The following is a 72089-nucleotide window of genomic DNA, read 5'->3' as shown; positions in this document are numbered from 1 at the left end:
GGAGACACAGAATCCAAAGCAGGCTTCAGGCTCTGAGCTGTCAGCACAGAGCCCGACGCGGGGCTTGAACTCATGAGCTGTGAGATCATGACCTGAGCTGAAGTCAGATGCTTCACTGACTGAGCCACCCAGGAGCCCCAACATTTTTTTAAAAAATCAAACTAAAAACCTTCCTAATATTGCACATGAATGACAGAATAGTCTTAGATGTACATAAAATTCTACTTTGGATGAGAATATGAGTTTATTTTTTTAAGAAATGGTTAATCATTGAAGTCAGTGTTGTTTTGCTTTGTGTTGGCCAGGAACTTCTTAACCAGTATTCTTCACCAGGAACAGCCTAATAGACAAGAAAGAGTTTGTGTGACAGACTGCAGCTAATGAGGCACGTGGTAACTTGATGTCAGACTTTTTAAGCCCTTAAAGAAGGGAATTACTGTCTTCACACCCAAATGATTCTTTGAGTTGGTGTTGCCCCAGCTCTGATGGCGGTTTCAAACTGGAAACCTACAATCTCCTAGAAAGTACAAAGTAGTGTTTGAAGGGTAAAAGGGAATAAAAAGTAGAGGTGGGTAAGGGGAGAGGAAGTCTATGCCCTCCACTCCTACCTCAATTACAGCTGCTTCACTAATAGGAGTATGAACATTGCAGTTGAGTTCCTAAACCATTTTATACTAGTCCCTCATTCTGAACTATGAGAAGTCACTAGTTTCTGATTAAAGTCCTCAAGCCAATCACATGGTCTCAAAGTCCCTTGTACTGATTGACTCAGGGACTCAGGCACAAACCAATCACGGATGCTATTGCCCTGTAGGCATGTGAATCTGGTGGCTCACTGAGACCAAAGAGAAGGAAATTAATTCCATGTTAGGCGAGAAATTCTTTCTCCCACCAGGTGTGAACAAGGAAGAATTGTAGCCTGTAGATTGTAATCATCTCATGACTACCGAGGAATTGCCATTGGGATAAAATAACACTGGAATTGTTAGGGTAGAGAGAATGAAAGAACTTGAGTCCTTGATGAAATTATTAAACAACTGAATCAACCAACCCTAAAACTCATTCTTAACATCGTCAGTCTTCACACATAAGGTTATGATTTCCCTATCCTTCAAATCTGTCCATTGAGTTGGATTTTCAGTCACCTGCAGCAGAAACCATAACTGATAGTGCTCTGCCTTTAAAAAGATTGAAAAATACTGCTCTGGAGAAACTTTAAAAAAAAAACCCATACTTTATTTATTTAATTTTTTTCAGTTTATTTTATTTATTTTTAAGAGAGAGAGCATAAGCAGAGAAGGGGCAGAGGGAGAGGGAGACACAGAATCTGAAGCAGGCTGTGTCCAAGCCGTTAGCATAGAGTGCAACGCGGACCTCGAACTCATGAACCATGAGATCATGACCTGAGCCAAAGTCACACACTTAACCAACTGAGTCACTCAGGTACCCCTATTTAATTTTTTTTTTTTGATAGAGAGAAAGAGCATGTGCAATAGCAGGGGAGGGGCATAGGGAAAGAAAGAAAGAATCTTAAGCAGGCTCTGCACTCAGTGTGGAGCCCAATGTGGGGCTCCATCCTATGAGCCTGGGATCATGATATGAGCTGAAATCAAGAGTCAGATGCTTAGCTGACTAAGCCACCCACATGTCCCCCAAATCCCATACTTTAGAATGTTTTGTTTTCCATATTCCATCCCCTATGGTCCTTTCCTGCCTTGTGACACCTCACCCCTTCCCTTCAGCCTCACATTGCCCTCATTCTGTCCCAGGCTCCCCAGGATCTTGCTGGAGGGCCTTCCCTCTACCTCTGTCTTCAACTGACATTTACTTACCCTGCACTGCACTTGCCAAGTCAGTTGACTGGAATCATTGATGAATTTGTTCGTGGCCAGTGATGGCAATGGAAACTTTACCTTGGGACCAACGAGACTTGACGTATAACAGAAGATTTATAAGTATTTTCCGGCTCAATAAAAGAATTAGTGACATAAATATGTGATAACATCTATAGAGTACTTATGATTGATGAGAGAACTTTTAAAATACTACATCATAACCCCAACAAATGAATCTATAGTAGAGTCTCAGACCCAGCGGCCAGCCACTGGCCATTTATGAGAAAAAGGCACCTTCTCGGAGCTATTTCAATCACAGCATTTATTTAACCATGGACTGCACTTAGCACTAAACCAACCTAGGTGGCAAAAGTATTGGTTAAAAAAAAAGGCTTGACTGCCGGGGACAGGTGTTGGGGAACCCACCCTTAATATTAGCATGAACACCATCCAACATTCGAAGAGCTGCTCACGCGTCTCTGCTGGGGCCTGGCAGCCGGCCCTTCCAACCCCCTTCCCATTCTGTGCTGCCTCATGTTTACACAGCGAAAATGAAACTGTTGCCAGTGTTAATACAGCATAATTTATAAGCTGAGAAGAGAACTCAGCATGCATTCCCTTTTCAAGTGAAACAGACTGTTATTTTCGGAACCAACTGAAGGGTGGAGACATTTCTTGGAAACCAAAGGAACTGCTGATTCCCCAGATCCTTTCTGCTTCGCAGGACCCACCTCTCATGAGGCGGGCAGGACCAACTCACAGAAAAGACCAAGGCTGGAAAACCTGGCCCCTGGATTATGGAAGGGAGATTCATCTGCTGAGACCATGACTTCTAGGCTCCCAAAAGTCACTTATATCCCTAGTCCAGGAAGAGGAGCCGGGGACTCGAGATCAGAAACGCTGCTTATTAGAGAAGGCCCATTGCACAGAATCTGTTTCTCACCCATTAGTAGCTATGATTTCAGGGGTACTGCAAAGCCAGTTCTTAGTGAAAGTGGGACATAGGGCATGAAATCCTAATCTCCAAATATATGCATTTGGATCCATAATAGAAGCATGTGGCCATATCATACCTGTCTTCCTTTGCTTCTAACACAGCAACTGAGATCTAACAGTGCCCGTGTGTGCGCATGCNAGTGGTTTTATCCTTTCATCCAGTCTCCTAATTACTGAGCTTATTATACTTCTCAAAGGCATCTGCCCTCCCAGGCCTTCCCTTTCGGCCCTCTGTGACTCTTCTTTTGCCTGATTAATGGCTTCTCTAGACTGTGGACTTCAAGTGGACTTTGTATAGTGATATCTATCTCTCTGCCGTACCTTGAAATTTTAGACTTCCTGCTAAGCTCACATTTCTATTTGCCTATCCTTGCAGTTATGTGCTGCCATGTTTAAGATGCTCAGCTTTGACCTAGCCCCATGTCATCTATCTGGATGACAACTAAAAACTGGTTATAATAGAGAACTGAGCCCTAGATCCCCTTTGGGACCTGATGCCCAGGATCAGAATGGGTCACATATGCTGATTATCCTGCTAATCCCTACCATTAGGATAAAGAGTCAGGGTATTCAATGTAGTACAGAGAGAATGCTCAGAAATTAAAATGGAGGGTCCCTAATGTCTGGGAACAGCATGGTAATGACCCACATCACATTCCACTGTGATGGCTTCAAACTTCACAGCTGGACACATATCACCTATATGATAAACTTGGCCATGGACACTAAGAATCAAATCGGAGCTAGAAAAGCATGATCTCAGGACCCCATGGCAGGTTCTCAGTGCTATTTTGAGATCCTTAGTGTCTGGGCAACCGCCTTAACTACTGTTTTTTTGTTTTTGTGTGTGTGTGTTTTTCCTCCATGCTTCCATTGCTAAACTACACACATCTTTAGAGTAAAATATCTTGTCTCCTATAGTCCTATTAAAGTTTAAAAATCCTGGAGATCCAAGCTGCCAATCCATTGCCAGTCCATCAATACCTTATTGGAAACCACTCATTCAATAATTATTTACTGCTAATGCCTAGATGAGAAAGAATGGACCCTAGAACAGATAAATTTTTATTGAAGAAGGGAAATAGTCATGAAGAAATAAATTTCTCTGACTTTTCTGTTGATGAAGAGGATAAGGCAGAAGCATACATAGAATGAAGATCTGGGGGTGCACCTCTGGGATTCACCCAGTGGTAGCATTGGCAGGGACTAAAATAATCCCAAATAGATAAAGGGAGATTTGGAGGCTGACCTCCCAACATTTGGGGAGCATTTGACCCCCATATTCTCTCTATTTCCCAAATAACCAGCTCTTCCCAACCTTCTTCCTACTACGAGATCTGTCAACCAAACCACCATAAGCATGAACACATCTACTATATTCATCTTAAAATGAACCCGAGAAGCCTACACATGTGGCAGTTAGTTAGAGAAACCTGTGTAAAACTGGTTTGATTTCCCAGGACACCAGGTGGAATTTTGGCACCTTTTCGCCACTATGGGCTTTCCAGGAAGAGACACAGAGACAGAAAGATTGCCAATGTCAGTTTGAAGCACATGGGAATAAAATCACTTTAGGTACCTCATGCCTTGGTGAAGCCAACCTTATTGAACTAAGTAAATTTAAAAAAAAAAAAACAAAACAGAAAGATACCTAGGTTCCTGATGTTTGCAAATACTCTCTCCATCCCTCCCTGTTTCTCGATCTCCTTCACTGTTTTCCAGAATCTGCCCCTCTGTAAGCAGGGGCTACCTGAGAGCTCATGGGAAGGTAAGGTTCCTTCGTTTGTCTGCCAGCCGCATGGCTTTCATGGTAGCACTGCTTATGTGTCACTGCATGACCTCAGTGTCCCACAGACTCACTCTTTTGTCTGTTTGAAAGCCATGTAGTGGCAATAGTCCACAGGCCCTTGTCTGAAATCCTGGCTACCTAGCCAGGGGTCCTCAGGTAATGCTTCTAGTACATGGCAGGGGATATAAAAATAAAAGGAGCATTTTTAAATTTTAATTTAATATTTATTAAAAATTTTTTAATGTTTACTTAATTTTGAGAGAGAGAGAGAGAGCGTGAGCAGGGGAGAGGCAGAGAGAGAGAGGGAGACACAGAGCCCAACATGGGACTCGAACCCACGAACTGTGAGTTCATGACCTGAGCCAAAGTAAGACGCTCAACTGACCGAGCCACCCAGGCACCCCTTTAATTTTATTTTTTAATGTTCCAGCTGACAGGCTTCAGCAAGACTTTCTCATCAGCTAAGCGAAGCAGATTTGAACAGAACTTTTTTTTTTTTTATTCCCCCCAGAACAACTCAAACATACCTGACAGATAAAACTTTAAAATGCCAGGCTTCATCTTAAAAATATTACAGGTCAAGTCTCTTCTATTATTATTAATTAAACTGTGGGGGCAAAGATCAGATAACATTAGGGCGCCTAGGTGGCTCAGTAAGTTGAGCGTCCCACTTTGGCTCTGTCTCCCTTTCTCTCTGCCCCTCTCCTGCTCATGCTCTGTCTCCCTCTTGCAAAATAAATAAACATTTTAAAAAAAAAGAAAAGAGAAAAGAGAAAAGATATCAGAGTAACATTGTCCATTACCTTATAATGGGCAAGTCGTGCTTTAGCTGAATGTATATTTTTCCTTCCAAAAAACCAAACTTAATTTTTTATCCTCTTCTTAGATGTTTTTTAAAGATGTTTATTTAGCCTTTATAAACTTAAGTGAGCATTTTAATAGAATGATATTTCTAAATCTTAAAAATCATAAAATATTTAAAAAAACCTTATGTACAAAAACAAAGCATCCTTACATGATAACAGGATTCTGCCATGTCCAGAATCATTACCAATCACAACACTTCAAAACAAGTAACTAGGAACCACCCTGCATTCCTCCTGGGTTGACTTTGGACACATTAACTAAGTGCCCTCAAATAGATTATGAGGTCCTGGGAAGTAATCAACAAATCAGAGACGATCTCTGTTTGGGTGTCTTATACTCTAGACACCCAAGTGTTCAGTTCCTTCGCATATAAACAAGAGATGTCCTATCTCTCAAGAGATTTACGAGATTTAATTAGTGGACGTTCAAAAATACATTTAGAATAAGCTAACTGTGTATGTCCGGGCAGGAACAAAGGAATCCATGTCTTTCATTCAGAAACAGTCGGAACGGCAGAAAGAAAAGCTTTTCAATGTGTGACTCATTTATTGGAATTAGTAATGTCTTATCATTCTTGCTCTTTGCGAACATCTCAGGAGGTATTTGGTTGTCAAACAGTTCTAGATATTGTCAACTCACCAGTTTTCCAGTTCCACTAACAGCAGTGTAAACATTTAGGAGTCCATAACAGCACCAGACTCACAAACAGTCATAATCCTCTCTCTCTCACCATCTCAGAGACGCTGAGCCACATATTTGCAAGACCTTCACTCCAACGTCTTTTTGGCACCCAAAACAAAAAGGGATGGGAGTCTAAGGGAGACTAAAGAGAAATAAGAAAATGTCATGCCTGTTCCCCTAATGGATCTTCTAAAGGGACAATAAAGCTCTAATGGCATCTATTGAGACATTTGGGAACAATTGAATATGGGCTTTTATTAGATAGTCATATTGCGTCGACTTTAAGTTCCCTGATACTGTACTGCGGTTATGTAGGGGAAGGCAGATACTGAGTTCTCAGGTAGATACTGAGTATTAACAGATAAAGTGTCATGATGAGTGAAAATAATTTCAAATGGTTCAAGAAAAAAAAGTCAAGATTGATGATACATAGATCGATGTAAAGCAAAGGTGGCAAAATGTTAGCAACTAGTGATTCCAGGTGAAGGTCATGACATGGGGCTGCTCTTCTCACTTTCCTTGAAAATTTCTCCATAGGTCTGAACTTTCTAAAATAAAAAGTTAGGGGAAGAAAATGCATCTGGGATGGGGGCGAAAGCGTGAGGGATGTAGATAACATTGGTCATGTGTCGATGATAGATTCTGCTAGCTGAGCAGTTAGTTCATGGGAAGTTCATCAAATTAGCCTTTCCACTTCTGTGTGTCTTAGAAGTTTCTATAGTAAGTGTCTTTTATTTTTATTTTTTATAGAGCAGGAATATTCCTTCTTGACCCATCTTTTCCGCCATGCTCTGTTTGGCTCAAAGCCCCCTCTCACTTTAAATAGCTTGAAAACCAGCTCCAAGTGCAGCCTATGTTTGTGACAGGACAGTACACTTTTAGAGTGAGGCAAGGCTCAAGTTAACAGCAGCTAATTGATTCACCTGATGAGCCTCTCTCCGTTCCCCTTATTAATGTCTACCAAACAAATAGTATTTGAGGAGCACTGGCCTCGTATGATGCTAGGCACTGGAAGTCGGGGACAGACGTGTGAGAACAGCACAATTTAAGAGAAAAGTCTTTGTGGAAATAACCCAAGTGTCTTGGGCGAATGGATGGATAAAATGGGGTCTATCTGTACAATGGAATATTGTCCAGCCTTCAAAAGGAAACACATTCTGATGCACGTTACAACGTGGATGAGCCCTGAAAACATGCTGAGTGAAATAAACCAGTCACAAAAGGACAAAATACTGTATGGATCTACTTATGCGAGGTCCTCAAAGCCATTGAATTCACTGAAACAGAAGAATGGCGGTTGCTAAGGTCTGGGGAGAAGGGTAACAGAGAGTTAGTGTTTAATGGACATAGCGTTTCAGTTTGGGAAGATGAAAAGAGGTCTAGAGACAAGTGGTGGTATATGTTGGTGGTGGAGAATGTACTTAATGCCACCTAACTGTATACTTAAAGTTGGTTAAAATGGCAAAAAAAAAAAAAAAAGTTGTGTATGTTTTATCAGAGAGGGAAGGAAGGAAAGAAGGAAAAGGAAGGCAAGCCTCTGTCCTTAAAGATCTTTGAAGCATTTAAGCGTCTTTGCTTCAATACTTGCAACAGCCAGAGGTAAAAACCTTGTTTCCTATGGCTGTGTAAATTGCACTGGTAGGAATTTCCACGTTAACCCAGCCCCAAACCTGGGTGCCAGAGGGGCAGGAACTTCCAGATCACAGTAGGCTTTCTGAGTGGCTGCCTTGTGGGGAGACCCTGCTCTGTGGCCCCAGGAAATCCTAGTGGGCCAGAAGTGAGGTGGGGTGAGGGGTGGGGGTGAAGATTTCCTGGTAGTGCTCTTGTAATACCTTGTTAGTGCTTGTAATCAACAAGGATGAAAGAAGTCGGGCTTCAGAACAGAAACATTGTGCTTTAAATTAAATCAGCTCCCTGCTGGGAGCCACTTACTCCCTTCCTCCCCACAGCCAGGGACACAATTCAGAGGTTTCTCTGCATGGTTAGCAGCATGAGTGACCTTCAGTCTTTCCACTTAAAATCTATTCAAGATGATCACACTGGCTTCAATAAGAGTCTCCATCCCAGTCTCCCTGCCTCTTTTCTTCCCAGTGGCCCAGCTGTCACACCTCTGTGTGTCTCTGCCTCTGTCTCTCCGCCTGCCCCTCTGTCTCTGTCTCTCTCACACATACACACACAACTTCATTTATTTCTCTTCTGCATCTGTGTGTAAGAATCGCTAAACCCACCTCCAAGTGCATTGCCCTTCTACCTGGCTCAGAACTGACAGTGAGATTTTTCACCTCCTCGCTCTCCTTTCTCCTCTCTGAAGAACAGGGAACCAGATGGCCAGCCCCCAGTCTCCCAGCATGAGTTTGACTGACAGGAGCCTTTGATAAACCTCAGAAGAATGAAGTCATCTCCAGGTCACTGCTGCTGCCTGGCCTTTAACACCCCACACAGACCACCATTATCTGCTGAATAGGAGACAAAGGAAATTAGCCCTGCTTCCCTATCATCCCCATTCTTTCCTGGCTGATTTAAACAAGGAAGCAATGAGATGCCCTTCACTTTCCTCCAAAAGGTACAAATGTCAGCTGTTAAAAAATGCAAACAAGAGGCTTTCCTATGTTAATGGCTGGGCTGCTTTGTTAAGGCTGAGGAGTGGAGAGTGCAGTTTATTCTCTGCCTTTGAGCAAAGACTTAACAAGCTTCTCAACAACTTCCTTAACTACCCATACCTTAGACCAGCTGGTAGGTAATCTGAAGCCTTCAGGTCTCAGCTGAAAAGGAAAGATGGAAGGGAAGCTTCATTTTACAGTTTTTCACAGCAGATAATCACGGAACCTGGAGACATAGGGGAAAACTTTCCTAGCATTTTAACCCTCAAATTGAAAAAGGAGGAAAGAAACCCCTCCACTTTGCCCAAAATATATTTTCCCTAAAAAACTAAATGTTTCAGTGTCAGCAGAGCTAAACTTGAGGCATGGGTATCATGTGCCCTTCTAGATAGGACATCAGAGGAAATTGTTGCTGATTGTCTTCTGTCACGTTATAAAAGGCAGGTGTGTGTGTGTGTGTGTGTGTGTGTGTGTGTGTGTGTGTGTGTGTGTGTATTCCTGTTATTTGTTGCTATGGGCCACGACCCTGGCATTAGCTGGAAAATGGAAAATTATGGCAGAAAGGCCCATTGTTAGGAAGGAATTTGTTTCACGATTCCATAGGTTCTGAACATTGGGGGTTGGGGTAAGCTTTCTTTGGATGACAGCCTACACTTCTAAGAAGGCAGTACTTGCTATTGTCATCATCAGACTATACTGCTATAAAACAGTGGGCTCTAGGGGCGCCTGGGTGGCTCAGTCAGCTAAGCAATCAACTCTTGATTTCAGCTCAGGTCATGATTTCAAGGTCATAGGATTGAGCCCGTGGAGCCTGCTTATGATTCTGTCTGTCTCTCTCTTCCTCTGGCTCTCTCCCCTGCTCACATGCTCTTGCTCTCTCTCTCGAAAAAAAAATCAGCAAAATAAAATAGTGAGTTCTACAAAACAGCCAGAGGATTGCAATGACAGAGCCCATCTCAGAAAGACGATGATAATCCAGATAAAGTCATGACTCAATCAATAGACACTTGTTAGGCCTCAGAGCCAAATGCTGCAGGAGGTCCCTCAGGAGACACTACTTTGGAGGCATAGTCCCCATAAGGAGTTCACAGTCTAGACAAGGACACAGGAGTGACACTAGACTTCCTCCTAAAAGATAGATAGGACCTAAATAAGTAGAACCATGAGAGGAAGAAACAAAAGCCTGGAGAAGAAAGAACTCATTGTTGAGAGACTTCCTGGAAACGAGAGGCACTTTGATGAGTGAGGTGACAAGAAAGTACGACTCAAATCATTGGTGTCTGGACGAGGAGCTGACACTTTCTTCCTGCGTTGGTTGGCTGGGGAGGCCATAACAAAACACCACAGACTGGGTGGCGTACACAATACAAATGTATTTCTCACTGTTCTACGGGCTGGAAGTCCAAGATCAAGGTGTTGGCACCTTGTTGGCAGGTTTGGCTCCTCCTGAAGAGTCTTTCTTCGGCCTGCACACTGCCACCTCCACGATGTGTCCTCGCATGGCCTTTCCTCGGTGAGCGAGCACCTCTGTCTCTCCCTTTTCTTGTAAGACCACCACGGATATTAAGTTAGGATGCTAATCTTAGGTCCTCATTTAGCTTTAATTGCCTCCTCAAAGGCCCCATCTCCAAACACAGCCACATGGGGGGAGGGGGCTAGGGCTTCAACAGTGGCTTCTGAGGGGAAACAACTGTGCCTAACACTTCCTTAGATAATGAGAGGGACCCACAGGATGAAAAGTTGCCTGCGAAGCACAAATGACTAGTGAAGAGAGAGGCCAACTAGGAGACAAATTAGGAGGTTCTAAAATAGGCAACAGGTAAACTGGACAGGGCCTGAACTTGATGTTGGCGGTAAGAAGAATGAGCTGCAAAGGGAGAGCATGAAGGGAAAGTGAATAGGACTTGACGACTGGTTGATACGGCGCACAAGAGAAGAGGAAGTTGTCCACAGATCACTAGTTCTGAGACACTGGGGAAATAGATGAACTATAAAATGGGTGTATCAGAGATTCTGCCACCACAGGATAGAGTCAGACATACTAACACACTATGTTAAAAATTTAAATGGTGTCCCTGTTAGATGTGCAAGTGTAGCAACTTAACCATCCTGGGCTTCAATTTCCTCTCATATCAAGTTGGGATGAAGAAACTGTAAGGACACAAGTCTAAATGCCTAAACCAAACTGACTCCATGACAGGCTTTAAGTTTCCCCTCTAAACTAGAAGGCCTGGGTTTCGGCTTCCCCGAAACTATCAGGCAGCTACACATTGCCCAAGGCAGGAGAAACCACTTTTGCAACACTCAATCAGGAAAGGCCAGCGACCACCCTCCACATTACTAAGGGAGAGGCCTGGAGATAGAAACTATAGACAAGACACTGTTACCTAATGTTAAAGTTAACCCGTTAGTCGCCCAACAAGACCCTAGGCTCGCTCTGTAATTGGTTGAATTTAAAGGTACTCTAAATGTTGTAATTGGATCCCACCAAAAGTAACTAATACTCTAGACAATGTGTATGGTTAAACCCGCTGTCAATGATGTTGAATAATTATGATTGGATCACTGTTCCCATGTCACAACTTCTGTAACTCCCCCGTCACAAACCCCATAAAAACCCTACTCTGCCCTTGCTCGGGGCTCTCAGCACAGATCCATGCGCTGGTGAGGTCTGGGAGCCCGAGCTCGAGCCCGTAATAAAGCCCTTTGCTTTTGCATACGTGACTTGGACTCCTTGGTGGTCTTGGGATTTTGGGGAGATCGCGATCTGGGCATAACAAAACCAATCACATTGAGTGGCTTATGTTTTATGGGTGAAAGGCTATTGCCTAATTCAACTATGAGAGAGAATTCAAAATGACCCTGACAGGTTGCAGAAGAGGCTTCAGAACAACATATCTTTCACATTTCACAGAGATTCTTTTGGGTAAAGGAGTATAGAGTGCATAAGGCCTAGAACAGCCATGTAGATGTAGGAATCCCATCAACCATGAGGTCAACATGGGAGGGCTCACACAGAAGCTGTACTTGACAAGAAAACAAGCCTGAGCTTGGGCACACCCAACATGAGTGCAGCCCTTGAGGACCCTGAAGCAGTTCTTTGCACTGGAAGGTAGGACATATAAAAGGAAATGAAAGGAATAAAACAGTGGGCTGAGGAGGAGACAGGATCACACAGACTGATAGAAAGTTACTGTTGGGGACTTGTATTCTATCGTGTATTCCCACAGACGATGGGACAAGAGAAAAAAAATGAACTCAAAGCAAATCAGAAGAAAGGTAGATCATCTCTGAGAAGGAAGTGCTGACAGTGATGGAAAGCATATGTTATAGGCTGAATTGTTCCTCTCCCCCTCCCTCAAAAAAAAATCACACGTCTCAGAATAGGACTGCATCCAGAGATAGGGTCTTTAGAGAGAGGATTAAGTAAAATGAAGTCATTAGGCTGGGTCCTAATCCAAAATGACCAGTGAACTTATAAAAAGAGGTATTTAGAACACACAAGGAGACACCAGTGAAGAGCGTAAAATTAAGTCCTCTATTAAGAGCAACCTCGGGCTGCATGCCGTCCCAGTCCCAGGAAAAGCCTCAGATTGTTCAAGGCTAAAGCCGTCCTCGGACCGCCCTCAGATCAGCTAATCAAAAAGTAAAAAGAAACATTCCTATGGTCTGAGTCAAGGCTGGGAACTGCAGATACAAACTAGCCAATTTCTCACCACTTGTCTGAACCCCACGTGGGCCCTTTGAACTCACCTCATAATTGTTCATTTTCAAAGGATTCTCAGAAGTCATGATTGGGTCCCACCAAAAGTAATGAACACCTCACAGATACTGAATGGTCAAAGCTGTTACCATGGGTGCTGTGCAATTGAAATTGGTGCTTGTGTGATGATGCTATACGTACTGTAACATCCCCATCCCTTACTCCTTAAAAACCCTATTCGCTATTGTTCTTGACTTCCTCTTGCTGCCACTACACCGGTAGGTGGATGAGCCCCTGCTCGAGCTTGTAATAAAGACCCTTTTGTATTTGCATTGGTGCCGGCTCCTTGGAGGTCTCTGTGACTGGCGATTTGGGCACAACATTAGGAATGCACATACAGAGAAAAAGAAGGCCATGTGGACACAGGAAGACGGCCATCTACAAGCCACAGAGAGAAGCTTCAGAAGAAACCAAACCTGTCTACACCTTGGTCTCAGACATCTAGCCTCTAGAACTGTGAGGAAGTAAATTTCTGTTGTTTAAACCACCAAGTCTGTGATGTTTTGTTATGGCAGCTGATGGGGTTCTGGACATGCTACTTCCCAAAATATGGCACCTTGGCACATTAAATATTTTAAGCTGAAGGAGTTTGGAGAAAAGAGCAAAAGGAGGAAGATTGTTCTGACCTTCCCTTGATCTTGAAATTTGTCATAAAACCCTCACATGTGAGGTGCCCTCCCTGTATCTGGAGGAAAGGAACATCCTTACCTCTGAAGACAAAGGGACACTGAGAATAATCTTTCTAAGTTTCCCCATTTTACTACACTTACCTCATACTCCTTAACCTGACATACTTGTGTCCACTGTTGATCAAACCAGAACAGTTCTGTTTATTCAAGTCTTCATTTCCTTATGACGGCTCCCATGCCATGCAAAATTTATGTTACATTTGTTTCATTTCTCCTGTTAATTTGTCTTCATCAGTTTAGTTTTCAGACCCAGTCAGAGACCCTAAGAAAGTCAAGTAATTTTTTTCCTCCCCTACAGTTTCTGTCACCCAAATGTAAAACACCACCAGTTGAAGACACCCTGCTTCATCCAGAAGCTGAAGTTAAGAGATCCTGGACTTCAGACCACAGCTGGTTGAAGGTAAGAGCTCTTACCATGCCAGTCTCTTCGATCTATATGTACAGGGATTGGTTGAGGAAAGGTGTCTGAGAGTCTTTTCCTTTCTGAATTCAAATTAGAAGAAAAACATTTGTCTAAAAATCAGTTATTTGAATTATGATTCTGGTTAAAATTTTGTTTGGGGGTACCCATTGATTATCAATTCCTTCCCTCCCAGGGACTGTTCTTGTTTTCCGTTTGTCGCTCTTTTCATGTCCTTGGCTGACCTTTCTACCCCTCAGGGCACACAGGAGTTGGCTCGTGTGTGTAGTCGGCCAGTTGTCAGATTGGAAACCCCAAATATATGCCCAGACAGAAGTGTGGGTTGCACCCCATTTGTAGTTAATATCATACCAGCTGTTGCCAGTTCTCAAGAAAGGTGTCTGAGTCTTTCTTTCTCTTGGCTATCTTTGAGAGTGGTTCTAGATCTAGAGAGCATGGCATCTTTTGCTCCTTCTTTGGGGATGCCTCTTGCATTCCTTGTTAAATGCTGCTTTTGGTTTCTTGTTACTTGATAGATACAGCTTTGGTTTAAATACTTTATTTTTCTTATGACTTCTATAGTCAAAAGCTGGTCAAACTAGAGGCTGACACTCAGAGACTGGCTAAAAACCATTTTTAAATGTCTTTTCTCCTAAGCTAAATGGAACTATGTATTTAGAGGGAAAGAACATTCTGAAATCTATGTGGAATAATTTATTAAAACATTCCAAAGACGCACAGCCTAAATCTAGAACATCTTAGTTGGAAAGGTTCTCTCTGATGTAAAGAAGCAAGTTGAGGGGTGCCTGGGTAGCTGAGTCGGTAAGCGTCTGACTTCAGCTCAGGTCATGATCTCATGGTTCATGGACTGGAGTCCCGCATCTGGCTCTGTGCTGACAGTGTGGAGCCTGCTTGGAATTCCCTCTCTCTCCCTCTCTCTCTGTCCTTCCCCCACTTGTGCTTTTTCTCTCTCTCAAAATAAATCAATAAACTTAAAAAAAAAAAAAAAAAAGAAGCTAGTTGAAGGTAATTAGGATAATTGATGGGTGGGCCCAGGCCCTTGATATCATTCAGGCAATGACCCAATTCTTGAAGAATTATAAACAACTGGCCTTGTCTTATAACTCAAGTCTTTCCAAAAGCAGAAATGCAGCCCTTGAAGCAATTCAGAGCCCACCTATCTTTACCAATCTCCAAACCTCCCTTACGTATCTCAAGATGCTTGCAGATATTGTAAAAGATTAGGGCACTGGAAACAGAAATGTCCTGCGCTTAAGAAAACAGAACAAATAAACAGTAATAACACTAGATTTCTGATATTAATGTACGTGACACATGGCTAAAATTTTAAAGTAAAAGCTATAAGGTCTCCATTTGTATCTGTCTCTCTCTCTACGTATATTAACTTGATGATATTTAAATTTTCTTAAAGAAGTTCTATTCAAGTTGCCTTAGATATAAATGAGCACTCATACAAATTAAGTATTTCTAAAACTCTCAGTAATACAGCAACTAACCCAAATGTTTTTTTAAGTTCACAGGATCTAGGATAATCTTTGGCAAATAAAGCTAGTTTTTAAATTGTTCATAAAAGAAAAACAGGAATGTCCTCGGAGTTGTCAGCATTAAATATAATACATACAATTTTTTTTCTCCTTGGGTTTACTATTCAAACAAGCTTGTGTTATCTCTGCTAGATGTTTCAGATTATAAAACTATAAATCCAACCTAAGAACAAAATGTACAATAAAAATGAATTGCTTGATGCATGTCAAGCATAGCAGTTAAAAAAAAAGAGGAAAGAAAATATGTTTAACCTTTAAGGTTCTTTGCTTCAATGATATTTTGATACTTTTGCTGCTTTGTCAATGAAAAAAAGGAACTGAAGAAAATAGATAATTTTGTTTTGTCTCATGAAGTTTTCACAAGCAATTCAAATATTGCTGTTGAAAACAAATCAAATAGATGTATGTGGGATAAAAGTTTATAAATGAACTTTTTGATAAAACTATGTTTTATGATATCTACTTAAAAAGTTTCAAAAATCTTTTTGATACCTTTAAACTTTAAAGCTATACAAAGTTAGGTTAAATGATAAACATTCCTTGATATAGGAATTATTTCCAAATAAAATAAAACATTGAAACATTAATGCCTGAACACAAGTTTAAGTTTATATACCTGTGTCACCTTGTTTTCATATAAAATAGAGAAGCTAAATATATTTGGGTCAGTTAATAAACGTGATAAATTGTACAAAGAAAAAGACATATGCTTCTGGAAATTGTAATGTATTAACAAATTTGCTACAGAATGATGATATATGTCAGTTCACAATTGCACAATTACTTCCTAATTTACACTGAAAATAAAGATTACTAATTAAAAATTATAATATATATAAATGAAACTAATAAGAATAATGTGGGTTAAAAAAACTGTTTGTATGCAAGGAAATAAGATGTGTTTTCATGACGTCAAGTAGAATGACTAGCTGTTTTAGAACTGGAAAGTGAAAAGTATAGGACAAAACCTGAATGGATTAAAAAAATTGTACACAGTTGTGAAAAAGGAATTTTATGTGTGGTTAAGTTGCTAAGATTGAATAGATTTGCTTATATTTTTTTTAATGGACGTAAAGATCTATGTACATTGGTGTAAAACTAGAATTTGGTTTCTCTCTCTATTAAGATGACAAGCTTTTCTTAGATTATTGATCTGCTCTTAATAAGAACTTGCAAAAACCAAAAAGGCCTATTTTTACTTTTTAAGTAATTTTTCTGAGAAACCAAGATGTTGTCTTAAAACCACTTCCCATGCTTCATGTCTTTATCAGGTCTTTGATTACTTAAAAAAAAAACAACATAAATTTTCTCAACATTAAAGAGCTAATGTGTTTTTTCCTTTTTAATGTTCATTCAACCATCTATATTTGTCTTTAAAATATTTTCTTGCTCCTTTGGTTAAATAGATAATTGAGGTGTGATCCTATTTCATCAAGTCTGACCCTCAGACATCGTGTACAGCTTCCCCAAATGAACATCCAAATGGAATCTTTTTTTTTTTTTTTTTTTACCTCAAACTAACTTTGAGATTTCTCAGAGGGTCCCTGGAAAACGTCAAAAGGTTCTTCTCTTCCCAATAAAAGAGAGATGGATCACTAATTGAGTTTATTTCGCATGTTAAATTACATGTGAAGCATTGCCAAATAAGTTATATTTGTAGGGATATTCCAGAAATTATATGAAGTTCATAGAAATTTCTCCATACCGTCATTGCCCAATTACTATGTTAAAAAGTTGTATGTCACAGAAATAACCAAATTTCCTTATCAAATGAACTCTTATCAGATCTTTAACCATGGCCATTTTTAAGTCATTTGTCATTCATGGACAGTTATTGATTTACTCTGACTCTCCTGTAAAAGCTTTTGCAATGAGCTACAGGTGAGAATGCTCCATGAGTGAATCACTCGAATAACTTTGAGTCCATCCCGCAGGACTGAACAAGAATTTCTAGAATTAATGAAGAAGTTGATGAATTCATAGAATTGCTAATTTAAGATCAAGCAGAATAAGAATTAATTACAGGGAGCAATGGACTCATGAGGATAATTATAATTTTTATAACTTTTTATTTGAAACATTACTGGTTCTAGAGTGTTTTGTTTGCCAGATTTAAGGAAACGTTTCTCTCTTTTCTCTAACGCTATCTGTAACTTACAGCATTTTGGTAAAATATACCTTTGTGAACAAAAATAAAACAATGATTTTTTTCCTTCCTACCTGGTCCTTCCAGAATTCAGAAACTCTTAGAGACTATTCTCATTTTCTTGGCAATGTAGTTATTTGCATAAATTCCATAAGAATGTATTTTTGTAGATTTTTGTATCCTTATAACAGGGCATAATTGGAAACATCGCTTCTATTATCAAGGTTTTTACAGGAATGTTATATTTGACAATGACATACATAGAATCAAATATCACCGGACACTAGGATTGACTAACTGGAAGCAACACTAGGAACACTAAGCAACACTAAGGAACTAAAGTTGACTCTATGGAAGCAACAAAAGTTCTTGAAAAAAAAATCACCTGGTGCCTTTTTTTCTCAGGGTTTCTATCCTTACCAGTTGAGTAAGGACGTTCACTTCCTGGCAGACCCGGGAATGAAAAGATATTTGGGGGACCTCATAAAAGGAAGAATTCTTCTAAATTCATAGGTATTACAGACCAAGTCTGATGGAGAATGCTTGGCTTGGCTTCCTTGCCTCAATAGTCCAATCTAATATTGTTTATGAAGAGTTTCAGCAAAGCAGACTCAAAAAAGAGCCTATGTGACCAATTATTATTTTTCCTGCACTTTTGCAAGCAATCAGACCAAGTTAAAGGATACTAGCTTTATTTTGCAAGCAACTTATTCTTACTTTGATCATCTTTGATAGAAATAGAGCTGACTGTAGAGAAAAAATTATATTTCAATATAACACAGTCTTTTGGGTATTAAGTTGTAGTCCTGTCCATTGTCTTGCTGGTTTTCTTACCTATTTGTACACTAGACTGGATCCTGAATTCTTCTAGTTGCTTCTCATACCTGGCTACAACTCTCCAAATTAACATTTACAGTTTTTCCGCTTTTGACTTGGAATCATTAAAAGTTAAACATGCCCATTTTCCTTCAGCCTTGCAAGTGAAACTGTACAGTATGAGGACATTACCAGAGACATTTGATACCAAATGTCTGTTGATCGCCACTGCCTGCCTTGACTCCAGAAGTTGCTTTGAATCCAACATCTAGAAATCTTCTTACTTATTGCCCTCTGGATTTAAAAATGAAGTATAATGGAGTATAGAGTTTGTTCTAACCATTAAGCTTTGTTTCCCTTTGGTTTTCATGGAAATACTCAGGGCTAAGAGAGGAATTTGATGGGTTATGGGGAAATCTGAACTCTGAAATTTGGGGAGATGTTTCAGATGGGAAAATTATGGGGTTCAAGACTTGATACCCAAAATATGGCACCTCGACACACTAAATATTTTAAGTTGAAGGAGTTTTGAGAAACCAGCAGAAGTAGCAAGGTTACTTTCCACCTTCCTGCTCTTCTCCCCTGAAATAGGTCATAAACCTCTGATGTGAAAGACTGCCCTCCCTATAGTCAGAGGAAAAGAGTATCCTTATGTCTGGAGACAAAGGGATTCCAGGAAGAATCTGAACAAACACTGTTTGCTAAACTTCGCCCAGTTTACTATGCTTCCTTTTCCAGGACATACCACATCCCTCCATGGATTCACCCATCTTCAAATCCAGCATAACAATACACAAATCTGTTTCTTTGCATCTTCATTTTCTCCAGAAGGTACCCCGTCTCATAAAATTTATACTAACTAAATATGTATGCTTTTCTCCTGTTAATCTGTCTTTGTCAATTTAGTTTCCAGTCCCATCCAGGGACACCAAAAGGGTAGAGGAAAACTTTTCCTCCCCTACACAGCCCTAGTAATAGAGCACACATTACTGCACACATACACACGTTACTCATCACAATGCAGCTCTCATATACAATGACATACACTATATATATAAATACATACATATGCATAGACATATATACATACAATTATATACACAATATAAATATACATACCCATATATATATACATACAGTTACATATACCATATACACATATACATATTCAGATATGTACATATTCAGATATATCTATATGTATACATACACACACACGTATTCACATATATATATCTGAATCCAAGACTAAAGATATGGTTGAACAGGGAAGCAGATTACTTGGTTTGGAGACTATATTCCCACTGGAATATAAAAAATAGCATATATTTCTGTAGAATACAGCATATATTACCATAGCGTCTCTCAGCTTCATAATCGCTGAGAGCAGACTGAATAAAGTTTTTGGAGAGATACTGTGAAGTATTCAATTAATATTTTTATTTCCTGACTGTACATCTCACCATGGCCAGCTCAGAAAGCTTTCCTTGCCTCTAGTACTCAAAGTGAGTTTTGAATAATTTGAGTTATGCTCAGTGCTGCAGAAACAAATGGTCTCCATTTGCCATGACTGGTTTTATGGAATCACAGAATTGCAGAGCACAAAAGGTCCCTAGAGAATACTGTTTAAATTTATTATGTCCCTTTATTGGGTCAATTCCAATAGTTTTGCAGTAATCCTCAGGTCCCTTAGAATTCCATGCAATTTCTAAGGGTGGTGATTATTTCATTTCTTATACTAGGAACTTCGATTCTTTGTCATTAAGTATGCAAAAACTAAAGTAAACTAAAAAGATATTTAGTGTATCAAGGTGCCATATTTTGGGTAGCAAGTCCTGAACCCCATCATTTTCCCAGCTGAAACATCTCCCAAAATTTCACAGTTCAGAAACTGAGCAGATTCCCCATAACCCATCAATCTCATCTCTTAGTCCTAGGTATTTCCATGAAAACCAAAGGAAAGCAAAGCTTAAGGGTTAGAACAAACCCTATATTCATAAGGAAAATTTATGGAAGTAAAAAATCTTGGGATCACATGGAAATTTAAATATTTCCTAGCCAAATTCTTAACTCAAAACATGAACGTGTTGACACATGTCACCCACCTGATAATTAAACACCTCCAGTGATTAGAAACTCATCTTCAGAAGGTTGCCCCTATAATCACATTGAGCTGGAGTCTGTCTCTTTGTGACTTTCACTGGTTGACAGCGGTTTGTAGTGGTTATTATTTCAGTCTGCCCTGCCTGCTTCCCCACACCACCCCTCACCTTGTCCCTGACCCAGACACACTGAGGCAAAGTCCTTTCCAATTTCCAAGTGTTTAGCTGACAGTAAAGAGCCTCCTTTTCTCTCCGGTTGCTAAGCTTGATAAATGGCAGTTTGGAGCCCCTGTAGCAGTAGGAGAATAGGAAGTCAGTTCCAAAGGCAGGGAGCAGAGTAGGGGAGAGAAGGAAAGAGAGAAACACAGAAAGAGCACACCCTGATTCTAGCTCCTCCTAGGGGCAACTCTGCTCTTGCCTTTCCCATGATTTGGTTTTGGGAGCTGATAAGCGCCCTGTTTGCTTAAGATATTTTGAGTTACATTGCCGTCACATGCAACTAGGAGACTGGTTGAGAAATAAGGCCAACTCATTCTCATTGAAACGGCTCTTAAAATGTTAGAAAGTCAGCATCAGAGAGATCATATTTTTATTGTCCAAATTGGGCAATTTGAGGAGTGAAGTAGAACATAATGTGTAGTTATGCTGAGACAGTAACCATGACCTTGGGCTGTTCCAGAGAGCTTATTGCTAGCCCTCCTACCCCACTTCGCTTGTCCCTGATTCCTTCCTAATTTGTTACAAGTCACGGATACTAATCCCCAGGCCATGCTGACTAGTAGTGTTTGAACACTTGGGAATTTGCCAAAGTCTCTCTTGGACTTGTGGTGGCTCGAAGTGAATCCAGTAGTGGTTGATGGAAGGAGAAGATCACTTGGTTTGGAAAATATATTCCCGTGATTCCACTGATGCAACCTTAATGACATCTCCCTCTAACTCTGGTTCTTTCTCATAAATAGCACTTTAGATTGTGCCTGGCATGTGGTTGGTGCTTAAGAGCCAAGCATAAATGGCTCATTTTGAGCTGGAAGTTAACGCTACTCGAGTTAGATTTTGAGGATTCAGATATGGGATCTCCTATTTGTCTGTATGAAATTTCATCTTCCACAGTTCAATCTATGACATTAGTTTATATTTCAGAATATCATTGTCCCTCCCAACTTCTGTTCTCCAATAAATGTAGTAAGCATATCATCAGTGTGTCACTATTATTGGTGTTGGTATTAGCTAACACCATTCTTGTGTGTCAGTCTTTACTATGAGCATTTAGGCATTTTTAACTAACTTGATATTCACAATAAAATGATGAAGTGGATATCATGATTATTCTCATCTTACACAAACTGAGGTACAAAGAGGTTAAGTAAGCTGCCTAAGGTCACAGGGAACCAATAAGTGGTAAAGCCAAGATTCAAAACTAGACAATCTGCCTCCAGATTCTGTACTTTTTTGCACCTTTCTGTTCTCCTCAAAGTCATCAGTTACTAGGACTGGGAACAAATCAGGGCCAAAGAGAGGGACCATGACATCCTACCACAGTGTGAGTATACAGTGAGCACTCAATGTCATATTTTGTTCCATCTATCACTACTCCTCCTACCTGCATGATAATAACCATAGAAAAATAAAATTTCCTATGTCTTGCTGAATCCCGGATACACCCTTCTAATTTAAGTGTTTTAAGTACTTACAAAGCATCACTTTCTTTTTTTTTTAAATGTTTTATTTATTTATTTCTAGGAGAGAGAGAGACAGCGTGAGCAGGGGAGGGTCAGAGAGAGAGGGAGTCACAGACTGAAACAGGCTCCAGGCTCTGAGCTGGCAGTCAGCTGGCAGTCAGCACAGCTGGCAGTCAGCACAGAGTCGACGCGGGGCTCGAACCCACGAACCGCGAGATCATGACCTAAGCGAAAGTCGGACGCTCAACCGACTAAGCCACCCAGGCGCCCCAAAGCATCACTTTCTTAACCCAATCTAGAATTCTCTCTTGGACCAATGTCAAACTCACCGGTATTGCTGTGTAGAATCACCCTTCCTCCCTTTCTCCTTTCTCTCTTTTCCTTTCTTCCATCCTCCCCATGTCTGTCCTTCTATTTTCACTCCTCTTTCTTCCTCTCTTGTTCCTTCCCCTTCCCAATTTTCTCCCTTAAGAAGAACTGCATTTGCCTGACTTTAATCTACTGTCCCCTGCTCCATAATTTCTTTTTTAAAAAATTTTTAATGTATTTTTAAATTTATATCTGACAAAGAGAGACAGTGTGAACAGGGAAGGGTCAGAGAGAGAGGGAGACACAGAATCTGAAGCAGGCTCCAGGCTCTCAGCTGTCAGCACAGAGCCTGACGTGGGGCTTGAACCCACGAACCATGTGATCATGACCTGAGTGAGACGAAGTTGGCCGCCCAACCGACTGAGCCACCCAGGCACCCCTGCTGCTCCATAATTTCTTAAAGACCATAGATTTTTACCTGGAGGTCCTCTACCTGAACCGAGGCTCTAATATCCTTGGCCAGAGGTGTGAATTTACTTACAGATGCTATATAATCTGTAGCATTCTCACCTGAGAAACTGTAGTTATTGGCAAAATCTGCAAACTTTTATAAAATTATAATTATAATCATTAAATTTTTATAATCTCCAAGTTCAACAGAGGCTTGCCAGACCAATCGATGACCTGAAACAATTTTGAAAATCTTCTTTTGATGCACATAATTTCGCTTTGACAAATTTTTATCTCAACCTGACCATGGCGAGAACAAATCAAACTCAATACAGTGATACTGTCCAACATGACTGGCCCATGGGAAATGTACAGTGAATTGCAAGTTTGATGGTTTCAAAGAGAGCAAGATAATTATTTGAGTGACTCCAAATTTAAATGTCAAAAGTGAGAAGTGAAGTGTACAAAAATCAGAGAGATACCTGATGCTATGGTCATCCTAGATCCATATCCTCTTGGAGGCAGAGAAAGGCAGAGCCAAATACGGTGGAGTTGCCATGGAAATCAGTCTACACAAACACAGGGCCTTAAATTAATTTGGATGATCCTGAAAGAAGTAAAGAAAGTTAAGATATAAATAAAAATGAAAAATATTGCTCCTGACTAGCCTGGCTATCGAATGCCCAGCAGCCTGCTGCCAGGAAGGACAGAGCCAGTGACAAATATTGCCAGCCGAGAGATGAGTTTTTTTCACGTCTCTGCAAGGCTGAATAGAAGGAATTTAATTTGCCTGCTTGGCTCTTATGCAATGCCAGGTAACCTTAGAATAAAGAGGGCTTTGAGGGAGAAAGCCAGACTTCCCAAACACACTGCTACAATCATATCCCCCTCTTGTCAGATGCCTGCAGACACAGCGACCACCATGTCCCAGACTGCGTATTGCTATCACTCAGATTCATAAGGCTCCGTCTCCCACAGAGAAGGATGGGAGATAGAAAGGCTCCAACTGCTTTCCCTGTGAAAACTCCAGGGTGAAATTCCATCAGACAGAAGCCAGCTCGCTGCCGAGTGAATTGAGCCTTTTATCAGTCAGATTTGTATACATTATAGAAAGAGCCAAAGAAGGGAGTTACTGTATACCCCGTATATTTTTAGTTCCCCGGGATTCGTTGCTATTAGACTTACTGTGAGGGGAAGAGAAGAAAAAAAAAATCAACTTCAGTCTTCTGTGAATATTGGTGGTTTTCGAGGTCTTGAAGGTTTGCTGTCCTTGTCTGCTCTATTTTCAGATATACTACAATGAATTTTGTAGTACAGAGAGCATGCTATCGGTTTCATGATCCAAATTGAACCCCTATTTCATTTATTTTTCAATTAATTTCCTTTTTTTTTTAAATTTTTTTTAATGTTTTATTTATTTCTAGGAGAGAGAGAGAGAGAGAGAGAGAGAGACAGCGTGAGCAGGGGAGGGTCAGAGAGAGAGGGAGTCACAGACTGAAACAGGCTCCAGGCTCTGAGCTGGCAGTCAGCACAGAGCCCGACGCGGGGCTCGAACCCACGAACCGTGAGATCATGACCTAAGCGAAAGTCGGACGCTTAACCGACTAAGCCACCCAGGCGCCCCTTTTCAATTAATTTCCTAATGAGAGCCTGTGTGTGTGTGTGCGTGTGTGTGTGTGTGTGTGTGTGAATACATCCATGGATACAAACTTTCACTGATCTGATTTTAGCTTCAAGGCTTACCCTGTTCACTAAAAGCAGCACATGGAACATTCCAGTTGGCAGAACAGCAAGGGAAGCTTTGCAGTCCTCTTACTTTCTTCACTGAGTTTAACTCTTGCTGAAGCCATTCCTTATGGGAAAATAAACGCAAAACCGAGCAAACAAGTAAGATGTGTGGATGTGGAGATAGTATCATGATCATTGGTTTACAATAAAGTAACTTAAAATTTTTTAGTTCCTCTCCTGCAGAGTTTTGAGAACAGAAATAATCTTACTGTTTGTTCAGTGCTGTAATAATTTTAAATGTCACTACTTCCCCTCCGGTATCTTTTCACCCATTTGATGTTTCAGTCACCCAACAAGAATTTACTGAGCACCTATTAAGTGATGGGCAAGGGCGAGGTGCTGGGGATATGACGGCGAATAAGACAGGCATGGCTCCTGCCCTTCTAGACCTAACAGAGAGGATCCAAGGATACCATCCTTCCCGCTAAGTTGCAGAAACTACAGGGGAGAAATGGCACATATCTGAGACCAGGAGAGGAAGAAAGGGGGTACCTATCATCCAAACAAAGTAATTTCTTCAGCAATTCTATATGTTTATAGAAGTACTACCGCATTGATCTCAAAGGCTGTGCATGGAAAAGTCTTTACTTTATTCTTCTGAGGGAAAATGTGCAAAGGTGAGCGCCCATCTCTTTAGATCCAAGTGGTTTCCCGGATATACAGCCTGTTCAGTCCACAGAGCCCCAAACCCAGAGTGCCTCTGGGCTTGGTTTAATCCTCTACTCTTGCTGTTTTGAAATTCTTGATACTTTTTGGACAAAAAAAGCGCCCCACATTATCATTTTGCACCAGGCCTTGCAAATTATGTCAGTTCTGTCTTGAGAATTGGTGGTTGGGGGCACCTGCGTGGCTTAGTCAGTTGAGTGTGCTACTCTTGGTTTTGGCTCAGGTCATGATCTCACGGTTCATGGGACTGAGCCCCACATCAGCACAGAGCTTACTTGAGATTCTCTCTCTGCCCCTCCCCGCCTCAAAAATAAATAAACTTTAAAATTTGTCCTTAAAAAAGAGAACTGATGGACAACTAGGGGGTTGTGCGCATGTGGGGAGTGGGGTGACTCTGCTAGGGGGCTAATCCTCAGCTCATACCCTCTCAGCTAGGTTTCATAGGGACCCGCGTTTGGGATCTTATGGCATTGGATAGATAGCCATAGATGTTCAAGAAATAATTTATTAAGCAATTACTTTTCTAATATTTATTGAACAAAAATTTACTGAGAATAAAACCTTTAAAGATGAACCAAATAAAGCTTAAAGATGTAAGTCACTAATCACATCTGAGCTTTGGCAGCAGTATTTTAAAATAGCAACGGAAAAAGCTTCATACATGATAATTACATTATTTCTAACAATTCTTACATAGAAGGACATATATTGAACGTTGACCTTCACATCAAAAGGCTGGTTTTATATGCAGGGTTTTTGTCATACTACTTACATGATCTTGTCTGCCATACTTAAGCATTTTGGGCCCCTTTTATTTTTTCTATCTACAAAACAAGGATAATAATACCATGTTGTTGAGTTGGCGAAAGGATTAAATTGAATAGTGGAGGTGAAGTGACTCTCAGAGTCTATGCCACACAGTAGGCACTCCATAAATCATTGTGTTGGTCTGAAATAATTATAGGCCTTTACTTAGAGACAGAAATAGATGTCCCCTGTGTGAGTCCATTGAGAAAAAAGGAAATTATTATTAATGTATTAGAATTTAAAAGATCATGTTTTCTCAAATTAAAAAAGATTATACAAAAGATTACAATTTACTTATTTTTATCTCTACTTTTTCATCTTCTCAGCACAAGCCAACATTCCTACCCTTGATGCTAGAATTCTTCTCTTTAAGTAAATAGCACTTATACTTTATACACATACATTTTACTCAGATTTCAGGCATCTTGTTTCTGTGAGATACGTAGGTGCACAGCCATGCACAGCGACTCAGAATTTTCAGAGTAGAATCAAGTTCACTCACCTCCATTTCCTCAAAGTTACTATTATCCCTCTCTCTAGAGCTTGACACATCTAGAATCTGGGGTTTCATCTCACCCTCCTTTCAGACCAGTGCAACTCACTTTGATGTCAGAAAACAAGTAATCATTGTTTGCTTTAACCACTGTCCTATTAGCTAAGCCAGAGTTTATACTTTTAAAATTTTATCTATCTATATCTATCTATCTATCTATCTATCTATCTATCTATCTATCTATCTATCTATCTATTGATAGCAGAAGCAGGGAGTGTGCAGGGGCAAAGAGAAAGGGAGAGAGAGAATCCCAAGCAGGCTCCACACTGTCAACGCAGAGCCCGACTTGGGACTCAATCCCATGACCTGCAAGATGATGATCTGAGCTGAAATCAAGAGTCAGATGCCGACCTGACTGAGGCACCCAGGCAACCCTGTAGTTTTTAAATTTAAAAAGCAATATTTGGGGCACCCAGGTGGCTCAGTCAGTTGGGCATCTGACTTTTGATTTCATCTCAGATCATGATCCCAGGATCATGCCAGGATCATCCCAGGATCAATCATAGGATTGAACCCTGGGTAGGGCTCTGTGTTGACAGCATGGAGCCTGATTGGGATGCGATGCTCTCTCTCTCCCTCTGCTCCTCTTCTCTACTCATGTGCAGTCCCTATATATAAAATTTAAAAATGTTTAAAAAATAATAAAGCAAAATTCGAGTGAATTAAATTGAATTTGGAAATGCTATCATTCTATTCCACTCCCTAGTTACTTTCTTTCTGATTCTGAAAGGTATACATTTGGTTAATATTATTTTGTTGAGTAACACAAAATAAGATCTCAGTCAGATACTAAAGATGAGTCCAGGTTAACAGAAAGCCCTAAGGACAGTCTCAGGGCAGAGAACAGTGAGGTGTTTCCATAGCGATAGTCGTGGCTATTGTCTACGAGCTTCTATTTGACACCACTGACAACACCTTTGATCACAACTGGAGACCATGGTGACTATTCAACAAGTAAATTCGGTAAGTCGTGAAAGTTGTTTAATATTTATTACAAAATACTCGCAAAGGATTTGTGAAAACCTGCATGGAGTGTTACCTATTTGGCTAAGCACTTTCTGTTTGTAACCCAATTTTACAGAAGATGAAACAGAGGTTGAGGGAATTTGAGAAACGTGCCCAGGACTAAACATTTGGACCTGCAAGAATCAAGACTAAAACGCAAGTATGTCTGACACTGTAAGTGGTGCTCTTATTAGTCTGGCTCCCATTTAGCTATTTATCATCTGGCTTGGTACCTCCGCTGAGTTTCCTCACCTGAAACTGAGGATCTTGGTGAGTGAGCCAGCCTGCGGGGCTTATCACAAGCAGAAGAGTACCTGGACAGAAACCATTACTTAAATACCATATTCTTAAGCTTGACGTTCAGACTCCATGTTTTCTAAATACTCTAATCCTAGAACTTCCCTCAGGCTGTAGTGTGCACCAACCACTAAAATTACATTAATGCACAACACAGGCATATGCACGTTCTACTTCCTCCTAATTTTCTCCTTCGAAATCAGAATGAGCATTAGTTTAGGAAATAAATACTTCCAGGACCCAGAAATCCTTTAAACATATAACGTGATCTAGTGATTGAAAGCAGTTAGCAATTTTAGAGTAAAAGTCAAAAATCAGCACGGCACTCTCTTTTAAAATAAATAGGCGTTTTTCACATTCTATAACTAAAGAAGCCAATGTGTAGCATAGGTTTGATAAACATGATCATACTCCATTTCATTCCATGCAGGTGAAAGTTTCTTGGTTTGTATGTTGGTGCTGGCCAAGTTAAAACCCACATTGCTCTCTGAAGTATGGGAAAGTTTTCAAATCTGCTATTGTGGACTTTGCACCTTGCAGGAGGGAAAGACATTTTAATAAATCGCATAGCGCCTGCTAATGGGAAATGCAGTTTGCAGAGAAACTTACTTTGTAAGGGTCAGTGAGAAAGCTACAGAAAGACAGAAAACAAAACCATGAACTCACTTGGATTCGGCCTTTTTTTTTTTCTAGTATCTTGTTTTTCTGACTTCTACCTCCTCTCCTTTATAATTTTCTGCCTGGACTGAAAGGTATAAAATTATTTAGCTTATGCTTCTTGCTAGCAAGTAAAAAGAGGTCAAGCCAGAAAGACAGGAAAATGCACACTGGTTACTATGCCACATGCATCAGAAAATCTCCAAGAAAGTGTTCAGAGCTCTATCCAAATGGCCACTAAAAGTGCCACATGGTGGGAGACAAGGGAGCCATGCCTTACGGCAATTTAAACTGAGCATCTTTGAACCAAAAATAACTTCCTGACCTTTTTAGTAGTTTATTCCTGCCTGCCCCCTTTCAAAATTACAGAAAAATGGTTTTCTGGATTCAACATATAGGTCACTTCATTTAAGCTTCTGCTCAAATGTCACCACCTCAGAGTGGATTTTGCAAAACATACTGTCTAAAATGTCACCCCACACCCTCTGTCCCATTTTCTCCTGCTTTACTTTTCTCCAGAGCGGTGATCGCTACCTGACATTTCACAATATATTTTCTGATCAATTTTTGGTTATTTCTTTCTCCTTGTGGAATACATGTGCCATGGGAGTAGACTTGCTTCATTGACCACTGTACCCCCAGTGCCTAGGATAGTACTCCACACATGATAGGGACTCGGTAAATATTTGCTGAATTAATTAAATACCTGTAAAAGCAAGCTGGGCCATATGGAACTGACAGAAGTGTCCCGATGTGCTGGTTTCTGATGTCATTTGTTCTCACATAATTCCACCAGATGGAAACCTTTCCAGTGAGACAATCTCTAGTCCAAGTTTCTTCCACATCTTTTCTTCTGTTCTCTGTGTATGTAGTCAACCCAAAGGATATTTGAGTTGCATTTGCAGAGAAACTCTATAGATAGAAATGATAATGTCCGCTCCACTTAAAAGGCCTGAGCATGTTTTGAAAGTGTTTTATGAACTGGAAACCTTTCTATGAGGTATTTCACTGCAGCCCCATAAAACCTTATACCCCGCTGCAATCCCATCCTGTTACATTTGGCAGTGATTCCTTCCTCGAGTAATGAGTTCAATTCACGTTCTCATTGAAGTTCAGACCCAGATACAAATCAGTGTCACCGCCACAGGCGACGACTCGCAGAGTTTCCCAGGCACTCAGGGCAGAGCGATGGAGGGCCTCGAAGATAAAGCACCGAATTCTCCTGTTCACATAGAGGCTCGGCGGCATTCAATGTCTCAGGCCTGCCCCAGTGCCAGGTCCCGTGGAGGCAGTTGGCCGAGTGGGCTTCCGGCTTCCATCTCAACGCAAACTCGTCTTCTAAAGCCTCTCTGGATTTCCTGTGGTAATCCCTCTTTGTGTCCCTCTGAGAAAGAAACAATAATCGCTCCTTTCTTTCTTTCTTTTTTTTTCCAAGAGGAAAGTTCAAGAGCACAAGTGGTTTTAGTTAGGGATTCAATAAACACTTTGGCAGGAAAGAGAAAAGCAGGGTAGAAAAAGACCCAGTCATTCTTCCAGTTCTAGTGAAAGGTGGATATTTTGGATATTTTCGTGTGGGGAGAATCCAGCATGGTCAATACTCATGGGAACTTCCCTCTGTCCTTTGCTGATGCACCAAGCAATTCCAATTCACTCCCTACTCAACGGTTATTTTAAAGAGTGCCATTATCAATAAGTGATTGTTCCTGCAGCAAAGCTGGGAACAATGACAGCCAGAGCTCCGGTGTTCTGAAACTCTTTTCTGCCTGTGGGGAATTTGCCCTGATTTGCATTGACTTTATGACTTCCTACAGACAAACACCTGGAGACTCTTTCCTGGAGGTTCTGCTGTGCATCGGGACAAAGCCATCACAGTGAATCTACATTAAGAGCACCATAGCCAGCTCTTCACTTCCCCAAGCCAAGTTCTCAGACTTCAAAGAGATGGAAAATAAAAGGGTAAAGAAAAAGTTATATATATGTCTTCTTCATGTTCAAGAGAGTAAGCTAATTTACACACACCTCCACACACACAAACACACATATACATATCCCCTATTTTACCAACACTTTTGCGAGGCTGTACTTTTGTGAGTTTCCCTGATGATGGGATTGAAGTCATAGTTCCAGGGACCCAAAATCTTGGTATTGATAGTCTGTCCCATCACCTTTCCTGATGCCAGGAGAGGCAGACAACGGAGGCCACCCTGAGCTGATGGTTGACAGACTCCTCAGGGAGATCTACCTCTGGGACTTTTCCCATATATAAATGGCTTACTATATAGCTCAGGCCATATTTTCTCTGTGAGCTACATTTAGATGCCTAGTGATGACTGAGAGGACTTGCTTTATTAAAAAGAGCTAGGGCACCTGGGTGGCTCAGTTGGTTAAGCCTCCAACTGTTGGTCTCGGCTCAAGTCATGATCTCATGGTTCGTGGGTTCGAGCCCCACATCAGGCTCTGTGCTGACAGCGTGAAGCCTGCTTGGGATTCTCTCTCTGCACCTCAGCTGCTCACTTGCTCACTCTCTCAAAATAAATAAATAAACATTTTTTTAAAGTTTAAAAACAGAGTTATTTTTCTACTCTTACGACTCTGGTTTGATCCTTCCACTTAATAAAGCTCAATATGCTATAATTTGGTATCAAATCGCATATTTTCCAAATTGTCCCATAACAGTTAGAAATATATATGCATGTATTGCTTTTAATATGATATCTTTATACTAGTGTGATTCACGTATAATCAGTGGATGTGTTAATTCCACAGTTATTTTACTGAACACCTACAAATTCCAGGCATTGTACTAGAAGTTAGACACGGTGAGAAATCATAAGTAACACAAGTTTTTTTGGCAGTGCATTGGGAAATAATCAGTTGTTAAAATAATCTGGACATAATGATGGAAAAAACGTATGAAAAATCTACTTTACCCCCTAAGGCATTTGGTTTAAGGCATATTCTCTACATTACACCTTCTATTTTGCTTATTCAAAACCTTCCTGGAATTCTGAGTGGTTATATCTTAGGTTATCATATCTCAACCCAACATGCAGGAAGTGGCCTCGTTTAAAAAATAATTGTGTTTTATCGGGTGCTTTGATCCAATGTGACACCACTGTCACAAGAAGCTCTTTCAAGCCCAAGAAAGAAAACTGTTGTTTCCATGATCAATGTCACACCTACAGGCTCACTGGGTTGCACCTGGGGGCACTGAAAGGTATAAGTTCACAACTTGAGGCTCCAGTGGGACAAACGGAATGATGGGTTCAGGTCCCTGCAGAAATGGAAAAATAATCATCCTATAAAGAACAGCTACAGAAACCACAGAATTTTCTTCTGCAGCCAAAAGGAAGTGGGGCCTGCCAGACTGTTAAGATATGCACTCAGTGATTTCCAGAAGAAGATGAGAAGCGAGGCTACCATAGGGCTCAACAAGGGATGGGAGTTGGGGGGTGGGGAGGGGGAAATGAACCGCCAAGAAAACGGGCTGATGCCAAGTTGTCAGTAGGAGAGTGACGCTCCTACGGAGCTAGGAGAGGTCAATAAATCACCACCCTTATCTTGCAAACAGAGCCTGTGACTTCAAAAATTAGCTCATTTATTCTGCACAATTAAATTTATTGAAGTGTGACAGAAAAGTTTAGCAGGCGGCGAAGCATGAAGCCAGCAACAGCCGAAGTGAACATCTGAGTGAATGACACAATTAGTTGATTTTCATTTTATTTATCAATATAATTATTGAATTGTATTTATCCTTTTTCACAGATTTCTACAATTATTATAGCTCGGGCCTCTAGGGAAAGAATTAGTTCAAATTTTCAGTCTAAGTTAATGTGATTATGGAGCTGGTAATAAAACGAAAGTTCTTTAAAGTGCTACACAATCTTGTATTCAATGTCACTCCCATCACTGCGGCTTAGCAATCCCGTCCCTTTTCAAGTGAATGTGGTCAATTGAATTCAAATTTGTGAATGTTGCAAATTCCCTGGGTGGGGACTGAGCACGCAAGGGCCAGAGTCCTCCTGCACTCCGGACTTTAAAGCAGCTCCAGGTTTGTCTTGTATTTCATGTTGGGAGATTAGCGCAGTATTCTTGGTGCGTTTGCTTTGAAAATGCTGAAAAAGAAACCCTGGAAATATTTTCTGGCCTTCGTGAAATCTGGAAAAGGAAAATGACCAGAGGTGATAGAAATGTTTGCTTTTTTTTTTTTTTTTTGCCTTATCTTAACCCTCTACAGGACCTGGCTTTCCACTGTGCCTCTGTGAGAGCCTGGCCAAAAGACAGAACAAATGAAAGCTGGTAAGATGGTATTCACGTTTCCAGAGGCGACAGGGAGGTGGCCTGCCACACAATTTCTGGGAGCCTCGTTTATCCCCCAGAAGCAGCAGCTTATGAATACGCCAGCTGTCTGGGGCGGAATAGTCTTCTAGAAAGGCTTCTGGGTGCCGAAGCACACACTTCGCACCGGGTCTGAAAAATGACCCATTTCCCAAGGAGAATTCGATTTCATTCAGTTCCTGCAGGCTGCAGTTAAATGTGTGTTATCTTCGGCATCTGAGAGATGTTTCTTTGTTAAACAGGTGGAGGAAAGGCAATTCAAGCTCAATTTTTATGAGACCCAACAAAGGACATAATTCCAGAGGAATCTATTAAGGCAGTGATTTTCAAGCTTAGAATTTCTGAGGATTGCAGAAGTTTCTTATAGTGAAGATTCCCAGGTCTTACCTCCAGGAGAGGAAGTTAGTGTGCAATTTTAAATGAATACTCTGAGAGATGGCTTTGTCCACGGCCCTGTAAGCAATGTCAAGAAGCACTGAAGGTGCTAAATAAATCATGCGCTTGTATAGTGGCAGCGTCTCCGCAGATAGGCAGTCCTGAATCCATAAAACCTGGGGAGCTGCTGCCTCACAGGGAAGATCAGAGCACTGAATTCTGACCCTAATCTTGGCACCTGATGCGCAAACTAAAGCCAGATCATCACTGTCACATGTCCCTGGGCTAAGTTTATCCAGTTATTAGTAACGTTTGTCAGTACTCACAGAGTGTCCATTATGACCTAAACTAATTCTTCATTCCTCATTTACTTCAACCCTCACACTTAATGTATCCGCAGGTCCTGTCTATTTCGCATCCAAAATAAGTCTCAGAACCATCTGCTTCTACCAATATCCATAGGTAAAGTCTTCTATTCCTCACCCTAGAGGCCAGAAGCAGAGTGGGAAGGAGGCAGCTACAGGTTCCTATCCATGAGATAGCCACAGTCCAGGCTATACATGGCCTTGTAAACCTTCCACTTTGGATTTATCCTAAATGTAATGGGTCACTAGATTGGTGAGACATATGGCCATCAAGATCTGATGTATCCTTTTAAAAGGCTCAATCTGACAGCAAAATGGAGTATAGGATGTATAGCTAAATGAAGTAAAGAATGTACAACGTATACAAAAATGAGTCCAGGGGGTGCCTGGGTGGCTCAGTTCGTTAAGGGTCTGACTCTTGATATTGGCTTAGGTCATGGAATGGAGCCTCTGTGCTGAGTGTGGAGACTTTTTGGGATTCTCTCTCTCCCTCTTTCTCTGCCCCCTTTCTGTTTATATTTTCTCTCTCTCTCTCTCAAAATAAATGAATATACATTTAAATCAATGAGTCTAGTATGAGATTAAAATTCTTAAGTCTCAGGGCAAGAATTCAGAATGATACCTTAGCCCTCTGTTAATGACAAAATAAACAGATATCCAAAGGGGGTGAAGAGGAATTCTCTTCTTTTATGCCTCATTCTTTTGCAAATCATGGACTACTTTTGATGTGATTTTACCCAATCTTCATGCCATTATAACACAATTTTCTGATACCTACTTTGAATCATATTTCTGATGGTCACAAAGATTTAGCTATCATTTTTCCTCCCTGTATAATTTGAGAATGGCTAGCAATGAGCTGCATATTCAGGTAAGATGGAGAAAACATAATTTTTTTAATGTTTATATTTGGGAGAGAGAGAGAGAGACAGAGACAGAGCACGAGCAGGGGAGGGACAGAGAGAGGGAGACACAGAATCCAAAGCAGGCTCCAGGCTCTCAGCTGTCACACACAGCCCGATCAGGGCTTGAACTCAAGAACCATGAGATCATGACCTGAGTCGAAGTTGGACACTCAACTGATTGAGCCACCCAGGTGTCCCAGAGAAAACATAATTTGTGGGAGATGTTGAATTGCCTGCACAGTGCATGTGGTCTATCATACTTGTGGTAGCATAGACATCTCATTCATAAAATTCTATCACCATGCAACACCAAGGTAGAAGATTTTATTAGTGTCAGGACACTCACATTCTGAAGCCATCCATTCTTTTTGAATGGGGGAGCAGGGAAGGGAGAAAAAAGTATAAAATATTCGTGGGTCATTGAAGAAAGGGCTGACTCACCTCTGTGATGATTGGACCTCATCATAAGAGCACAGGGGTTAAAATTATGCACAAATGAAATAAATGTGCTTACCCTAAAGTGAAAGAGAGAAGGTCAAATATTTCTCTTTAACATAAAAGAGTAGGAGATAGGAAGTTTATAAGTCCATCTTGCAGATCCAGTTGTATCCATGACCCAGGGCTAGACAATCCTTAAATAACATGGATTTAAACTGTGCAGGTCCACTTATATGTGGATTTTTTTTCAATTATACAGTACAGTAGTATAAGTGTACTGTACTAATCATTTTGTTAATAACATTTTCTTTCTGCCAGCTTACTTTATTGCAAGAATACAGTATATAATATGTAAAGCATACAAAATATGTGTTAATTGGCTGTTTAGGTTATTGGTAAGGCTTCTAGTCAACAGTAAGTAGGCTATTCATAGTTAAGTTTCGGGGAAGTCGAAAGTTATATGCTGATTTTTAATCTAACCCTTGTGTTGTACAAGTCGGCTGTCTATCAATATAAATGTGTGCACAAATTTCAAACACAGCTTTCACATTGTACATGAACAAGTTAAATGAACCTGAACAGCCCTATTTTGAGTGTAGCACTTCTCTGAATTTTTTCTTGCCTCTGTGGCAGACACCTTAGACCTTGAAATTGTTCTTGGTTAACTTCCAATTCAAACTCTCTTAATAATGCCCAACACCAAATGTATGTGTTGAAATTTCCAAGAAATTGCCATTTTCTTTTGAGTTGGGCTTCCTGGAAATCTCTCATGGATTTTAATGCATGTGCTGTAAATGAACCAGCTTTTGCATTTCATTAGGACAAATTCTTAAGCCAGGGCTGATAACTTTCCCCAAGGGATAGGCTATGAAGGTATATTGGGACACAAATCTTTGTAGCCTTCTTAGATTTTCTCAATTTCCTTCTCTCTCTCTCTCTCTTCCTCCTTCCCTCATCAGTTTAGGAATGCTCCTTCCTTCATGCTAGATCACCTTTCCAGTATTGGATTTTAATAAAACACCACACTGTGGGGCTCAGGATCAGCTTCTGAAGAAGTGGGGGAGGGATCAGCTGACACAGCCCAGAAGACACAGAGTTAGTTTCTTATGGGATGAAACTTGGCCAGTTGGAAATGAGAGATAGGAGAGAGCTGGACAAATAAGTTTCCTTATCCTTTCTGTATCCTGTCGGTTATTTTGGTATAAAGTGTCTACCTGTAAACCTTCTGTAGAACCCCCCGTGTATGGTATTAACAATCCTACTTAGTGACCTGTGGCTTATTCTAAAGTGGTGACACACTGCATTCCATCTCACCTTGCTTTCCTTATCTTTTGGTCTCATCTTCACTGCCCTGGACTTATGCCTCCCAGGAAAATATTTGCATCAAATCTTTGTCTCAGGATCTGCCTTCTAGAACACTCAGGCTAAAATACCAAGGTTTTCTTTAGATGTGAAAGAAGGAAGCTCAACCAGCTTAACCCAACCATTAAGACTTTGAGCCCTGGGTGAGCATCAGAATGATTCATATTTTATTTTATTTTATTTATTTATTTTTAAAAAAAATTTTTTTAATGTTTTATTTATTTCTAGGAGAGAGAGAGACAGCATGAGCAGGGGAGGGTCAGAGAGAGAGGGAGTGACAGACTCTGAAACAGGCTCCAGGCTCTGAGCTGGCAGTCAGCACAGAGCCCGATGTGGGGCTTGAACCCACGAACCGCGAGATCATGACCCAAGTGAAAGTCGGACGCTTAACCGACTAAGCCACCCAGGCGCCCCAGAATGATTCATATTTTAGTAACACAGGTCCCCTCACCACTCATCTGCCCAAGCCAACCTAAGACCTACTAAGCTCCTAACTCAGAGATTTAAAAATCTGCTCTGATAATTCTGATGCAATCCTGGGTTGCCTTCAGTCTAGAAAAACAATACTATTCTGACATCTGATAAATTAAGGAGAATAACCATAGGCATCTAGGAGATTACTACATCCTTTCCTCATTAGAACCAGTTAGCTAGACAGGCTTTCAAAGTTTCAGCTTAAATGCAAATGATGTAAATGTTTAACAGAGCAAGGCATCATATCATGTCAAGAATGCAATAAAACATGGAAAGAGCCTAAGTGTCCATCAACAGATGAATGGATCAAGAAGATGTGGTTTATCTATGCCATGGAATACTACATGGCAATGAGAAAGAATGAAATCTGGCCATGTGTAGCAACATGGATGGACCTTGAGGGTGTTCTGCTGAGCGAAATAAGTCAGGCAGAGAAGGACAAATATCACATGTTTGCACGTATAGGAGGATTAGGAGGAACTTGACGGAGGAACAAGGGGGAGAAGAAGGGCGGAAATGGTGGGGGAAAGGGAGAGAGGCAAACCATGAGAGACTCTTGAATGCTGACAAAAACTGAGGACTGATGGATGTGGGGGGAGGGGGGATGGGCATGGAGGAGGGCACTTGTGGGGATGAGCACTGGGTGTTATGCGGAAACTAATTTGACAATAAACTATTAAAAAAAAAAAAGAATGCAATAAAACATCAACAACACAAATGAATCTAGTTTTTCTCTCTGACTAGAGAAACCCAAACAAGGGGTTTGCTTAAGCGTAATATCACTTACATCGATACAGCACATGTGGAATCAGAATCCGCCTCACTCTTTTTCAGGCTACTTTTCCACGTCACTCCCCACTGTGATGACAAGCCTGGGACAATGAATGGGTGATGAATCACCATCAAGCTTGAGCCTAGGAAGAGGGTAAAGCCAGAATGGAAAAAAACTGGTAGCAAAATGGAAAGTGAGACCCCCTCGAAAGCTTACTTTCCTGACTTCAACCTTGGTCTTGATGGAGCGGCTTGGACTTGGTTGAGCCACCAGGAGCCACACCCTGGGGCCTAACTGGACCTCCGACCCAGATGGGGAGACAATGACTGAATAAGAGCAAACATTTATTCCAGTCCTGTCTATTACACTATGTAGGGGACCAAAAAAGAGAAATTTGGGGAACTTTTATGTGTCCGAGAGTCTTCTTTTGTGAGCTGTAGAACATAAACTAGATCTTTGGGATAATAGTTTTCACTAAGAACAAAATCTGGCATTACATAGAGTCATTTGCTTGGAGATTAAGAGGAAATATTTTCACAGAGTTCATCCTATTAGTGAGACCCCATTAGGATACATAGCTATCTGTTTGAGGGTATTAACAAAAATGAGGGTTAATGAGAATCCAATAAATAGCTTGAGTATCAGAAAACAAAATGGAATTACTATATGTAATGTAATTGTATGACTAATAGCCCATACATATGATGCCATTCCAGTAGTTTAATCACTGACACAATTCTATGAAGAAGGTATTATCTTTGTAATTTTACAGATGAAGGAAATAGGTAGTTGAGTCGTTAAACCAAAGAGCTGGATTTGGAACCCAGCTCCAACTTTCTTCCTTTTATACTGAAAGTACTATGGGGATATTTTACTTATTAGATAAATTTGGACACCTTTAGCTATGCATTAAATTGTACCATTAAATAAATCCCTTAATTCAGAGATCTGGAAAAAGAGGTTCTTTTTTTTCTTTGCAGACTACCACCTAGGTAGTAGATCTGCTCCTCATGTTAAAAAAATGTTGGGAGATACATTCAGTCTTCCTGAAGTCATTTTCAATCTCTTTCCCCTGGCCAACCCATAAATGGCTGTCATCCTTGTTCAGCTAAAATTAGCTTTGCTTTAGTCTGGTCATGAGAAAGCTGTTAGACATGAATTAGACTAAGAGAGTAGGATACAGCTCGCCTACAAATGAAAAAACATAGATAAGAATTCCTCCACCATGAATCTATACAACAGAAGTAACATATTCACCAATGCCAATGCACATAAATCAGGGAGCAGTTATGGAGGGTAGTTCTGAAGCAATATTCCAGTATCAATTTGTCCTTTCTGGGTAAACGGCTTTCTCCATCCTCAGTTCTACTCTCTTAGAGTCAATTATAATGAACTATCACCTCCTCTTAGAAGTCCTTGGTACTGATACTGCAATGTTCTGGCTTTCTTATCCGTGAACTATCCCCCAATATCTTTTACTCAAACAAAATACACTAAGAGCTATAAAGGTAAATTGAGTGCTTTGTGCGTTCTATTAAAATTTTTACCAATAATATAACAACTAAAACTTGATCACTTAGGTGTGAACAAGAGCACTGTATACATTCCCTTTTTCAAATTGTTTACTAATCCATGCATTAACACAATTTCTCTTTCTCACTTCCTCCTTGCATTCATTTTTCAATCCCTCTTTCCTCTCTTCTTTCCTTCTCTTAAAAATGTTGAAACTGAGGGGCGCCTGGGTGGCTTAGTCGGTTAAGCGTCCAACTTTCGCTTAGGTCATGATCTCGCGGTTCGTGGGTTCGAGCCCTGCGTCGGGCTCTGTGCTGACTGCCAGCTCAGAGCCTGGAGCCTGTTTCAGTCTGTGACTCCCTCTCTCTCTGACCCTCCCCTCCTCACGCTGTCTCTCTCTCTCTCTCCTAGAAATAAATAAAAACATTTAAAAAAAAATGTTGAAACTGAGCCCCATCAAGTTAACTGATTTGCATATGTACCATAAGGGAACATCTAGGGGGGCTGGCTAGAATACCTTACTGGCTGTGGTGGTAATTCTATTTTCTCTGTTCCAGAAATAGCTGATCTTACTTCCATTTTCTTGAGGATTTGAGTAAGACAACCAGATTTTCTCTTTTTTCTCACAAAATAAAAACAGAAAAAAATCCAGAAATCAGAAAATTAAAAAATGTTTTTTTCTGCAACCAAATGCATTAAGTGACCTAATTAGCTTAGCCAGATCTGTCTTTTTTTTTAATTTTTTAAAATGTTTTATTTATTTCTAGGAGAGAGAGAGAGACAGCATGAGCAGGGGAGGGTCAGAGAGAGAGGGAGTCACAGACTCAGAAACAGGCTCCAGGCTCTGAGCTGGCAGTCAGCACAGAGCCCGACACGGGGCTCAAACCCACCAACCGTGAGATCATGACCTAACCGAAAGTCGGACACTTAACCGACTAAGCCACCCAGGTGCCCCCAGATCTATGTCTTCCACATCATTTCAGACAGTATTTTTAAGGCAACTTTTTTGAAAAATATTAACTAATTATGTGTGGATACTGTTAGATATTTTGTCTTATTGTAGTAAATCCACTTGAAAGAAACCTCCAGGAGTCTGAGCGATTGCATGTGTCTTTCTATACTTTAGAGACTTTGGTGTATACCCTCTCTTGTTACACTTTTCAAGTTGGACCCATTCAGGAAAGGTTAAAAGACTTTACAGAATTTTGAAAGCCTGGGGTGTCATTACCCTCTCTCTGGCTCACACCCCCTATCTGGCACGTTGAGGTGAATACATATGATGGAAGTCAGCTCTCCACTTTCCATGAAGATAAACAGCTATGTCACTAGAAGTATCTGCTGACTGTTAGAACTCTATGTTCTCCTTTGAAGACACTTTCGGGACTTTTAATACTCACCCAGAGCCCCAGGAGGGAGTAAAACTCAAAAAAAGAGACCTTTTGGGAAGGGCCAAGAATGAGAGCTAGCAGACGCTGAAGTATCACTCCATCAAATTTCAGACCAGGCAGACAAGAAGGGAGAGTGGGAAGAAAGAAGGAAGAAAAGATGGAAAAAGGGATGGAGGGAAGATTTAAAAAAAAAGTTTTTGTTAAGTTTCCTGTAGCTGGGTCTACACAAAGCAAAATGAAATGTTGGCATTAATTAGGTGAGTTAATCAGAGGGTAAGAATTTGTAAGAGATCCAGAGAGTTCTGTGATATCCACTGACCATCACACTTATTGGATTCAGAATATAAATGTTTTGTCCTAAAAAGCAGTGGGAGGAGGACGGGTAGGATTTGGGGGAACGGCTGAAGGGAGAGCAGGTGCAAATGCTCCGTGGAAGGGGAGGTGGAGAAGGAGAAATTATGGGGAAAAGAAGCAAGGGCTGAGTCAGGGGGAACCTGCATGGAGAGTGAGAAGTATTCAAGCTGAGAGCGTCATTTTTTATAAGCTTAGCAATATTTTAGATGTCCTAAGAAGCTGTAGTGGTTACTTTTTAATAAAAAATGTTTATTCATTTTTTGAGTGAAAGAACGAGAGCAAGGGAAGAGTAGAGAGGGGGACAGAGCATCTGAAGCAGGCTCTGTACTGACAGCAGAGAGCCCAACATGGGGCTCAAACTCACGAACCATGAGATTATGACCCGAGCCAACAGACTGAGCCACTCAGGTGACCCTGTAGTGGTTATTTCTTGGTTATTGTCAATATTATTGATCTTCTTAGTTCATAAACTCTCTATGTTCTGTGGGTCTCATGTAGCGCTTGAAATTTCTATACAGAAAATATAATTAGGCTATTTACTTAATGAATATCAATATATTATTATGATCTAAGGATATAACTTGGTATCACAAACTGTTCAACTTAATGCAAATTTCTCTGTGGCATTAATGAGAAAAATACCCCATCAAGTCTATACATTTCTCAATAATAATTGCTACATTGTTTTTATGGGTGCTGGTATTAGAATTATTGACATTCTGAACTGTAACAATAGTCAGTGAAGTTGTCGGGCATTCCTGTCATCCTGGTCTTTCCCCTTATTCCCAGCTAACAAAATCTGCTTCTCTAAATAAAATCACATTAGATATGAACATCAAGAACTGTTATATTTTCTCACTTAAATTTTTTTTCTTGGGGCGCCTGGGTGGCTTAGTCGGTTGAGCGTCCGACTTTCGCTTAGGTCATGATCTTGCGGTTCGTGGGTTCGAGCCCCGCGTCGGGCTCTGTGCTGACTGCCAGCTCAGAGCCTGGAGCCTGTTTCAGTCTGTGACTCCCTCTCTCTCTGACCCTCCCCTGCTCACGCTGTCTCTCTCTCTCTCTCTCTCTCTCCTAGAAATAAATAAAACATTAAAAAAATTTAAAAAAAAATTTTTTTTCTTAATGTTTAGTCATTTTTGAAAGAGAGAGAAAGAGAGAGAGACAGACAGACAGACAGAGCATTATTGGGGCAGGGGCAGACACAGAATCCAAAGCAGGCCCCAGGCTCTGAGCTGTCAGCACAGAGCCCAATGTAGAGTTCAAACCCATGAATGGCGAGATCATGACCTGGGCCGAAGTCGGACACTTAACCGACTGATCCACCGAGGCGCCTCTATATTTTCTCCCTTCTATACACACAACTGCGGAGACTGAAATGAAGGGTCTTTTGGAAACTCCTGCATCATCACTAGCTCAAAACTCTCCACCTCTACATTTTCCCAGAGGATCCACAATTAACACTGCCCAACAGAACATTCCCTTTGTTTATTTAGAATTGGGGAGGAAACGTTTATTATCCATCATCTCAAAATAACATAGTGATGACTTTTAAACATGAAGCCCCAAATCATCCAAATGCATATTATTTAATTTCTTTTTCCTGGAATAATACATGTTTTGCTTATAAAGAAAGTTCCAGATTAAGCTATTTAACAGATGAGATACAATATGATCGTGCTAATAACATTGTGGTTCTGTGTACTCTGTGTACCTATTACAAGAAACGGGGTTACAAAAGGCACCAAATCTAAAAGTCTACTTAATGACAGGAAAGTACGTTTAGAACTTGACAAGCAGTTTCCATATTATCAGTGACAAAATGAAAATTCTTACTACGTCCTATTCATTGTGTAAGTCTGAATTTCCCTTTCTTGTAACTGGTTAAACACCTCCTTTTAACCCAAATGTACAGAGCCTTCGTTTGGTTTTCATACTTAACTAGAAATCTGCCCATTGCTTCGTAACCATTGATAAATGCTACTTACCTCGATTGTGTGATTGATATTTTGAAATGCAAATGACATCTTATACTTGTCTATGCTTTTCTCTTAGCAAAACACTTTCAGAAACATTTTCCTAGCTCTTACACCTCAGTTGCTTAAGGTTAAACCGCTTTGTTTATATTACAGAACAGAAAGCTGTTAGCGTCACAAAAGGAATCACCCAAGGTCACACAGCTAGTAAGTAGCAGATGAAGGTTCTAACCCTCCTGTCTGAGTCTCAGACCTGACAGCATCGCCCCCTCAACACAACAGCTAGCTCTTTTCGGGTATGGAAAATGTAGGTAGATACTGATTCTCACCTTCCAGAACCTCAAATTCCAGCGGGGTCACAGAACTGGTTTAAACTAGGCCAACTCACCTGCTCCCTTTCTTTTCCAATTATCTCTTCTGTACCTGCCTTTCCTCCAAGGTGAGTAATAATACCCAAACTTGGGAAATGATTCACAACCCTTCGAGCAAGTTGGCCTGTTAACAGAGCTGTTCATATGTGCTACTTTAGGAACACAGTAATTGGATTTATGCCTTAGACTTTTTGGCCAACCACGGATTAAAAATGGCTGTGCTTTTTCCAAAGCTTCCAACCTTAAACCAAGGTGTTTTCTTTCACTTTAAAGTCACCTTCAGGTGATTTGCTTTTCCTAACAGATGCATACAAAGTTGAATGTGAGCTTTCGCATGATTTTTAGTTTTTCTTGAAAGGTCATTTTTTTTTTCATTCTTCACATGTAACATAAACACATGAAGAAACATATCAAAACTTAAAATAGGCACAAGGCGAGTAGATGAAGAGAAACATTTTTACTGAAATATACTTAGCACATTTCTGAGTTAACATATTATTTCCTGGAGATTACAAAATGCTCCCTTGCCTTAGAGATACCTAAAATAAATCTTTACTTTTTGACTCTTTCCAACGATGCAAAATCCTAGGAACATTTTAATTCCGTTTACCCCACCTCCATTCTTGTATAATATTGTTATTATGTATTTTAATTTTATATATTTTTAAAAATCCCGTAAGACATTACTTTAGGGTCTTATATAGTCAATATTAATCTAGAATTATGTGCATATTTATTCTTTCTGTTGCCTTCATTCCTTATTTATTTATTTCTTATGATTTGTCTACTGTTTGTTTATTTATACTTACGGGCATGTATTTTATGTCCTTAATTTTTTAAAAATTTTATTGTGATAAGATGCTTACCGCAAGGCCATCCTCTAAACAAATTTTAAGTGTACAATAAATACATTATCTTCACTATAGATACCATGTTGTACAACAGCCTCTAGAGCTTATTTATCTTACTTAACTGAAATGTTGTCTATCAACGAATCACTCCTCATTTCCCTCTCCCCCTTCCCTGCTGGGACCCCAGTAACCACTACTGCAGTCTTTGGTTTTATGAATTGACTATTTTAGCTAGCTCACGTAAGTAGAGTCATGAAGTATTTATCTTTCTGTGTCTGGATTATTCCACTTAACATAATCACCTCAAGGTCCATCCATGTTGCTGAACTTCTTTCTTTCTTTTCCTCTTTAGGCTGAATGGCATTCCACTGAATGTTTAACTCATATTTTCTGTACGCATCCTTCTGCCAATGGTCAATGAAGTTGTTTCCACACCTTGGTTGGTATGAATAACACTGCAGGGCACATAGGATATGTACCCAGATGTGGATATATGTAGGAGATATGGTAGTTCTCTTTTTTTATTTTTTAAGGAACCTCTATACTGCTTTCCATGGTGAGCCCATTCCTTTCCACAGCCCTGAGCTTTTTCTAAGATCATTTTCTTTCTTCCTAAAAAGTGTTCTTTATCATTTCCACTAATTTACATCTCTGAGTGAAAAGTTCTTACCATTTTAAGAAGACTTAATGAAGCCAGTGTCTTCATTACTACTTCGAGTCCTGAAAGATATTTTCACTGATTATGGAATTTTAGGTTGAAAGTTTTTATCCTCCCCCTTGTTAGTTTAATGCTCTAATTCCATTGTATTCCAGCTTCTGTGAATTATTTAGAGAAGACAACTGGCAGCATAATTCCTGCTTTGGTGAAGACACATTTTTCTCCTCTGTCTGCACTTAAATCTTCCTCTATGATTTGGTTTCTGTCATTTTTGTCATGATGCCCTAGGTGTGGTTTCCTTTATATTACTGAAGTTTATACATCTTTGAAAATATTGGGCTTGATATTTTTACTGGCTTTGGAAAATTCTCAGCGATTGTCCCTTGTAATATTGCATCTACCACCCCCTCTTCTCCCCTAGTGCTGCAATTCTGTGTATATAAGCCCTTTTCCTGTTTCCCCTTTGTCTTACACCCCAACTACATTCCTTTCTCACTTCAATTTGTCTATTTTTGGTCATATTTTCCATTTTTGTCTCTTTTTTCTTCCTTCAATCTATCTACAGAAAATATATTATTGTTTTTAAAATTGAATTTTCATTCAATTCTTTAGTTTTTTCAAATATTTTCCAGTGTTGTGCTTAAAGCCTCAATCTGAACCTAGAATACGTGAAGTGTAGATATCTTAAAATCCTTGTCTAAACACTCCATTATCTGGATGCCCTCTAGGACTTTTTCTATTTTCTGTTGTTTCTCTTGATATTCAGCCTTCAATCAAGTTTTCTGGCATCCTTTTGCATCCCTGGTTGCTTTAAGTAGAACGCAGCGCACTGTATTTTTATACAATATGCAGGTAATTTGTAACCTAGAATTACATCTTCTTTTACAAGGAATTTACATTTGCTTTTTGTCAGGCAGTCAGGAATATTTGTTTTCAACGATCTGCTTTCCTTGGAGGGACCCAGGCAGTTGGGGACCATGGGTCTAGCCCCAGGTGGAAGGCACTGTGCACTTTTGGTGCCTTCTCTTGACTGCTACTGTTAAACCTCTCTTCCTACAGAGCAGAACCAGGATGCGGCCAGAACTGGCCCCACGTAGGAGCTGAACTTAAACCAGAGGACTCTGGCTCCAAAAAGCACCAATGGGCTGCCTGAGTGGCCTGCCAATATCCACCAATCAGGACGAGGCCCTTCCAACCAATCAGGATGATGACACTTTCTCTATGTAAGTAGGACCTCCCGAACGTTTGGGGGAGGCAGCTTAATTCGTCTCTGTTAGTAGTGTTTCCCTGATGAGCTCGAGCTATAGATGCCATAAAGCCTTCCCGGTCTGTACCTTTGATTTTTGGGTCGAGCCTCATTTCTTAACAGGCTTGTGACTTTGTTTTTGTTTTTCCAGACTTGTAAGTCTGTCAAAAATGTAGTTAAGCTTCTTAGACTATCTGCCACTAATTTTGAAATAGGTAGATGACTTTAGGGGAAAAGGATCTCTGAAGACAAGGCTTTCTTCCTTGGCATTCATTCTCTTTAATTTTGGCTCTGTAATTCCTCACTTTCTTGTTTGCTTTCTCATGCATCAGTAAGATGTAATTTTTACTTTGTCCAGGTTTTTAAATTGGTCTTAGCAGAAAAGTTGGTCAAAATTTCCTAACCCAGCATTACTGGAAGAACTTTGCATCATTTTAAGACAAAAACAACCCAATACAATCGTGTGTCTGTGGTATAGAAGGCTTCACATTTGCAGCTACAAAGAAATTTAGAAACCATTATTTAACTCTTACAGGTGAACAAGATAAGACCACTGGTTAGTCAAAGCCAGTTGAAGTATATGATATATAGTCTGATAATCTTTGCTCATTATATGGGAAAAAAGCGTAATCAGAAAGAAAAACGATTGGACGCTGTATTCACCCCTTTCCCCAAATAGATAGATATAATATTATATTATATTGTGTGTAATAAAATAAGATATAAGGGAACATAGTGACTTAGAAGCAATACTGCTCCAGCCATTTACTTAAAACAGCGAGCCAGCTATCTGCGTTATTCTTAAGGATCTTTAGGGAAGGAGATTCACCTAGATATTTGGATTTATTATTTGAGAAGGGTCAGGAGACCTTGTCTTAAATTCAATATATACACTACTGCTGTAGCTCTTTCTAATTTTTCCGCTGTCTTTGGAAAAGGTGAAAAATGATTTTTTTCTTCCACTGAGATACACTGGAATACCTCAAACACATGAAAACTATTTTTAGGCCAGCTCTCTGGCACTGTTGCTTTAGAACAATTGATTTTAAATCTTTTAAATAAAAAGGAATTATATCTATCTGTATCTATGTAGATAGTACATTTATGTGGAATCATTCTTATGGAATGTCCAGAAAAAGCAAGTCTATAAAGACAGCAGATTAGTGATTGCCTGGGGCTGAAATGGGAGAAGGGACTGGTGGCAAACTAGTACGAAAATCATTTTGGGCAATGAAAGCATTCTAAAATTTATTTTGGTGATTATTGTGTAACTCTGTCAATTTACTAAAAATCATGAATTATACCCTTAACGAGAATTTCAGAGTATGTGAATTATGCCTCAGTAAAGCTGCTGTTGTGGCCACTGTGAAGACAGAAATGAACCCCCTTCCAAAATCTAGGTCAGATGTCAAGACTAATGATGCCACACGTACCCAGAAAGTATGGAAAGGTTTGTTATTCATGCGGCGTGGTTTTCTGGAGATAGTAGGCAGCCTTCCCAAGTTGGTCTGAAAGTGCTTGGAGAACACAGAAAGGAGGTTGGGGTTTTTATTGTAGTTAGGTGGAGGGACTGGGGTGAAGGAACTCTTTCATGGGTAAGGCTTTGCATGGTTTGAAACTCCCACAGGTACCAAAGAAGGGAGCATCTGGGATTTCTTATCAGCTTTCCCAGATGTGAGGCAGAAGGGGATGAAAGAGAGGTTTGGCTTAAAGGCTGTCAGAAGTCACACATCAAAAACATGGACTCAGACTCTTTATTAGGGCTGTTAAAAATTATTATTTTCCCCTAGCAATTCCGTACCAGTTCTTCAAGTCATCTTCTATACTCCCTGAGCATATCACGGTGAACTCTACCTATAGCACTTGTCAGTCCTTATTGTCCATTTATTGTCCCCTTCACTTAGATGGTGAGCGGCCTGAGTGACCTTTAAAGCCCCAATACTTTCATAATATTTGGAACATGGTACACACCACCGTTTTTTATTGAAAATAGGTGACAGACAGCATGGAGTGAATAAAGTAGCGAAGAGAAAGATCAGGCTTGTAAGGAAAACCTTCCCCTTCAAAGGGTGCTCTCCTCACCATTCCCTCAAAGCCCTACATTTTGCGCCATCTTGGATGCTTTAATTTCTTATTGCAAAGAAAATAGAAAAGTAGTAGTTTAGTAAAAGTGAAGCTCATATGTTCTTTGCTGTCAGAGAGGCATTTCATAGGAATATTAATATTTTCTTGTTTGGCTATGAAGTATTTAATGTCAATACTGTGTTTTAATATTCTTAATTCTTACCCTTTTATTTAAGCCTCTCTTTGTGCTCAGAAAAAAATTAATCTGATGACTCTGAGTATACGCAGTACATTTTCACTCCAGTGTCTTCTTTCCTAATAAATTCCAAGCTCTATCACACCCCAATCACCCATTACCCGGGTGACTAGAAGTTACTTTTTCCCAAGGCGCCTGGGTGGCTCAGTTGGTTACACATCTGACTCTTGATCTCAGCTCAGGTCTTGATCTCAGGGTTGGAAAATCAAGCCTCACATTGGGCTTGGCACTGGGCATGGAGCTTACTTACAAATAAATAAATAAGCAAATAAAGATAAAAAATAAGATTATCTCAAAAAAAGAGAAAGAAGTTATTTTTTTGTCAAAGAAAGTTCCAGTTCACTCTATTATTCTTCAGAAATTATTAACTCATTCTTAAAAGTGACAAAGTTTGGATAATAACTTACACAGTTATGATACACATTATCCACAGATTACAGGAACTTTTTAGATAAGACTACTACTATTTGATTTCTAATTTTATGCAACAGCATTGTAAGTGTATTTAGCTTTACTAGGTCTGTGTGAATACATACATACATATCTATATAAATATATATCATTTGTAACATAGAATTGTTGAGGAAGCACTGGTTTAACAATCAAAATGCGTGAGTTCTAGTCTTGAATAAATCATGCTCAACTCGGTAAATCACATAATCTCTTTGAATCTCAAATTCTCCATAAAATAGAACTAAAAATCTGTGCCCTGCAGAAGACCAAATAATGGCTTGTGGCTAGAAGCTCTTGGGAAATTTTGCGATTTTATGCAATGTTAAGATATTTGAAAACCTATTGCCTGCTCCTGAAGAGATGTCCCAGATATATAATCACAAGAGAACCATATACAAATACAGCCAACAAACCGAGACCTTATCCATACGGACCGTAAGCAGTATGTGAGTTCCGATGAAGGACAGTGTACTTAAACAACTGTGGGATCAGAGAAACTCTTCGAGATGAGTGGCAGATGGTGCTCACTCACTGACTCAACACTCAGTCCAAATGCATTCTTAACCTCTCTTATTGATGTTGAAGATTTTAAGTATAAATTCATCATGCCTCTTTGCCTGAAATATGGCAGGCAATACATTTCTCAGTCCATCAGCTGTATGAGACTATCTCTAGGGACTCCTGGGAACAATTTGCTGACTTAATAAGAGTACAGATATGACAACAGATAGGCACTGCTTCCTGGATACGTGTCCATCACATGAAGACGTCATGAAGATCCAGCACACTGAACATGGTATAGTGGAGTGCCTACCTCCAGACTGCTTATTCTGTGTGAAAATTAATGTCTGTATTGAGCCACTTCTAGTTGGATTTCATTTGTTGTGGGCAACTTTTAGGGATACTAGGTAAGGCATGAGAAGTGGATGATTTCTGCAATTGAGCACTGGCTCACAGGAAAATACTGATGGCACTGGCCACACCTGAAGCAAACTGAACTTAAAGATGAGGGAGACAAATATGGTATAAGAATTGTGTTTCCCTGAATTTGCTACCACTGACCAAGGCTAACCTGACCAGTGTTGCAGATAGGATTACTCACCTGTGTTAAGCATTTCTATTGATCTTGGCCTCTGTTGTTGAGCGAGTTTTTTCAGAGAGACGCTAAGTAGATGGATAACATTTATATGGAGATAAATATTTTGTTCAACACAGGGAAGTACTTCATAATAACTAGCGCTACCTAACCTGATTTGTATGACCCCAAGTACCCATTTGGGGCTCTGCCCCTGACAACATGGGCTTGTAGGTGTTTACTGTTGTCTGGCTAAGAAAATATTATTCAGGATGAAAGTTGCTGAAATGAAGATTATTGCAGGCCAAGCAACTGGTCTTTCCTCTTAAATGTTAAAGAGACTAAAACCACTGGGAGCAATTCTGCCTCCACCACTTCTCCAAGCTGAATAGTCCTGGCATTCAGATGATTCTAGTGCTGAGCATCCTTGGTTAGCCTCTGAACGTTTACTAACAGCTACTTTATGTTTGGCACCTACCATGCGTTATCTGATTTAATCCTTACATTTATCATTATCCCCATTTTACGGCTGAGTCAACTGGGGCAGATGATGAAGTGATTTGACTAAGTATCAATAATTAATAAGGAACAGAGTAGATTCAAACCTAGGGTTTTCTTCCCCCCTGATTCTGAAACTTACACTCTAAAGACATCATATTGTCTTTATTTGCTTTATGGTACATGGTGAATCTACTCACCACTTTCATTTTCTGGACTGTAATTGCAGGAGAGCTGGTCAGTAGAGCCTTTAGAGTGTCCCTATATATGGTTAAGATACAGCATGAGGGAGGGGCTCCTGGGTGGCTCAGTCGGTTAAGCATCTGACTTTGGCTCAGGTCATGATCTCACGGTTCATGGGTTAGAGCCCCGTGTCGGGCTCTGTGCTGACAGCTCAGAGTCTGGAGCCTGCTTCAGATTCTGTGTCTCCCTCTCTCTCTGACCCTCCCCTGCTCACACTGTGTCTCCCTCTCTCTCAGAAATAAATAAAACATTAAAAAATTAAAAAAAAAAGATGTAGCATGAAGGAATGGGCAAGTGTCATCAGGTGTCTTATATCACAATTAGATGAATTAGATGTACATCGATGATGTCCACATCATATATACTTTTAATGTTATATTTCATGGACTCCAGCCCTTTCATTTTACAGAAGAAAAATGAGGTTAGTTGACAAGGAACATTTTGTAAAAGCCAAGTTCAGAGAATAACGGTATCTCCTCTCCTCCAGTCTCTTTCTCCAGTGCCTCTCCAACTGCTATCCAATCTGCGACAGTTGCCTGTGTTAATTTCAGAAGAAAATGATGCACTCAGGCACTTTAGGTAATAAGGCTCAGAGACTACATCTGTTCTGTGAAGCGAAGAGTGCTTGATTTGAAACTTGTGCCACATACTGTATTTTAGATTATGATGACTTAAGGGTACACGGGAGCATTTCTGAATGTGGAAGCATTTGAAATTCAAAGACATCCCATGGGTTAATCTTTGTCCACAGCTGAAAATTGCGCAGACCAGCATACCAACATCGGCACACGTAGGAAGGAGAGCACGTGCTTTCCCTTCATAAATCTTTGCTATGTTTTCTGGCTTTTGCTGCCTAAAACTTTTCTCTTACGACTAACTAAGAAGCTTCTTACCACAATGTACTCATGTCTTCCATGCTATATTCTCTGAAATTAGACAGCAGGTGGAGATTTTAGAAACAGTGTTTGAGGACATAATGAGGGAGAGGCTGAGATTTGTATATGCACAAGTGTGTGCCATGCATGCATGCGTGTGTGTGTGTGTGTGTGTGTGTGTGTGTGTATACCAGAGGAAAGCCACCTGCTGTAGAGGAAAGGTCACTTGACTGAACTGCAAATCAGAAAGCGAAGTTTAGTCCCTGTACATACATGGGTCTGCTCCTTCCTCCTTTTATGAGAACAAGAGCTGGACTTGATCTCTATTCCTGACTCCAACATCCTATAACATTATAAAAATGCGTGCAGTTTGATATATGGCCAGTTGTCAGTGCCCATTTTCTTTCTCTCCAGAGCAGGATCAGAAGACTAGTGTTTTTTACATTTGATACTTCCACTACACTATTATTTGTTCCAGTTGAAATAGATCAGTAACAGGGATTATAAAGGCTTAGATGATCATGTGGTTAATAATGATTAAGTAGAAGAAAGATGATACAGTCTATAGCATTCTTTATTTCTTCTTATTTGAAGAGAGTGGTGTCGATATGCCCTCGATCTTCATCAGTAAGAAAGGGGCACCTCACGGGGCACCGCAAGGGAGCTAAGTGAACCACACAGCAGGTCAAATGTGGTGCCATGTTGCGGCATGCACGCCAACAGTCACAGCATCCTCTCCATTGGAACAGCTCACCTTCCTGCACTCAGTGCCCCCAACTCAACTCTGTTATGCCCATCTCTCTCATGTTGGAAACCAGACAGTCTTTGTATGAACAAGTACATATCTTATGCGTGTAAATCCACAAAGCCAAAGAGACAATGTCCACTCCTCTACTTCTCTATAAAAGAATACCATGTTTCTGGTCCTAGTCCATTCTACACTTCTATTTAGAATTAATGAGTAGCAGGTACAAGTTTTGAGACTAGCACACAGAGGGACTTTTGGAATATGCTAAGGCTAATAACAAAACAAAGTGGAAACTACATTAGCAATTTACCTATATATAATATATATAGTATATATTTGAAATATACGTATTTCAAGAAAAACCCTCTTTGTTACTTTAATTTCAGGACGGCAGTAAAGACGACAGAGCCCAGGATTTCAAGCACTTCCCTGCTGGGCTAGTGACTTAATTTATTTCTTTAATTTGTTATAAGCTCACAAAAAATGATATTCTTTGGAGACCTCAGTAGCCTGAGTTCTGCATGTATTATTTGCCGTAAAAGATTAATGAGGGAGCAGAGGCAATTTCTAATGGAATCCCTTGGTTTTAATCTCGGCCTTCTCCACCCCCGCCTTCAAACTTGCTTGCCAATTCAGCACTATGAATCTACTAAGTGTGCTTGGCAGGTTTGATGGAGGCTGACAGAAAAGGTAAAACCCTAGGTTAAAACCATAAAAACCCTTGCTTTCCTACCCTTGCCTGCATCTGTTAGGTACAGTGCAATAGTTTACCATCTCATCTTCCATAAGATAATGTATGTTTACAGTCAGCCTAAAATCTTCAATGTTTCATGACTTCCAGTCTATGGAAATTTCCAGGGTCTGGTCTGTGCTCCATCTCTCCAGAGAATACCTAAACCACCAGATTATGAGAAGTCATCACCAGTTTCCTTTCTCAATAATGTTAACTTCTGTATATGTTAGTATTGTTGGTATTAAGACATACGTCTTAATCATGACATCAGAGAGAAAAGTACAAGGTAATTCCAAGTGTGGATATAAGGGTTGTTTGTGTTCTGCGTGAGCATTGGAGGTAAAATTAAAGATCAGTCTCCTACTGATAATGAACTACAGCACTTCCCATGTCCACTCCAGTAAATACTCATGAAGGTAAGTGCCAGGGAATGGCATGGATTGCCCACCCGCTAACAGCTCTGCTAACCATAAAATAAGTGAAGGCCAGGTGATAAGAACCGAGAGAATCTGGACCCAAACAGTAATTCTCACAACAGCTGCTGAAGAGTTGCCACAAAAGAAAGCTTAAGAACTCAAAATTTTCTCTTGACTCTAAGCCCCAAACTAAATGACTACTGCACCATCACAGTAGAAATGTAAATTGGCCCGATAAATGACTCTTGGGTACAAAAATGTTCACTCTATGAGATGTTCAACCAAAAAAGAAAAATATGAAACTGAATAGTATGAGCTCAAATTTGGAAAATAACAGAAGCAAAGACAAAAAACAAACAAACAAACAAACCAAACAAGGGTCTACATTTGCACACGTTCGAGCATGCATATGTTTGAAAAGAGAATAGAAGTAATTAGATCAAAATATTAACAATGAGTGGTGAGGTGAACCATGGTTATAGTTTAATAGCAATATTTTTAAGAAAACTATGTAATTACTATAAAATAAGGAATATGTATTTTAAACATGTTTTAAGGAAAATAAGCTTTTAGGGAATTGAATTATGGCCTTATTGGGTTCATGTATTAACTTTTAAATTTGTGCCATCTTTTAACGAATTATTTCCCTCCCCACTCAAAGTGTTATCTAGGTGTTTGGAGGCTGGAAGAAGAAGGCTCTCATAAGCCAGAGGAGCTATCGGTTACCACAAAGGTGTACCAGATGTAAGATGAATGAAAACCTGTGAATGCTTATCATGGACAAGGTATCAGAGCTGGAAATGAACTTTACTGGAATAGTAAAGGACTGGATATACCATTGTGCAAAAACAAACTAGAAAGGAGCCCGGGCTGGTAAAAACAGAGAGACCATAATCTGGGAGAAAACAAGCAGGGTCAGTTAAATGTCCACGTTTCTCCTGCTTGGGCTGAGATCTCTGAGGAGCAGATGTCTGTTCCTCTTGGAACATTATATATATATAATTTTTAACATTTATTTATTTTTGAGAGAGAGAGTGCACGAGCAGGGGAGGGGCAAAAAGAGAGGGAGACACAAAATCCAAAGCAGGCTCCAGGCTCTAAGCTGTCAGCACAGAACCCAACATGGGGCTTGAACCCACAAACTGTGAGATCATGACCTGAGCTAAAGTCAGAGGCTTAACCAATTGAGCCACCCAGGCACCCTATCCACCATATATATTTTTTTAGCCATGGGAAAGCTTAAAACAAGCACTCCATGAGCAATAATAACTATTACTAATATTTATTGACTGTACACCATGTGCCAGATATATTCAGGAAACCTGTGATATAATATTGAACACCTATTATCATGTTTACTTCTCCCCAAATACCCCACTTTTGTGATAATGGAATTGTGGCTCAGAGATTAGTCTACTTATCCAATGTCACACAGCTAAATGTATGTAATCTGCACTTGGCCCCAAAAGTCTGCCTCCTCTCAGGGACTGTACTTTTTGCAGCATTCTCTACCATCTTACATAGTGTAATGGAAAAGCAACCTAATACCCAAAAAGCTCTTTGGGCTAAGGTAAAGATAGAACTTCTGTTAGCGAGAGAATTTACCTTCAGTTAGGGAGCCTCTTTAATGAGTATGTTTGGTTAGGAAGAGTTAACTAGGTAAGATAAGGCAAGAGTCAGTGATTTCAGAAATAAATCAAAAGGTCTGTTAAAAGTCTATTAATAAATAAAAAGTCTATTTCTCGCTTACATGATGATCCGGCGGGGCATCAGTTCACAGCATGGCCTCCACTCAATTATTCATGAATCCACGCTGAGGCCATGTCTTCATCCTCAAGAGGTGCCTTCCATTGTGGTCCTTACTGTGGCCATTCCAGCCCCTGGCAAGGAGGAAAGGGATAGGGATGACGCATATGAGAACCAACCAGTCAAGCCTGGAAAGAGGCACCTGTCAAATCCACTCACCAAACCCATTGGTGAGGCTTGGTTACTGTGCAAACCTACAGAAAGAAGACTTTGAGTTGAAGAGACCCAATGCAAAGTAGAGATTCAAAAGGCAGTAGAAACAAGAAATTGAAGTTTTGGCGGGGGGGGGGGGGGAAAGAAAAAAAAACATTGCAGTGAGAACCCCAAGGGAAAGCCCCAATCACAATCAGTTTTGGGGATATTTAGGTATGCTGAGGTGGCCAGAGTAGGAGATGTGGGGCATCCAGTCATTTTACTGGAATATTCACTGAAGGTAGTCTCAGAAAGCTTGAGAATTTGAGGATATTCTGGTTACAACAGCTATGGTAGCAGAGAAGGATCATGGGATTTAGAAGTATAAAACCAGGATCTTTATCCAGACCTTGCTCCTAACTAGTTATTTGATTTAAGGAAAATCTTTTCATCATCCCTAAGCTCAACTTTCTATGAAGTTGAATAGAGAAATAATACTGACTATGCAGGGTGGTTGGCTAGTGAAAGAAGATAATGTATGTGAAAAGCATTTGGACCTGTAACATGTTAAACAAATGTCTGGTGAAACTGTGTCATTGGCCTAGAAAATACCAAGTATGGCCACTTCACATGGTCTGGAATATGTAGTCACTTTGTCAGTGGTATAGAGGAGAAAGAACTGAAAACTACTGTGAGGATTAAAATAGGGGTAAAGAGAAGAGCTCCCCAGGGTAAAGAGAAGATTGGCTGCAAAAAATCAGGTATCAGAATTAGTTGTATGTTTCAAAGGAGTTTTGCCAAAAGTCTTATCAGTCTCTTCAATAATGTTGAGCCAATGAAAAGTCCAAGATGTTTCAAAATGCGATATGCAGGAAAAGTGAAATGTATTTCAGATTTAAAACCAGCCAACTATTCATTTTGCTTGTGTGTGTATGTGGTGTGTGCAGGCAAGCACGCAGGCATGTGTGTGTGCGTTTGAACGATGCTAATAGCTGTGATTGTTGCTTTTCCTTTAGAGATGGATTTTACTTGCCTTATGTTCTGTAGAGTTAATTAAATACCAGAGAAATATGTTTACTGTCTCAGTTTCCACATACTTGTGAGGATTTTGTCACTGACTTTGGTCCAAACCGGACACCTTTAGAAACATAGCAACACTTAGTTACTCTTGGGAAAAGCTAATGAGTCATTAACATGTCAATATTGCTATTTTCTGCTTTAGTATCTCATATCCCTGCTTCACCCAGTCTCTTGTATTCATATATACATAAGTGTGTGTGTGTGTGTGTGTGTGTGTGTGTGTGTGTGTGTTCTTTAGCAATAGGGAATTAATTCCTAGATAATTTTAAAATATATTTCCTTATGAAGGGTTCACTGGGACTCCCTGTACATTTCCTTTGCAACTCCTATGAATCTGTAATTGCTTCAGAAACAAATATCTTTCCTCAAATATTTCTAATACACAGAAAAGTACAAATAAGTTTGGAGCTTTGCTTAAAGCAGTTCTATTGCCTACTAAATGCAGTACTAAAAGTACTACCCATAGATTGGGGGCAAAGGAGGATTTTCCATTTAGATGCTCTCTGAATTATGATGTAAAAGGGATTTTTTGGTAGAAGGCATTCTTTAATTCAGAGAAAACACTATAGGAAAAAATTGCAGGCATTAGAAGTGGTTCTTATTTTTGACAAACTCCCTTAAGAGAAAAAGGGACAATCTGTGGGATCATAAAAGTCTATTGGAAGGGAATTTTCAAAGTATTATGAGCCCACCAAAGCACTGTTAATTGGCATATATTTCAACCCTTCAAAACGTATTTACTGAACATTTTTTTATGTGAACGTATTTACTGAACATTTTTTTATGTGAACGTATTTACTGAACATTTTTTATGTGGGGGTGACCGTGCCCAGCTTACAGAGCAAGTTCAAAGACGAAGAAGCTGTCAGATTCACCCAGTCATGGAAGCCACCACCCCATCCCTTCACCATTCTCTGCACCTGAACATTGGCCCCATGTGACGGATTCTATGCCTCGATGCCTGCCACCCCATTCTCTCCTCTCACTCCTCCCCAGTCTCAGTGTGACTTTTGAGAGTCATAGGACCAGCTCTTCCCTGGATAACAATAACGGTACTTCAGACTCAACTCTCTCTTTTTCTAACTTCACCATCAAGATGATTGTGGGTTTTTCAAATATATCATCATGCAGCTCTTAAATCCTTTGTCAGCTCACCATTACCAATGCTTGAGATTTTCAACTCATATTTTATGTGTGTGGGGCACTATTTGGAAACAAAGCAATATCTCAAAGTATGTTCAGTTGGTAGAGCATGCAACTATTGATCTCAGGGTCCTGAGTTCAAGCCCATATTGGGGACAGAGTTTACATAAAGAAATACATAAACGAACAAACAAATAAATAAGTACCTCAAAGTATTAAATAGTTGGATCTAGTATTTTATACTACAATAACTTATTTTATGAATCCTGACCAGTTGATATTAATGTCAGGCCAGTCAATGAAAGCATGAAGATCATTACTAAAATTTGAAATTGGATTTTTGTATAAAATATTAGCCTTATGTCAGCTTCATGTTCAGTTTTATTTCTGTATTTGGTTTAGACTTTAGAGAAATTAAAATAAACCCCAGCTTACACCAATAAATACTTGGAATTAGGAACATGTTTTTACTGGCTACGTCTGCAATCTCAGATCGTTTTTTGGTTGAATAGAAACGACAGGAGAAGTTAATTGGCCATGCCCAGTGTGTAATTTCTTGCATATTTGAAAGACCTTCCTTATTTTATTAAAGTTATTAAAACAGTTTAAAATATAGCAATATAAAATTCAAATCAACCTCATGAAGGAGAATCAAGTCCCAAGTTCTCAACATGACCTATGAGCCCTCTGTGTCTTTTGTTTTTCCTTCAGTTTTATATCTGTACATCTTTATCCCCAGGCTCTAGCCTGGCCAACTGTTTCTGGTTCTCAGAATGTACTCCAGTAATAATAAACTCTCCCCCAGAGAGTTTCACGTTCTAACCCTGTGATCTAGAACCTTCAGGATTCTGTTCCAGAGTACTCTCCTAGCGGTTGCCAGTATATGAGGGTTAGGGCCTATGATTCTTTCAAAGGATAGTTTGTTTCTTCCTTACGAGGCCCAGCACTTTCCAGCATGTTATATAAAGACTTGGCCCTAATTTATGGTACAGTGACCAAGAAAAGAGAGGAGGGTAGATGCTAACCCGGCCAAATGCCATCCTGCAGGGCATTCGGAAGTGTCCTCATTGTCTTCAGCAAAGAAGGTAGCTGTGGTGTTTAATAAGGATCGGTGGGCCACTTCTGCAGGCCCCAAGATTTCATAAGCATCTGGGATTTCAATATATTTGAGTGTGTTCATTTAGATACTTATGGTTTACTCTTCCCCCAACAAGGGTGCTGACCTTGGGAAAACAGCCTTACCAGAATTGAGAATTTAACCATTTCTGGAGCTTTGTTATCCTTCTAATTAAGTCCTGGGTCTGATCTTTGGCCTGTTCTGCCCTCTGGCTCCAGGAGATAAGAGCCTCTTTATGTGCTGCCTTGGAGAGTTCCACTGACTTTCACACTTTACCTTTAATTGGTGATTAATCATTCTCAACCTTTCATTGTCTTTCTCCCTGCAAAACTGTGTCGGCAACAGTCCTCGGATTCCTTTGTCTCTATAATACTACTGCTCCATCCTCTCAAATGCCTGAGATATGGCACCTGCCATTGCATTCCCTTCCATCGGTGTCCCAGAATCTCCATTCCACCTTTAGCCATCAGAGAACTTTTAACCATCAGAGAACTATTAACAGTGGCATAGCGACCACATGACAGAGGTCGGGAGCTCTCTACCTGCCCCAGTGATGGGGTCTTCATGAGCAGCCAGCCCACATATAACCCAGCGTCACAACCCCATTTCAGGATCCGCTTCTTCAGAACACTCCTAATACCAACTGCCTTATGTCAGTCTCCACCCCCCTACCCCCCCCAGAACTGGAGTTGTAGATTTTCACTGCAGGAAGGTAGGTAATCAAGGACATTTGGTAGCCATGGGGATGTGCCACTCAGATCTGGCCACAAAACAACCTATCACAAGAAAATGGTGTACTGAGAGACTCTAGATGCCACACCTTCAGTTTTTAGTTTTTTCCAGCATTCACCCGTGACCATGGTCTCCTTGGGCTTCTCCATGGCAAGGGTCCTAGAGACAGGATGTTTATGGCCAGCTCAGGACTCTTCTAATGGGCAGTCATTGCTTTGGGGCCCCTTATCAGCCAGGGTAAGGCTTTTTCAGAGACTTTTCTTTCTTTTTTTTCCCCTTTTTTAATAGTTTATTGTCAAGTCGGTTTCCATATAACACCCAGTGCTCATCCCCACAAGTGCCCTCCTCCATGCCCATCTCTCCCCTTCCCCTCTCCCCCCACCCCCATCAGTCCTCAGAGACTTTTCTTAACAGTCCAGTCTGCTTTCCTCACCCCCTTCTGTGGTACGGTCTGAATTCTCCACTGCTTATTCCTCCTTACCCTGGTGTTTTTCAGTAGCATTTTCCCAAAACATATATTTGGATGTCGAATCCTGGTTCCGCATCTGCTTCTTAGAGAACCCTAAGTGACACTGGAGTGTTCTCGGGAGCAACTCCTACCGGGGATTCCAAAGGATGAGAGGAGGAGGAGAAATTCGACTGTAATGCAGTTCCGGTAAGAGGGTCGTCTGATTTCCCGGGACTTCAGGACCTGGGATGGCCCTTCTGAGTCGTCACTAACTGAGGCAAGAGGGTCAACTGTTTGCATTCGCATCCGTGGCTCACTGGATAAAGGCTGTCACGAGGAAGGGACAGAAACCTGGGTGAGCCAGTGCCCATTGGCTGAAAGAAATTCCCAGGGAAAGACTCGGCTGAGAGCCACTAGTGGCAGACACTCCTGGAAACTGAGGGAATGAATAAAAGCTGTGGTCACCAAGGGGATAATCTGGGTTGCCCACAACTTCTACTTCAAAGAGGACATGGAAGACAATTCTTATAGTGAAAGGGCAATGGTAATAACTTCTGTGCTCTTTATAAAGGGAGGATATCACACTTTGTTAAAGTCTGTGGATGAGCAGAGCACATCTCTGAGATGAGTGTAGGGTCAGGGGAAGAGAATCCCCTAAACACTGCAAGAGATACACCACATATTGATGGAGTGTACTTTGTATGGGTGAGATTTCTTCCTGACATTCAGGGCTTCTGCTTCACATTGGGAAGACGTTTCTTCCTCTTCTCCTTATAAAAGGGACAGGGGGTGCCTGGGTGGTTCAGTTGGTTGAACGTCTGACTCTTGATTTTGGCTCAGGTCATGATCTCACAGTTCGTGGGATTGAGCCCTGCATTGGGCTCTGTGCTCAAAGTGTGGAGCCTGCTTGGGATTCTCTGTCTCCCTCTCTCTCTCCTCCTTCTCCCAACTCAAAATAAATAAATGAACTTTAAAAATAAAGCAAGGACAGAGGATATCACCAACTATTCAGTCATGCTAAAGTCAGCCCCAAGGTCAGGCCAAAGGGAATCTTCATTCTTTTTAATTCCTATAAAGTGCTTTATTCGCAACAAATAGAAATAGCAATAACTACGGCTACAACTAACTGTCTACTAAGGGACAGGTATGATTCTCCATGGTATTTGTCACATCAAGTTATTTAATCCCCAGAAAACTCCATGAAGGAGAGATTATTATCTCTAATTAATGGCTGAGCCAGCTGATGGTTGGAAGGGTGACAGTTTTCCCCGATGTCACGCAGCCAAGAATCAACAAACCCGGGATCAAACCCAGTTCTCCTCAGATCCAAGAGCAATTCTCTTTACACTCTCCTGTGCTTTCACACCCACTTGGAAATGGGAGTTCCAATGGCAAATGCTTTTGTTCTCCATCACACCTTTCACATTAAAGGAAAGGGAAAAGTCAAAGCCGAGGAGCCCCTGGACTGCAGTGATCAAATCCATTGATCACTATGATCAGGAGACAATCGCACAGGTGTTTGGTAGCCGCAGCGGCAGATTTCATCTAAAGACTGGGAAGTTATTCTGTGAAATGCATGCTCTTTGCCAGTGTGCATTCACTTAACTGCTTTTGTCCCACAGTATCTGTATTCTCCCACCTGATTATTTTCTGTCCGTTTGGCAGTCCTCAACGTAGGGGCTGCTGTGGCCATGTACACACACATACACACACAAAGCTTCTTCCGCTCTCCAATTACCAGGATGCGGCAGGCTGCGAGGGTCTTTCATTCTCTTTTCGTATTCAACCTTTTGATGTGTTGCCTGTACCATTCTTTCCCCATGTGCTAACAAGGCCGTCTGTGAGGAAGGTTTCGTGGGCAGCCAATTACAGAGAGGATGTGAGCTTGATCAGAGGAGTGGAGCCCTGCTGGAGGACTGTCATTTACAGCATGAAAGGCAATGCAATCATTGCTAAAAGGTTTCATTTGGACAGGAGCGGTAACCTTCCAGCCACACTTCCCGGCCTCTGAATTTGATGGGTTGTTTTTGTGTGTCTTAGGTTGTTTAATTTTTGCTGTTTTGTAAGTCATCATTGCTCATATTTTAAAATGCCTAATAGTAATGGTAATCTCTCTGCAATAAAACATGAACGAAGATGGCCCGCTCATAAAATGCAATGCAGTGAAGAGAATCCAAGGACCGCTTGAATATATACATGTAAATGGCTGGTGGTTGCGAATAGAATCTCAATATGCAAATGAGGAAAATGGAAGAAAATTGTACCGCGCTCTGTGTGTGAAAGCCAGCAGTGATGCCATCTTACAGCTGTAAATGGAGGTGCTCCCAAATCAGAATATGTAACACGTAAGCTATGTCTCCACACTCAAGTGTATGTAACCGCAGCAGCCATGTTAGCTTGTGGACCGGTGGCAAAACAGCAGAAGAGAGTGGAAAAGGGTCTTTTTCCTTTCATGCCTCCATTTATCCACAATGAGAAATCATCCTGATTTTTCTTAATGTACTTGAGTCTTGAAAGGAAAATTGATCTGAAATTTCTTAAGGAATAAAAAGGGATAGAAAGAGAAATGAAGGTGGATGGGGTGGGGGTAGGGACATGAGAAAGGATTACTCTGCCTGCCACCCACACCCCTACAAGGGCTGGCCTCTTCCACCCGACCCTTCCCAGTTCACTCCAGCCAGAGTTCCTAAATGACCTAACTAACTGATGCTGTCTTGTGCCTGCAACAATTTCCATCGATTATTAAGGAGTGCACAGGCTCTGACACATTCAAGTGTGTTTTCTGACCATGTTGAAACACAAGCAGAAGAGTTGTATGTTTAACCAACAGAAGCAGATGTCAAGGAGTGCAAAAATATGCCTCTTTTAAAGTCAGTATGTCTGTATTTGTGGCGGCATATGCCCAGAACATGTGTATTTTGAGTGCTAAGCATGAAGAGTAATGAGTCAAGGAACAACACTCTTTCCTTAGAAAATAATAAATAAAAAGCCGGTTGTAATTTTGGTAAGTTTAAAGCATTCTAACATCCTGACACTGTGCATCGATTTGGGGGGACCGGGGGGTGGAAGACAGGCAGGCTGATGTGGGTACTGCCATGAGCGATCGGAGAGAATTTGGCAGAGCTGGTGACCTAAATCATATGGGTTCACTCTTCCACGGGAAGGTAATAGCAACTCTCTCTAATATAACGATGAGCTGCACACAAGAAATATCCTTCATGGATAGAACAGATATGTGGAAATAGGTTAAATGTAGAAAGCAACCTTTAAATAGGAAAAGACAGAATTTAATTAGGAATCTTGAAGGGAGCTAATGTAAAGCCAATAATTCTAGGTATTGCCTTTGGAAGTTGGATGAGGAAGCTTCCTCACAAAAAGGTGGGGTTAGATTGAACAATGGATCAGAGGGGATGCCTGGGTGGCTCCATTGGTTAAGAGGCTGTCAGCACAGAGCATGATGCGGGGCTCAAACCCACAAACCCATGAGATTATGACCTGAGCCGAAGTCGGATGCTTAACCAACTAAGCCACCCAGGCCCCCAAGTGCCTGTCTCTTGATTTTAGCTCTGGTCCTGATCTCACAGGGTCATGAAATTGAGCCCCAAGTCCGGCTCTGTGCGGATGGTATGGAGGCTGCCTGGGATTCTCTCTATCCAACTTTCTCTCTCTCTTAAAATAAAGAAGTAAGCATGAAAAATTTTTAAAATTTTTTCATGTTTATTTTTGAGAGAGAGATAGCGTGCACACAGGAGAGGGGTAGACACACACAAACGCACACACACACACACACACACAGAATCCAAAGCAGTCTCCAGGCTCTGAGCTCTCTGCACAGAGCCTGACCTGGGGCTCAAACTCAGCAAGAATGGCGAGATGATAACCTGAGCCAAAGTCGGATGCTTAACCAACTGAGCCACCCAGGTGCCCCATGAAAAAAATTTTCAAAATTAAAAACAACAAGAACAACAACAGTGGACCAGAAGAATATTTTCAGGCAAGCTGAATGAGGAGGGTACTGGAAACCAACATTTAAAAGGGTGCTATATGCCAGGCACTGGGGTAGGCTTACAAATGTCATATTATTTAATCTGCATAATGGCTCTCTGGGGTAGGGATGATAGCGCACATATTTCCAATGGAAAATCTGTGGTGACACAGGTTCTGTATTTTTCTGAGGCTTACCTCACACAACTAGCATGCAAGCCAAGCTCTGTCTGACTTCTAGAAGTGAGCACCTAGGAAAGCTTCAGGCACGGTCAACACACCTGTACCAGGCTGGCAGTGGATAACCAGGAGGAGCCTTTGGGGGTTGAGGATAGGATGTCCTCATTAGTAAAAAAGATTAGGAAGCAGATTCTTGAAGGCACTGGGAATTCTCCAGGCCTTACAGTAGTGTCAACTTCAATCAAATGTAGACAGTCCAAGGGGCTTGGATTTTTATCAAGGAAGACTAGATGGGGTGGCCTCAAGTAACTCTGAGAAACTTCTGCAGGTCTTTGGCTGCCATGCAGGTGAACCACTCAGAACCTCCTTGCAATACAAACTTGCTGTGGGTAGAGCTAACTGATAACCTCCAGCGTCACACCTTTGGGAACTACTGCAGGATTCATGTGGAGGTCACATTCTTCCAGGTGTTACAGCAAATACTTGACACCCAGGAAGAGACAAGCAACAAGCACCCAGGGAATCAGAAAAGACGATTGATTTTGCACCGGCGCCAGCCAGGAGAGTCACCTCCAAAGGCTGAACATCCGGCTCAGGTTTTACTGATCTTTTATCCACATGTGCTTCTGAGTTGGGTGGGACTAGTAGAGTGAAGGTTCTGGTTCCTGGCTGCTGGCTGATGCAAGAGGCAAGCACGAGTGCAGAAGCCAAAAGCATTCACGGGGAGTATCCAGCCTTGGACATCTGGCTGGCCCTTTTTGTTTGCATTTACTGGCTTTCCTCCTCACACACATATGTGAGCCCATGTCTCAGCAGGTCAAGAATATTCGAGTCAGGCCACTTCTGCCAATGTAGAACTGTTCTAATAGGCAATCATTGCCCGCGAGCCCCTGCATCAGCTTGGCCCAGACTTCCTCAGAGCTGCATTCCAGTTTAAGTTCTTCCAATTCAATCTTCCATCATTCTCTGGCTCTCTCAAGAGGTGTGGGCATTCTGGTCTGAAGACCTGCCTACCTCTTTTACCCTGTCATTATACGTCACAAGTGATCCTCCTTCAAAATTCCTTGCATTTTTAATTCAGCCTTGGCAACTTCTTCCCAAAAGGCTCCAAATGACTCAGTCAGCCCTGGAAGTGATTCAGGAAGGCTAGTGATAAGGTACGATTGGGGTGTGGATCACTTAGTAGCTAGCTGATAAGAAGGGCCTCATTTCACGTGTCAGGGGGAGCACAGATAGTCTCATGAGCCCAAGATGGTGTCTCGGTTGGTGAGGCTACACCAGGGTAACCTGGGAAAATGACTCAGGTATGTGAAGGGTGTGGAAGAAATAGTTCATATATTCATAAAGACAGTGGAATTGGCTGGTCATTACAAAGTTGCACTGAATTGCAATGTGGAGATAATGAGATTATGAAGTCCATTAGAAAACAGTTAGAGATGAAGTATGAGAGCTGGAGGACTTTGTAATTAGCCAGCAAAGAGGTCCTTATCTCGTGCACTAGGAAAACAGACACAACTGAGTTGCAATGTTTAATAGTTAGAGACTTGAGCAAGGCTGGTATGCTAAGGTCAGAGTCCTGGTTGGGAAACCAGGGCCCCTGAAACATGAAATAGGGTTGAGTGGTGATGATTATGACTCTGCAGACTTACCTGTACTCTCAGGTTCTAAAAGGGGCTACTCCCTTTCAACAGTTAGCCTTTTCCATGTGGGGGAGGATACTGATATTCTGGAGAAAAACATAGGTCTCTCTTCCTTTGAAGCAACAGGTGTCCACCTAGGACTTCCCCTTCTGGCTTCCATGACTGATCATTAAGGATAAACCCCAGCATAATCCTGCTGGAAGATGGCTTAAATTTTTAAGAAAAGAAAGAGACTGCATCTCAGATAAGCTAAGTAGTAGGAGCCATGGTTGAATTTTACAGGTACTTGGCCAAAGGAACCAGAATATAAAACTGGAGAAGCAAGAATTCATTGGTTTGGGAGCACTTTCTTGGGACACTGGATACAATATTCTGGCAAGGATGCCAGGGATTTATGGCTCTTAGAAACCTGGAGAAAATACTATCGCCCATGTTGAGTATGGATGAAATGTCTGAGCTCCCACAGCAGGCAGCACAGGAAGGAATAAAAAGCCTGAGGGTGTGGGCACCTGGAGTGGATATATCATGACCTCCCAGAACCGAATGTCCCCCAGGAGGGCCCAGAGGACACACTAGTCCCCAAGGCCATCAGAAGGTGCCCCAACATCACTAAGAAGTCCAGTGGTAAGTGTTCTCATAGGTCAGGGCTGAGGATAGAAGCAATCCCAGATCCTGGCCTGTTAATAGCAATGGGAAAGGCAGAGGCTCATGACACCAGCAGAGGAGCGGCTCCCAGGATGCGTGGTGGATCTGGGTGGGGCCAGGATGGGCTCTTCTAACCAGTGAGGGAGGGGGAGGGGGAGCTGCTCCCTTCTCCTGGTAAGAGAAAACCTGCTGTGCCGAGGGCAGCCAGTGGATGGTTCTGTGGCTGGACCTTCAGGATCAGCTCCCGCCAGGCAGCTTGCAGCCGGTGAATGAGCAAGGTGGGGTGGGTGGGAGCAGAAACGTTTCCGTCTGTTGCAGGGCTCCTCCAGTGCGCCTGTTGTGCTGCAGGGATGGTGGCGGCCTGGCTGAGACATTCGTGGAGCTGATGGCTGTGGGAGGCTCTTTCTGTGCAATCTTCCCTCCTCCACAGATGCTGCACCTGCATGGTCAGAAAGCTTGCCCTTAATCCTGTTCCCTCTGCCCTTTATACTTCCCAATCATTTCTTTCCAGAAATCTTGTAAATTTCGAATCCCATCTTAGTGTCTTTTCTTCAGAGGACCCAAAGTAGCATAAGAATCTTACAGGGGCGCCTGGATGGTGCAGTCCATTAAACATCCCACTCTTGACCTCAGCTCAGGTCATGATCTCACAGTTCCGGAGTTCGAGCCTATGTTGAGCTATGCGCTGATGGCTCTGAGCCTGCTTAGGATTCTGGTTCTCCTCTCTGCTCCTCCTCTACCTTTGCTGGCTCTCTCTATAACTGAACAATAAAACTTAAAAAATTTTAAAGAAATTATGGAAAAGGAGGTGAGAGGCCGTGGTGGGGAAAGGTAAGCTTGCAACCAGGGTAAGCTTGCAACTTAGTAAAGATGAAGGACTCATTCACAGTTTCTGTGCTGAGACCTCTGAGACGTTTGTAATTGGCTTGGTGCTTGTTATTTTTTGTTTATTGCTGCTTGATTTTGTTGTATTTACCTACAGTACAAGTTTCTAAAAATGAAAAGCAGGGGCAGTCCCAGTTTCAAAGAGAGAGGGGAAGCTAGATGCCATGTTCGTTTTTTTAGTAGTCTGAGCAGAGAAGAATCCAGCAAGGAAAAGCTCTTCATGGCAGAGAAAGTGATAATCATGATCCTCAGTCACAGGTTGGGGGGGGAATAAAATACTCATTAAGAACAAGCTGAGGGGGTGCCTGGGTGACTCAGTAGGTTAAGCATCTGACTCTTGGTTTAAATTCAGGTCATGATCTCATGGTTTGTGAGTTTGAGCATACATGGGGCTCTGCGCTGATAGCGCAGAACCTGCTTGGGATTCTCTCTCTCTCTCTGTCCTTCCCTGCTCACACTCTCTCTGTATCTCAAAATAAAGAAAAAAAAAAAAAAAAAAAAGAACCAGCTGGGGCCAGGCTGCATACCCGCCCACTGAGTTAGGTTTCAGGTTCCAAACATGCACATTTTCAAACCAATCTTTGGTTTTCTCTGCACAAAGTGATCTTGAATATAAGGCCCCTGGCTTGGCATTTTGAAAGTTTATGAATATAACCTGTTCTCCTCCAGGAGCACCAGCATGAAAAACAGAAGCCCTTTGCTCCCCACACTCTTCTGTCTCGCTCCTGACAGTAAGGCAGTGATGTCTGGCCCCATCAGTGGTCCCTGACAGCCTACCCTGCTGCACTCCCACCTGGCTGTTTTCTCCCACGTGTGCCACACACACAGTCTTATTTCTCTGCCCTCTACCAGGCTTCCCCAGTCCTCTCCCTGAAAGGGAGAAATGCCCTTTCCCCCCACTCTTCTGGGGCTCCCCAATTTCCTAATATCTTGGTAGAGACTTGTGAAATTCTTTGTTTCTTTTTACATTTTCTCTGTGTTTCCTTTTATTTTCCAGAGGCTTCTCTATCTAAAGTTCTAGAACAAATTTGTTGGAGAAAGAGCAGAGTTTGAAAACAATCTGAACGCTGTCTTTGAGATGCTCCTTCATTTCACTTGCTCTACATTGATTATGTTCTTGGGGAAATTCCTGAGATCATTGTTTTCCTTTAGGCTCTGTACTCTTAGCCTGTCTCTGGGATTTCTGAGATGTTTAGAGTTGCAGTATCTAGAGTCTGGGATCCCCTTGATAGTCACTAAAGTCATCCCCATATATGAGCACCAAAGAGAAGTGACTTTTCTTCATTAGATATTCTTCTCTAACAGGAATTTTCAACATCGACTAATTATTGGTCCTCACAACAACATTATTTGATCCTATCCTACAAATTAAATCAGCACATGACCAATTGCAAAGAACATAAGAGAAATTTAGAGAAGCCTAAAAAAAAAATCTAAAGAAGCCTAAAAGAAAAATAAAGATAAGCTTGGAATAAGAGCCTTCACTTCCTCTTTCAAATATTATTGCTTGTTGTGGTTCAGTGGGGAGACACAGTGGAGAACATAAGTGGATGAATCCACAGGGATACAGGAGGACAGGCTGTGGTCATGTTCTCTGTTCTCTGTAGCATCAGAAGTGGCAAGAGAAAATATGTGTAACTGGGGCCAAAAGAAGCCTTCTTCCTTTAATCCTTATTTGACCCTGAATTACTTATTATTCTCAGAAGAACAATACAGACAGATGTGATTGACATGCAAAGGACCAAAGAGTTTACTTTCGTGGCAACTTTTCAAAAAGTCACAGTGGACGAGCTAATCCGCTGGGGACACAGTACAATGTTTCTTCTCTCTCTATGATCTTTTGACAAGGCAGACAGCTGAATGGCTCCGCAGGTAAGAGACCATTGTGATGAGATACAAGGTGATGACTTGCCTCGCTAGTGAAGATGGAATTGACATGCTATCACCTTGGAGAGAGGCAAGTGTCAAAAGCATAGTTGGAATTGTGATGGGTAATAATTATTAAATCTGAATAATTAAACATATCTAAGGGATTATTTGACCCAATAATTATTACCCAGAAAAATTAAGCGTGTGTTTGAAATCCACATTTTATCACCAATGATGAGCCTGTCAATTCTATCCCATTAGTCAGTTTTTCTTATAGTGTGATATGCATATAAGGAGAGTATTTGGAAATCACAGTTTATAACAACACAATACTTACATGATTGGTGGATTACAAACTATTAAAATAATTTGCTATTTTATATCTACAACATCTAACAACCTGATTCATTTAAAAACAAAAACAGCTGGATCAGATCACATTTCACACTTCTCAGCTCACTATAGAAAAGGAAGAAGGGGGTCACCTGCCTGGGTGGCTCAGTCAGTTGAGCGTCTGACTCTTGGTTTTGGCTCAGGTCATGATCTCACGGTTCATGAGTTCAAACCTCCCACCGGGCTCTGCACTGACAGTGTGGAACCTGCTTATGATTTTCTCTGTTTCTCCCTCTCTCTGCCCCTCCCTTGCTTGTAATATCTATTTTTCAAAATAAATAAACTTAGAAAAGAAAGAAAAGGAAGGAGGAAAAAGATCAACATTCATTTATTGGCTACATTGAAAATACTGCACACTTGACATTCATCATCCCCCTCAATCCTCACAACACTTTATTGTAAGCCTTGGTTATGAGGAAACTGAAGATCTGAGACATTAAGCTCATTGCTCAGTTCACAGAGCTGGTCAATAACACAGGTGGGATTTGAACCCAGATCTTTGTGAGTCCACAGCCCAGGCTCTTCCCTCACTTCTCAATGTGAGGTGTCTGACTAGAACTTGCAAGACTGCCAGGAGCAAGGGCACCCACAGCATAACCCAGTAAGAGAAAAGAAAATGAGACCAAAAGAAAATTAAGCCATTTGAGTAATAATCTCAAGCCATATGTAGAGTAGAACCCAGCAGTCACATGGATTTTTAAAAATAAACTGATGTTTCGGTGATACTTCTTGCTTCTGACAGCTACTTAACGCTGTGTTTCCCGATTCACTGGGGCTAAAAATTTTGTTATTGCCATGAGGCAACTTTCAAAGGAAAGCTGAGAAGAACACCAGGCTGGGGCAGAAACAGACAAGTCTCTGGGTGGAGACAGAAGCTCAGGAATTACCAGAAGCTGGCATGATGTTGGCCACAGCTGCGGCACCATTCATTTCATTCAATCCATCTTATTTCAACCAGCAGACCAGGGGGTTACAGGAACAATGAAAGCGTGAAGTCATTTTCAGGATTTTGCCAAATGTTCTATCAAGAGAACATAATTCAGACCTGTTATATGCTTGTGTTATTCACAAGTCAGGGGATACTGTAGCCTTGGTGACATGTCAGAGACCAAGGACTAATGTGGAGGTCCTGGACTGACGGCATGAACAACTTTTACGAAAGTGTCTTATGTGTGTTCTGTTGGGCCTCATGAATTTTGCCAATCAGTGCATGATAAAGAACACATAGATTTAAACTCGGAACCCCTTCAGGGACAATATTTATGTATAAGCAGTAAAAGTGAGACATAGAGATTTTACTTAAGGAGACCACTTTAGAAATATGAGATAGAAAAAGGAAAACTCTAGATTTCCATTTCTAGGTCTTCCATCTGGGTCTGTTGGTGTAGCTCACGGTTTTCAAATCACCACCACGCAGTCAGTTTAGTGGCACTGACAAACATAATGTTAAAGTGAGATAGAATAGAACACATGAGCTTTATTGTCCATAGTAAAAGGAAGTATATAGTTTCATTTGAGTTATGTACATATATAACTTGTGCGCCTAAGTTTGCGAGTACTTCTGGTGGGGGTGTTAGTGTGTGTCACAATGGAATCTGAACGTCACTGGTCTAGATGACATCTGAGATACCTTCCAGCTCTAAAACCACACAGTTCTGTTTTTGTCTAAATTGGTGATGTCCGGTCAACTTTTTGCAGCCCCTGGGTTTCCTGGAGGTTCTTTGGGGACGGAGGTTGCTCAGGGATGGCTGTGATGGTGCTGGTGTGTCAGAACTGTGATTCAGCAAATCCAGGGCAACCCCACTTCCTTCTCTGGCACATCCCGCATTGTTAAGCAAGATAGGCATTGAAGAACAATACAGCTACCAGAAATAAAAAATAGCTCAAGACTTTTCTGGGCATATGCTCAAGATTCTTAAGCCAGTGATCTCCCAGAAGGGATGCTGACATGTGTTGACCTCTCACTATGGGCCAAACACATTATATATTTTATGCATTACATGTTATACATACTAGTTTATTTCACTTTCACAACCCTCTTAGCTGATTATTATGTTTCTCCCCCCCTCTTTTTAAAAATTGAATAAATTAAGCCTTAGAAAAGTAAATAACTTGCTCCAGGTCACAGATTTGAACCAAACTGGACATGAACCGGGTCTGATCATAAAGCCTCTATACTTCACCCTACACTGCCGTGTCTCCTCAAACTAACACGTGCCCTTCTCTCAGCAAGGGGGACGGTTGGCAATTTGGCAATTTGGGAATGCCCAAAGGATGCCAAATGCTTTTTGAAAATGCAACTTGACTTTTCTTTGACACTCCTAAGGGTTTGGGAAGCTTGACTGAACCAAATATTACTGTTGAATTTTTTTTTTTTTAAATGAGCAGTGGCCCAAGAGCAGGCAAGATTGTAGAGGGAATTGTGGATCGATAACACCAGATACCAGATATGGCCTTTTACAGCTGCTCTCAAAAAACCGAAGTAAAATTTAAAAAGGTGGGGGCAGGGATGCTGAATTCGGCTTTCACAACGTAATGAACAGCTGGAGTGTTTCTGCATGATTTATCCTAATGTAACAAGTTTGGAATTTTTAAGTTTTCGGGAGGAGAGATAAAGTGAAGTTCATGTTCGTTCTTGGTTATTTTGGGAATAGTTACCCTTTGACACCCGGGAATCTTCAACTTGAAAATCTAGATAATTGAGCGTCATCCCCAGAGCCTGGAGCATTAACATTCCCACGGAAGGAGTGGTTACCCTTGCAAAGGGCTTCTTGTGTGTGGAGGTGTGTGCTTGGCCCCCAGTGGCCCATGCCTCTCCACGGGTGCTACACT

General features: G+C 41.0%; 2 long non-coding RNA genes across 2 annotated transcripts; both read left to right on the top strand.

Annotated features, from left to right (window-relative positions):
• The first annotated feature begins 27405 nt into the window (after positions 1 to 27405).
• LOC144235961 (uncharacterized) lies at positions 27406 to 37895 on the top strand. The gene is made up of 4 exons (XR_013336376.1): positions 27406 to 27464; positions 27583 to 27666; positions 30272 to 30416; positions 37552 to 37895. It is a non-coding gene; the product is annotated as an uncharacterized LOC144235961 (long non-coding RNA).
• A 6401-nt stretch (positions 37896 to 44296) lies between these two features.
• Positions 44297 to 53979, top strand: LOC144235975 (uncharacterized). Its single transcript, XR_013336381.1, has 3 exons — positions 44297 to 44381; positions 45656 to 45819; positions 53865 to 53979. It is a non-coding gene; the product is annotated as an uncharacterized LOC144235975 (long non-coding RNA).
• The last annotated feature ends 18110 nt before the right edge of the window (positions 53980 to 72089 follow it).

The sequence above is a fragment of the Crocuta crocuta genome, unplaced genomic scaffold (assembly GCF_008692635.1).
Source record: "Crocuta crocuta isolate KB4526 unplaced genomic scaffold, BGI_CrCroc_1.0 scaffold145, whole genome shotgun sequence".
NCBI classification, from domain to species: domain Eukaryota; kingdom Metazoa; phylum Chordata; class Mammalia; order Carnivora; family Hyaenidae; genus Crocuta; species Crocuta crocuta.
This window is presented reverse-complemented; position numbering and strand designations above follow the sequence as displayed.